At 33.5% G+C, this 71,911-nt stretch overlaps 7 protein-coding genes and 1 pseudogene across 13 annotated transcripts in view; 6 read left to right on the top strand and 2 right to left on the bottom strand.

The window, feature by feature from the left end:
- The window catches only part of LOC110710546 (GTP-binding protein BRASSINAZOLE INSENSITIVE PALE GREEN 2, chloroplastic-like), a 5,098-nt gene extending 4,576 nt beyond the window's left edge, over positions 1 to 522 (top strand). The window contains exon 4 of the mRNA XM_021888869.1: positions 1 to 522. This exon is cut by the window's left edge and continues 165 nt beyond it. Coding sequence (XP_021744561.1) covers positions 1 to 177 — 177 coding nt within the window. The 3' untranslated portion in view covers positions 178 to 522.
- Positions 523 to 1,760: 1,238 nt separating this feature from the next.
- LOC110710547 (protein EARLY RESPONSIVE TO DEHYDRATION 15-like) lies at positions 1,761 to 5,305 on the bottom strand. Of its 2 annotated transcripts, none has more exons than XM_021888870.1 (3): positions 5,199 to 5,305; positions 2,470 to 2,836; positions 1,761 to 2,062 (listed from the first exon to the last, which is right to left on the bottom strand). In XM_021888870.1, the coding sequence occupies exons 2-3, from the start codon at positions 2,801 to 2,803 to the stop codon at positions 2,007 to 2,009; spliced, it is 390 nt and encodes a 129-aa protein (XP_021744562.1). In that variant the 5' UTR covers positions 2,804 to 2,836; positions 5,199 to 5,305; the 3' UTR covers positions 1,761 to 2,006. The 2 variants fall into 2 exon arrangements, with proteins under 2 accessions (XP_021744562.1, XP_021744563.1); XM_021888871.1 differs by having other exon boundaries at positions 2,470 to 2,839; positions 5,199 to 5,303.
- Positions 5,306 to 15,987: 10,682 nt separating this feature from the next.
- Positions 15,988 to 23,450, top strand: LOC110710534. The gene is made up of 9 exons (XM_021888857.1): positions 15,988 to 16,315; positions 18,559 to 18,948; positions 19,039 to 19,176; positions 19,268 to 19,365; positions 19,456 to 19,677; positions 20,499 to 20,996; positions 21,761 to 22,182; positions 22,841 to 22,934; positions 23,097 to 23,450. Exons 1-9 carry the CDS (start codon positions 16,130 to 16,132, stop codon positions 23,206 to 23,208), a joined length of 2,160 nt encoding a protein of 719 aa, XP_021744549.1. The 5' UTR covers positions 15,988 to 16,129; the 3' UTR covers positions 23,209 to 23,450.
- A 2,027-nt stretch (positions 23,451 to 25,477) lies between these two features.
- LOC110710503 lies at positions 25,478 to 38,098 on the top strand (annotated as a pseudogene).
- Positions 38,099 to 38,283: 185 nt separating this feature from the next.
- Positions 38,284 to 40,184, bottom strand: LOC110710504 (UPF0481 protein At3g47200-like). The gene is made up of 2 exons (XM_021888819.1): positions 39,426 to 40,184; positions 38,284 to 39,327 (listed from the first exon to the last, which is right to left on the bottom strand). Exons 1-2 carry the CDS (start codon positions 40,039 to 40,041, stop codon positions 38,546 to 38,548), a joined length of 1,398 nt encoding a protein of 465 aa, XP_021744511.1. The 5' UTR covers positions 40,042 to 40,184; the 3' UTR covers positions 38,284 to 38,545.
- A 96-nt stretch (positions 40,185 to 40,280) lies between these two features.
- On the top strand, positions 40,281 to 53,494 carry LOC110710506. 6 transcript variants are annotated; one of them, XM_021888826.1, is made up of 5 exons: positions 40,281 to 40,512; positions 40,851 to 40,974; positions 51,735 to 51,817; positions 51,931 to 52,001; positions 52,236 to 53,494. In XM_021888826.1, exons 1-5 carry the CDS (start codon positions 40,480 to 40,482, stop codon positions 52,270 to 52,272), a joined length of 348 nt encoding a protein of 115 aa, XP_021744518.1. In that variant the 5' UTR covers positions 40,281 to 40,479; the 3' UTR covers positions 52,273 to 53,494. The 6 variants fall into 6 exon arrangements, with proteins under 6 accessions (XP_021744518.1, XP_021744517.1, XP_021744514.1 ...); XM_021888825.1 differs by having other exon boundaries at positions 52,103 to 53,494; XM_021888822.1 differs by having other exon boundaries at positions 52,094 to 53,494.
- LOC110710507 lies at positions 44,331 to 48,246 on the top strand. The gene is made up of 2 exons (XM_021888827.1): positions 44,331 to 44,468; positions 47,794 to 48,246. Exons 1-2 carry the CDS (start codon positions 44,355 to 44,357, stop codon positions 48,058 to 48,060), a joined length of 381 nt encoding a protein of 126 aa, XP_021744519.1. The 5' UTR covers positions 44,331 to 44,354; the 3' UTR covers positions 48,061 to 48,246.
- Positions 53,495 to 59,200: 5,706 nt separating the features above from the next.
- LOC110710508 (protein GAST1-like) lies at positions 59,201 to 60,807 on the top strand. The gene is made up of 4 exons (XM_021888828.1): positions 59,201 to 59,431; positions 59,693 to 59,764; positions 59,968 to 60,001; positions 60,388 to 60,807. The coding sequence occupies exons 1-4, from the start codon at positions 59,360 to 59,362 to the stop codon at positions 60,567 to 60,569; spliced, it is 360 nt and encodes a 119-aa protein (XP_021744520.1). The 5' UTR covers positions 59,201 to 59,359; the 3' UTR covers positions 60,570 to 60,807.
- Positions 60,808 to 71,911: the final 11,104 nt, after the last annotated feature.

Here is a 71,911-nt window from a genome sequence, read left to right as displayed (position 1 = left end):
TATGATACTGTTGAAGTTGTCTTACGGGAGCCTTTAGCTCTTGACCGTGCTTCGCATCTTGAGCGACCCGGGTTTTGGTTGCCCCAGGCTATATCTGACGCTCTTGGTAACCAGAGTAAACTAGAAGCTCAGAAAAAACAGCGACTTGAAGATGAGAGTGAATATGTGACTGCTTGAAGCATATGGCTGTATCTCTCTTCTTGAAGGCACTGTACAGGATTCTGAATTTGGTTAAAGCATTTATAAGATAACCTGTTGGTTGCTCTCAGCTGAGCTTCAAGATTTTGTCGGTTGGAGCTGCATATATCAGTGTATTTTCTATTGTATTTGAAGTTTAGATTCAGCATAGTGCTATAATACGCGGCAATAGTCATAGCAAGCAGTCCTGTAAATGCTGTTGAGATGATCAATCTTAGGATTATAGTTCTGTTGATTCGGTAGCTTACCAGCATGTCTGGCATACGAGTGTATTTTGGATTATAATTTCCCTCCGATTGCTTAATACAATACATCCCTTTTTAACTTGTATCAGATCCGAAAGATTCTGAGAACTGAGGATCAAACAGGGTATTGCCTATTGTCGACATCAATGTTGTGATCCCCTCTGCACCTAAAAATAGGCACTATAGCCTTTTTCAGGCGTTTGTACTATGCTCAAATCTGAACATGCTCCTCATTGACGATTGTTCTTTTGCGCCAAAACATCGGAAGTTCATATTCTCAGATCCTATGTATCCATATATTTTGAAAAATAATGCAAGAGGCCGAGTTTGGTTAAAAGTTCTACTTTGTCGATATTGTGATTGTCTTTGCACATTTCCATTTTCTAAATTAGCAATATTTAATCGAATGTGTCAAGCATAGCTAGACTCCTAGAGCTCTAGAGGTAGTTACAATCGGGTATACAAATTGGCGCAAGTAAAACCTACTTAACCCATTTTTGGCAGCTTATCCTGATTAGACGAGAATTGCAACTAAATTTAGATAACCCGCTCTAACTAATCTTCATTGTGTCTGAATTAATCCCTATCATAGTATATAGGGATAGAGTTAGATTGGATTTACTCTACTTTTATTTCTATTTAAAAATAGTCAGATCTTTAATATAATACTCCCTCTAACCTTTAATTAGATTCCTACTTCTAACATTTATTTCTCACATAATAGAGAGAAGTAGAAATCTACTCAAGGGATGGGAAAAGTATGTAAAAATTTAAAATTGTATTGATTTATGTCCATTAGCAAATAAGCATTACCTCTCATCTGAAACATTCCGCGATATTCAGAGTTTTCGGCAATAAATATAGGCCAACAAAGGAGAAGCATGAAAAAAGGAGCTTGAGGAACCAATATGGCAATATCCAATGATTCCAGTCACATATTCAGGAATCCCAAAGTATAACAGGCTACAAGCCAACACCTGCAACCTGCCCAAATCAGACGGTATCAGCCCACCTATCACCAGGATGGAGATATTGCAACATACCAAATAATTCCAATCACATTTTCAGGGAATTCAGCAATCCCAAAGTATGGCTCACAATGGGCCGACACCGAAACCCCTGGTCCCAATAGTCCAGTACTACAGGACACAAGCCACCACCTGCTAATATCAGACTGTTGCAGACCAAACCCCTCACCAAGATGGAGAGATTACAACATCCCAAATTTCTGGCAAGGTGTATGCCTGCAAGGCTGTAGCCATCTACAAGGAATTTTGAACACACCAAACTTCTACAAGATGGTAATTGCGTCAGACATAGAATAAGAGGCCAATATGAAGATTTGAAAGTAATCTCGCGTCATTTTTCTTAAATATCATACAATTTTACTCTCTTTCTACATTCTACACTTGCTCGAAAAGTTTCTTGATTTTCTGAAGAAAAGAAAAGGCATGAACAAGGAACTCATACAAGAGCTTCAACCTGGCTCTGTACAGAAATTACAGCTATTAAAAGAGAATCATATTGTTAGCAAGGAGCAAAACTGCTCCCACCTATGACCCTCTACTTCTGAACGGGCTTTTCCGAGAACTTGAATCCTGACTTCACATCAACCAAGGCTGCAGACAGAGGAAATAACCATGTGAGCAACAAATTAAGATGCCATTTTATTATGTAACGGTGATGCAGCTAGTTTACCAGTAAATTCCAAGTCTACATACATTTCAGACTTAAATAGAGGTTACATGTGCTAAACTTCACCAATTTACACTTATCTTTTTTTACTGATGGGGTAATGTCATTCAAATTCCTAACTTGATATCAATTAAAGTGCAAATCAAAATCATGCACCTATTGGTGTAAAGATACTAATGAATGTCTAATTCAGCTTAGCTTAGCATAATAAATAGTATTTCAAAAAACTTTGGGACTGTATATATCATTTTCCATAAAAATCAGCTAAAGAAACCCAGGTTAAAAAAAGGAAAAAAAAAAAAATGCTACTAATAGATCACACAATATTCACCTTCTCTGGGTAAAAGCTTGCTTTCCTGAGTCCCGGTAGATTTGATGAACTCCTCAAACTGAGACTCCATGAGCAACAACTCTTCATCAACACCAATATCGATTTCATCAGGAAGCAAGTCAACAACATCGTTCTCTTCAAAATTGTTCACGTTGTTGCCATACAACATTTCAGCTTCTTGATGCTGACTTAGCCAATAATCCCGGAACCACATTGAGGTAGTGATCAAGTCATACCATTCAGGTGAAAAGTCCTCAACCTGTCGAAAAGCAGCAGGAATGTACAATGGGGCATTGGGATTCAGCGTTGATCTTACACCTGAGACTAGAGCCATCTTTTTATCTGTAGAATTACTCTTCAAAGTTACCTACTTAAGAAGAATAAATAGCATAAAGAAAACGATCAGCAGATAAACAATTGGGAGCTATTAGTTAAGAACTTTGGAAAGATAAAAATTCAAGTGCACAAATGTCATACAAACCAATTTATGTCAAAGGGACTAGATTTAACTAAAAGGTCTAGTCACATACTCACTTAGATATGTATAGAAATAAAGTTCAATGATAGTTCCTAAACAATCAAAATATATACTACCTCCGTTTCTTAATAGATGCATCACTTTGACTTTTTACACTATTTATATATTAACTTTGACTCCTGTAATCAAACAAAGATATGAAAAATCAAATTAAGTTTATAAACAATGTAAAAAGTCAAAGCAATGCACCTATTGAGAAACGGGGGAAATATAATTGTTAACCATTATCTAATCATCTAGAATTTCACCTAATCATTTCATAGGTGCTATTGTATTAGATGAAAGCAACAACATTTGTGTTCATTAACTATCCTTGTTTGGGATGTTCAATTTGAACAATTATGATAGCAATCAAATCATCTCATCCATCAAATAAGTGTTTTTCTTCTCAAATTTTCAGTACCAAAACACGAGAATGGAATTTAAGAAGAAAAATACACTCTTGACAGTGGATATTATTGAATGCTTTATCATGATAATTCATATGAGACATCCAATACAAAATGAGCATGAAAATATCATGATCAAATAAACTTTCTAGGTCACACATACAGCCTTGCAGAGAATCAAGGTTCCTAAGAAAGGCATGGCCATCACAATATCCACACAACAAGATCCTAGGTTCACTTTGGTCAAATGACAAGATCAAAATACAATTAAAAGCTATATTATTCTCTTTGTGCCTCTTAAATATGCCACATTTGACTTTTTATGATCAAAGATGTCACTCTGATCGATAATTTAAATGATGTTCAGTGGTAACTATTATATATATATAGAGAGAGAGAGAGAGAGCACTAAGTTTTTTACTTTCACAAAATAATATGTAGTCCATTATATCAAAAATACTGGTCATAGTTTAAAATCTTTGACCACAAAAAGTCAAATGAGGCCTATCAAAGAGAAACTTATGTAGTGCCACTATAACGACGGACCATCTCAAAATACACTCACCCTTACACAAAAATTACAAGAATGAATTACTTCAATTCTCACAAGTAACCCATCATTGAAGAGTCATTCTAGCAGCTTCAAAACCTTACAAAAATTGGGCAAGATCTTCAACTCTTCATATCATAATGGTCCAAAGTGCATAACCACAACTCCACAAATCAAACTCCCAAAGCTTCAAACACGAACGTTCCCTCATAAACCAAACAACCCAATTCCTCACAGCCCACAAAACTCTCAAAACTCTGCTTCAAACATACAACTCAGTTGCTTACATAATCAAAATTCTATACTTCTAGCCAATCAGCCAAACCATAAGTAATACAGATGTACCTCTTTTACCCAGATATGATATATCCACACAACTTTTTCATCAGTTTACTAAACTCCCACCTCAAACATTTACACCAAATTTCTTACAAAACCCTATATCTAGGCCTCTAGCTCGATAGCAAAATTGGTTGAGCAAAATTGGTTGGGCAAAATAGCAAAATCGATCGGGCACGAATTTAGCAAAGTCTTCTCCACACCTACAGCTAATCAATCTTAACATCCTCAAATATACATGAATCACCAAAAATACTGCCAGAGGTACAACTGCGCTCGAGGCCATCGAAGCCCCATCTTTAGTCAATCAACATATAATCCATGATCAAACAATTAAATCAGTTTACATATATGATCAAAACGAGGAACTTCACTAAATCATATACTTTTAAGTGTGATTAAGATATAAAAATATATATATTTTTCGAAAACAATTTAATAACTTTATTTTCTTATTATATGCACTTTGAGAATTTTCCAAGGATCGTTAATATATACTCCGATCATCAATAAACTATCAGCAAATTTAACACCTCATACAACAATTATACACAAAATCAAGCTCACTAATCGTAATAACACCCAAAAAAAAAAAAAAAAAAATCACAAATCGAAAGATGGAGTTCAACTAGCGTCAAATCGTATACTTCTGCTCCAATTTGAACTCGATCTTTCGATTAATGAACTCTAAAGTTTAGAATTAGGACTTTCAATTTAAAGTCATTTCTTAAATTGAAAGTCCAAATTCTGTCAAACTAGATCTAAATTAAAGCACAAACTAGTCCAAATTTTATAAACTAATTTAAATTGTTCAGTATAAATTCAACGATAATTATATTGAAGTAAAATTCAGATCAAATATAAACAAACTCAAAAATTCTATAAAAATAAAAATTGATGATAAAAATTATACCTTTAATATTCGAAAGGAGTAAAATATCTTGAACTATTCAGACAAAGAAGAAAAGATGTTGAGGAGAGAGAAAGTGAGGAGAATAAAAAGACACAACTTTATATATATAGACAATAACAAAACCGGTAAAATGAACCGGATATTTCAAAACCGGTGACCGGCCCAATCATTTTTTGACCGACAATAGCAGGTAAACTGTGGGCCAATTACCGGGGACTTGAAAAGCCGTGTTTGGGTGGCGTGTAAATGGATAGACTTTGATGATTTTTTGACCTTTGTGGGGCCCACTTCCCTATGTGTATGAGAATGACTTTTCGTCGATAATTGATGTGCTTTTTTTTAATGAATGGACGGTTGTGATTGGTTGATGAGATAGGAATTTTGTGACGTGGAGGAGATCTAACGGTGGGGTATTTGTGTATTTTTAAAGGACGGTGTAATGTAATCCAACTAATTGCTTTAATTAACAAAGCTTTAATTAGTTACATCACATGTTTTGTTGGTTGATTAGGTATATTGTATGGCAATGACAACATTTTTTGTCTACTTTTGATGATTTTTTCTACTTTCTCCATAATTTCCTACTACTAGTTGTATCAAAATTATTCATCTTTCATTATTTCATTTTTTGTTTTGATACGCGGTCGGCCCAAAATTATTTTAATTTGATACGTTTAAAATGATAGGTATATAAATTAGACATTTTATATAGAAAATCAAAGTCGAGATTCAGGTATACGGATCGTATTATATGCAAGTTTAGGGTATTATTTATGAGACATAAAAAATTCCAAAGTTGCATATAATATGATCCGGAGGTAGTACTAAAATTCGAGTTATTACTTATTCTATTAGTTTAGACCAAAATCTGCTCGCTAGATTCAACCAGGTTTTACAGGACAACAACAAGATTAATGCAAAAAACCCCACGAATAAGGGTAAAAATTGCGGGTGGCGATGGGTCCACCAATCTACTAGTTTGAGAATTAAGTACAAGAACAATGCAGGTTGTTTTTTGTAATTAGGTGCTTGGTTTCAAAAAAAAAAAAATTAGCTGCTAATTACTAACTGCTATAGAATATAATGTCTAGGGCTCTTATCTTGTGTTTTTACAGTGGTTTTTCATCCTATTTATAATAGAAAAGCCTTAAGAGGTCTTGTAACAGCTTCTTTGATAATTCCTTGATAGTGGGAGTTAGCTGATAGGTTCAGCTCCGAGATTCATGTCATATTCTTCATGCTCTTATTCATTATCCTTTGACTTGATCTTTGCCAATAGTTAGTGTAACACCCCAATAATTCTCTCTTAAAACCTGTAAATACCCTGAAGAAAATCCAAGAAAATTACTGGCATGTTACCGCCACGTGTTCAAACGTTAAGGCTTTATCATAAAATAGCAGCGGAAAAACTAACTCAGTTATAAATAAGTTTCAAAACCAATAACCAAAATCAAATTAAATCATACAACTTGGAACCATTAAGGCCCTTATTCAAAACCCCACAAAAGTAGTAAATAAATAAAACCAGAGTTTAAATAAATTCAAACTTATAAAAAGAAATAAACTGCGAATAATAACCAACTCTCCACTCAAAATCCCACAATCATGATGCGAATGCTGCATATGTAAGAACATGTGGTTAATATGCTCCCCAATATTACAAGTGTAAAAATTGGATCGTCACAGGGTCATTGAAAGGCGAAGGCCATGACCAAAGAAAGACACACACAAAAGCACGCAGTCAGCAAAGCTGAGTACATACAAGCTGCGAAAACAAATTAAGAAAATACCTAACATGCTACTAATATTCAAGCACAAGCATCATTAAATGCAGACTCAATTCACGACTCGATTATCAAATTTATTAAGACCTCACTAATTAATATTAACTGACTCATTTATTTATTTCATTGGATTTAGCAATAGACAAGGTTGTCCAACCCATGTCCCATTTGGAACGTCAATAAAGAAAAACCCCATGCCTCCTTTCGGAAACATCAATAAACATCCAATGACCACGGGCGCGACTCCGTGACCGTAGTTAGTATGAGATCTCATCTAACTCCTAGTTTTAAAAAAATATATTTGAAATAAGAGACTCGTAGATCAGACGGCCTCGAGAAAAGTACACGGCTAATACCCCATGTACCCCAACCCCTGATTGCCATTACTCCAGATGTGCATCATTCCAGAGTTTTATTGCTCATCCATCTTGCACTTTACGTGATTTACAGGTTTAGACTTAGTGATGACTCATATACATATCAATACAACATCCCAAAAGCAATTCAATCAAACATGGCAAATTCTCAATTTAGATTCTTAATTTATTAGTGACAAACAACATTTATTAATTATTCCATTACTACCTCGGTGTATAAACACCTTGAGTGCATAAGGCACCCCAAAACCTTAACCTCGTCTTACAAGACTTGAATTTCTCCTTTACTCATCCTGTTTACATAATCATGAGCGAGTAATAATTTGATCTTTACACCAATCACATACCTTTGCCTTTAAGCGCACCTTGCATAATTAAAGCACAAATAATACTTGCATTATAAACTAGTGCACATCATTTGAAATTCACAATGTATACCCAGACAATTTAACCCAGTCAATCCTATACATGATACTAAATTCTCGATCCGTCCTTAAACATGCACCTACAAGCAAGGTTTCATATCTTGTACGTATCTTGAATAATAAACGAATTGGTATGCCACTTTACTATCTAGAAATCACCTTCAATAAACTCTTCTCCTTTTTGTGAGGAAATTTTTGGGGATTAATGGAGTATTTATAGGAGAGAATGTTGTAGGGTAAGTAAGAGGATTGGGCCTCATAAAATTAATGGGCCAATTAGGTAAATGAAATGCACTAGGCTTTGTTTGTATGATCATGAATTGTAGAACATAGGTTCATAAAATAGTTTGTGCTAAAATAATTTTCGACCAATATTAATAATTTGAAACTTTTGTACTTAAATTCTGAAAAAGTACAAATAAATATTATAAATAAAATAAAATTTCATTTATAAAATATTTAAAAATACGGGGGATTACAGTTAGTTGGAGAGTAGTGAGAGTCCTATGTGAAAATAGGAGAAGTAGTTTGGCTATCTATTTGATTTGGTCGATTTTCAACGAATGTGGACTGAATTGTGGTGCAGATACAATTAACATTTCCAACTAACTTATTCCTGGTGGGAAATATCCCTTCCTTAATCGTAGGAAAACTTACAACAACCTTGACTTGTTCAAACTTGGATTCTCAAAGAATATTCCTTGGAAATATCTTTGTTTAACTTCATTTAATACCTAGAATCAGGTAGCTGATCACGTAGTAATAAGTAACCTGCAATCTAGCAACCTGCGAACATCTGAACCTGTAGTGAAAATTAGGCACAACACTATTAATACACATTTTTTTCAATTGGGTTGATAAGTGAAATATTACATTATTATGGATAAATTATGATTTAGATGCCTATTTCTGACATTTATTACTCACATAATAAAAAGTAATAGACATCTAAGTAAGGGACGGAGGGAGTACATAATTTGTCAAAGGTCTTGTTCTTTTGAGCTACTACTAGTACTACTTTTTTTTATTATTATATCTCTCCTCTCACATTCATTACTTTTCAATAAACTATTAACCCTACTATCTTTCTTTTACAATTTTTAATACTCCAACTACCTCACTTACCTCTTATTTTATTTTAAGTCAATTAAATTGCCTAAAAATATTTGCTGGTCAAATTGTAATACTCAAAAAAACACGGATGAAGTATTTGACTAGATAGTTTTGATATGATGCCTAATCTATTTGACTGATCTCTTTCTATAGCTGTTAGAAATGGAAAAATAGAAAGATAGTTACTCCATAATGTAGTACTTCATAACGCTAATAAAGAGTTAGGGATGGCAATTTAATCCGAGTTCGATTCGAATCCGATCCGATCCGAATGAAAAAATCCAATTATCAATAAATTTATTTTCAAGCATAGTTGTTTTTGTTAAATTTCAAACAATAAAAGCAAGTTTCTATACATGCATAAGATTTTCATGATTTCCTAACATAAATATTGATTTAATTTTTTATAATAAATATATACTTTCCAATACTACAAATAATCCATAAAATCTTTCCAATCTTTATTTATAGTTAAGTTAAAGAATAATAAGTAATTTGAAGTAATATGATTAAAGTGGCATAATTAAGAAAACAAATATTTCGTATTTTGAAAGGATAATATTGTTTTTTTTTTTATGAAAATTAAATAAAATCGATAATATTTAGTTTGACGTCAATTATGAAATCAATACAAACATTTAAAAAAAAATCAGATGTACAATAAAATATTGTGCACCTATTATAAAAGCTACCCTGTAATGAATGAAAGTGATTTATGCTTTATTGATAAAAGTTACTCAGAATAGTCTACAAGTTATCCTAAATTCAATTCAAGTAATCGGATGAATACAAAAGTTTTTGATAAAGATACAAAATAATGTAAAAATTACTTTTATCATTTGTTGTACTCCTTGACAAATATTGAATGCCGAGCCGAAATGTTGTCTTGGAAAAAAATACATAATCTTGAACATAAATTTAATTTTAATCGGCCTTTCATTTTCTATACAATGTTTTTTACAATGACCTTTTGTTTTTCTTGCATAAAAAAAATAAAAAAAAAATTAACTGAACCAATAACCAGTCTAAACAAGAAGAATAAAAGTTAAATTGAATTAGACATTTGACGGAAAAGGGATAGACATAAAATGTATTATAACTATTACTCATGTTTTAAATTGTAATATTCGTATTAACAATGCTATTACTTATGAATTTTTTATTAGAAAAACTAACATTTTGATTTAAAAATCGTGCATTGCTCATGTACTATACTAGATATACAACAATCATGTGCAATAATTTATGTTATTTTATACATAATAATACTTTTAACTATAATATTATGTGTATATAATATAATATTTTTTATAATATAAAAAAGTATATGTATATAATATAATATTTTATAACACGTGTCCTCCATATCAAATGTAGTCCCAATCACCACTACACCAATTGGTTGTTGGTGTAGTGGTGATTGAGACTACACTTGGTAGGGAGGACCTGTGTGCTCCCCTGCAACAACAATCGGAAGGGGAGTGGAACCTAATAACCTAGAACTGATCCTCAAATCTGGATTAGCTCAAAGGGTGAATCGGATAGAACACCCAAAACTCAATGCATATATGACGGGAATTAACTTATCCTTTATCTATCTTATACAAAACTCCAAAGTCTATTTTTTTTTTCAAAATATGATAATAACATTTGTAAATTTTTGTTAATATGAAAGATATAAACCTATCAAAATGTATATATAGTTAAATTGTTTAATAACTTATATCGAATGCGTAGTTTTATTAAAATTATTTGCATGTAATCATTAAATGTGTTGGATGTTGTGTAGCTATGCAATGTCCAAAACTTTAGTTGAGCGACTTTGATTTAGTGATTGTACGGTAAAAAGATATTGACTTCGATCTTGAAACCTAATAGTCTAATAAATTCTAAATAGAAAAATTAAAACAAAAGGAAATGAAAATAGTAAATGGCTTTAAATATTGAAATAAACATAACCTTTTAAATCAATTTAGCGAATTCAAGAGATAATTTTAAGGCATTTAAAATTAAATGGTGGAAAATATATGTAAAAAGAACATTTTTAGATATATAAATGTCCATGCACTATTATCAGAGTTTTGTTAACCTTTTTATAATTAAGTTAGGGATAAATCTTAGTAATATATACTCCGTATATTTTATTTATATAAAACTATTAGTATCCATACCTATATACAAAGTAAAGTAAATGACTTTAAATATTGAAATAAGCATAACCTTTTAAATCAATTTAGCGAATTCAAGAGACAATTTTAAGGCATTTAAAATTAAACGGGGGAAAATATATGTAAAAAGAACTTTTTAGATATATAAATGTTCATGCACTATATTATAAGAGTTTTGTTAACCTTTTTTCATAATTAAGTTAGGGATAAATCTTAGTAATATATACTCCGTATATTTTATTTATATAAAACTACCAATATCCATACCTATATACAAAGTATTTGTGTCGTATACTATATTTAATCAGTTGTTGGTTATATATATGACTATTATATAATATATAGTTTTTGGCACAATGCTTAACTTGGGAAAATATATGCTCTGGTAGGTCAAATATAAGGTTATTATTGTGTCTATAGATTTAATGATTGCGACGGGTAAATAAAACATGTATATATTAGATTGATTGTAGCTACTGATGCGGATGGTATGATAAGAAAATTTTAGTTTTTTCTCAACGGGAGATATAAATAAATTAGTCCACTTCTTATATAGCTATGTGGAGTATTATTCAATTATTTTTCAATTAATAAAATAACATTATAAAAAATTAAAAGAAATTCAAATAACATAAAATACTATTCAAATAACGTTCCTTTAAAAATTTTTATTGACCATTAGTACACGTCCTTTAATAGTAAATGAATTACCTTTGTTTTTATTTTTATTTTTATTTTTCCTACGGGTTTAATAATTTGATTTATAAACCGTGCATCGCACGGGCACTATGCTAGTAGACATCTAAGTAAGGGACGGAGGGAGTACATAATTTGTCAAAGGTCTTGTTCTTTTGAGCTACTACTACTACTTTTTTTTTTCTTTATTATATCTCTCCTCTCACATTCATTACTTTTAAATAAACTATTAGCCCTACTATCTTTCTTTTACAATTTTTAATACTCCAACTATCTCACTTACCTCTTATTTTATTTTAAGTCAATTAAATTGCCTAAAAATATATGCCGGTCAAATTGTAATACTTAAAAAAAACACGGATGAAGTATTTGACTAGATATTTTTGATATGATGCCTAATCTATTTGACTGATCTCTTTCTATAGCTGTTAGAAATGGACAAATAGAAAGATAGTTACTCCATAACGTAGTACTTCAGAACGCTAATAAAGAGACAACAGAGTAATTCATAACGTTGATAAGTTGACTTTCCTATAATAAAAAAATGGGTTTTCCTAAGCTGTACCCCTAAGGTATTCGAGTTTCTAAGGTGTACCCATATTTTTTCAAGTTTCTAAGCTGTGCCATTCAACTCCTTATTAATATTAAAATGTACCCTTATTAGTTGTTTAAAAGTTATTTGAGAGTGTGATTTCGCGGCTTCAGTTTTCATTATTAGGGTTGCGGTGGCTAAGATTTCTTTCTCCTACCATTTCCTTACCTTTTATCATCTTTCTATTAAATTTATAGTTAACTTTAGGTGACGTGGAAGTCCCAAGGAGGGTATCATTGATGAATGGTAGTGAGTTGAGGGGCACAACTTAAAAACTTGAAAAAACATGGGTACACCTTAGAAAATCGAATACCTTAGGAGTATAGCTTAGAAAAACCCAAAAAATTCTACTTATACGCAAGTATATAACTTAATCTTTATGCATGAATTGTTTCAAAAAAAAAAAAGTATATAACTTTTTTTTTTTTTGAAAGAAAAGTATATAACTTAATCTTTTATGCATGAATTGTTTTTTTCAAAATAAAATCACCTTCGATGCACAAAAATTATATATAGAACGGAATATCTTTTAATAACATTCACCTATATATTAAGTTCAATTTTTTTTTTTTTTTTTTTTTTTTTGAATTTTACCACCATTTAAGAGTTTTATATATGACTTCTACCTATAAAAATTATGATTCGATATAATAAGCTACACACACAGACATTATGAACTTTATAAATCAATGAAAACAGTGCAATGCTTTCAAATGAATTCATGGTATTGTAGCCAATGATGATCCACTCATGACCTATCTTCCTCTTAATCGATCTATCCCCGTCAATGAGAATACTTATCAACATATGAAGTATCCCCACTAATTTATTAGTAGGTATTCCATATTGAAGTTGGTTTCAATGAATGCTATATTATTTGAGAAGGTGAAGAACTCTATGATATTTTCAAATATACAACCAAAGAATGCTTTATTCAAACCAAGTTACACTCAACTATGTTGACACCGCGTAACTCAACTATCAAAGAATGTTATGTGACATCTAGGAGATACCAAAACCAAGCAAAACTTATCTAAAACCCTACTAAACTTATAATTACTTCAGCAACTATCGTAAGATAAAGAAAACTCCATGGATCAACATTACCCTCCAAAATTATCCTCAAAATAAACCCATTGTAGAGACACAAACACCATCTCGATGAATAAAAGGTCTATGATTAATCTAGCCCTTCATACCGACATAAAAGAGATACCTAAACCCAACAAAACTTATCTAAGACCCTACTAAACTCATAATTACTTCACCAACTATCATAAGATAAAGATAACTCTATTGATCAACATTAATGATTCAAAACCCTGTCATTGATCAATTCACTCGCTTTGAATTAATGGGTTAAGCACTTTGAGAGTAGAGGAAACTTTGTACGAATTTGTATGTTGTATTTATTGCCTTGAGTATATTTTTTCCGATCGAGTTAGAGTTAAACTCACCCAAATTTGAGCCCGTACCACCAACTTCTTATGATTGAGAGGAGTTTGAGAGTAGGGGGATTCTGACCTTTCCCCTCTATATTTAAGTGATGATATATGCTAATGTGTAATTAAGTTGTTTAACAAGGTGCTGGTTGGGTCTTTATTTTTACCCAAAAAAAACCTCTATTCCCTATATATAATTCTATATACTCCATAAAATTTATTGATTAACTTATAATTTAACTGGTGGCACCACCTAGCGTGCACTAGTACCAAGCTAAGTTTGGTATATATAGTGAAAAATATTACAACTTCCAACTTTAAAGTTAGGGGTTCAATTCTTATTACAAAGTCTAAAGGAACTTAATATATTACTCATACCAACAAGATGCATATTTCTTTTAGGAAAATTCATATGCTAAGATACTTCTCAATTAAGAATGGGTGACCTTGTTGGAAGTTCAGGGTGCGCACGAGTGAGGACAAAATGCGCCATAAGAATTTGTGCTGCTCTGTAAAGACATTTGTTGGACCCGAATGCAAATGCGGATTTCGATAAGCCCCCACCCTGATCTTCATTTTCTTAAAAAGAATGGTAGGGGTTGAGGTTTTGAAGGCTTTCCAACTTTCTTCAATTAGGGAATCGCGCAGATGGATCAATCACGCGGTTCCGCAGTGTCCTCCAACTTGCTGCCCGCTCCCCTTCACCCTCTTTGCTTGACGGGAAGATGCAAATTGTGAAAACCTTCCCACCATGCGAAGTTCAAACCTCGCCGGAGATAGAGAAGCGAATTGAAAACCGGCCTCAAATCTCATCCCTTCGATTGTGAAGGGAGGATGAAAGCGGGAAAAAAACGGCGAAACCCTTTTTTCAGTTACACTAACTCCACCACATACATATTTCTACTAATGAAGCATACAATCCATTCTAACATTAAAACCAAACAACTTTAGACTAGTATACAACTTCCTCCTTTTTTTTTTTTTTTTTTTTTTTCCTAGTTCACACGTTTTTAGAGTTACGGTTGTCAATGCCCAAATTCAACCATTAATATCTTTAATTGCTGAAAAGCAAAAATTATAAAAAGTTGATATTTTGAAAATATATATGGTGATGAATCTAACAAGACCCATCTAACTGTATTTTTCATTATGTATAAATCACAAAACAAGGTCAAAGGGAAGTGTGTAAATAGTGCTAAAATCAAAACTTGTCAATTAAAAAAAATAGAGATAGTATAAGATTGCATACAACCCATTCCAATTTAATGAACCAAACACTCCCTTAGGGTCTGTTTTGTTCACTTTATTTTCACTTTTTTAAGGTGTAATAAGTTCAAATTAGTTTAGTTAAGTTCAGATAAGTTCAATTCAGATTTAATAAGTTCTGATAATGATTACTTAACTACAAATTATTTTAGTTGTATTCCCTCCATCCCTTAATACAATGCCTGTTTCTCTTTATTATGTGAGAAAAAAATGCTCAAAAAAGACCTTATAATAAGGGATGGAGGGAATACAACTAAAATAAAGTTTATAAATTAAGATTAGTAAAAATCAATTGAATAGAACACACATACTAACTCCTTTAGGCTAAACAAATGAATCTAGTAAAACTGCACCACCGAGTCCAACCCCATCTAACCCATCCATTGAGTAAACTCGCTCATCTCATCTAACTAGAGATGGCAATGGATCGGATTCGGATCGGGTGGAGCTTCACCCGCATCCATCCATTACTTTAATCCCTCCATCCATATCCATCCATCATCCGCTTCACCCATCATCCATATCCGTCCGTCCATCATCCGCGGATGAAACGGGTGGAGCGGATGATTAATGGATAAGTATTAAAATGGAAAAAAAAAACTCACATAAACTCTAAATTCGGTTATTTGTACAATAATTTTTTTTATTTTATTAATTAAAAATGAAACAATAACAATATATGTTTGAAAAATTAATTTGCAACATAAAAAATAAGTAATTTTCTTGCACATTTCATATTTTATTATTAAAATTCTTAAATTAAAAAATCTAATATATGTTAAATGGGTGGGTGGATGGTTAGCTGATGAAAAAAGTATCATCCACATCCGATCCGATCCATCACCCGCTTCATCCGTCACCCGTTTTTCATCCATTTAATTCGGGTTTTCGTCCATATATTTATAACGGGTGGAGCGGATTTGTGGATATCCACCTAATATTGCCATCCCTACATCTAACCCAGCGAAGATTAAAAAATCGAGCATCGAATTCATCGCTGAATCCCTAATTTTGGGGAGAGATTTGTTAATGGTAGAATCAAAGTAAATCGACAAAAAAAAAATAATAATGAGCATAAAATGTAGGGTTTGGTGGCCGAAAGAGATTTCATCTTCTGAATTCCCAAAATCATCAAAAAGTTTGTTGTTATTTGGTTGGTTCATCTCTTGTTCTTCATCTTGTCTTGATGTTGTTGTGGCTTTCGCTTTTCCTGATGATTTTCTCTCTCTTCATTCCTCTGATTCCGCTATTCAGGTTTGTAATACTGCAATTCCCTTGATTTTTGAACTTTTATGTAATATTCATGTATTGTTGTGTTATCGATTAATGGAGTTCATGGTAGCTAATTGTTTTGTTCGTAATTGAATTTTGGACTTTAATTTAGCTAATAATCTTGTGCGTTGTTGAATTTTGAAGTTGATTGTAGCTAATTATATTGTATTGCCGATTATTGGAGTTCATAATAGCTAATAAGCTTGTGCGTTGTCGAATTTGAAGTTCATCATAGCTAATAATCTTGTGCGTTAGCAAGGTTTATAGTTGAGGGTAGCTAATAATCTCGTGTGTAATCGAATTCTGAAGTTTTAGATTGCTGATAATCTTGTGTGTTATCTAATTTGAACTTCTGGGTTGTTAATAATATGTCCATCGTTGAATTAATAATATGATTAATAATTTTTAACTTACTGATTATGATTCCTAATAATCTTACTAACTAGTAGTGATGGTTGTGTGCTAGCACATTGTATGATCCAATGAGAAATATATCTAGGTTGATATTAGGACGTTAGTGTAGTTTGCGATGGGGGTTAGGTATTAAAGAAATCTGAGTCGGTGAGCTTGCTTTGGGAAGCTGAAAGGTGGATGAACTTTGTAACTTGTGCTAATAGTTTGATCCAATTGTCTATAGTTCGATACTACCTCCTTTTCTTAATTTTCACTACACTTACTATTTGCACAAGAATTAAGGAAAGAAGAGACTAACAAAGAAGTCCCAACAATTGGCAAAAGCGTGAAATGAGTCAATTAATGACTAGTAGATCAACAAGTGGGCAAGTTTGTGGGGGTAGAGAAGGGTAAAGTGGTGAAAATCATGTTAAAAATGGAATAAAGTAGAAGTTTATGGAACCAAAAGGAACACAGATGGGGGGAGTGTATTCAATTTAGTTGTTTTTTTTTTTTATTATTTTTTTTTGTGGTGGGGGGGAAGGTAAAATGCTTTGGCCCAGTGACTTATTTGCCGAAATTAGTGTTTAGAGAAATGCAAGGGGCAAAGATGGGTAGAAGAGGGAGCACAAGGTTACTCGTATAACATGTTCAATTTTAATCTCTACCTGAATTTTTGGGGTGTGAGTCCCCTTTGTCTTACCTAGGTTTGCAGAACAAGGGTTGTATATACACTGTGTGAGAACAAGCTGTAGAACGATTAAACATAAATTTATCAGTGAATTATTTAGCTGTCTAGTAATCATATGCTTGAAGTGTCTTGGGAATATTACTGTGCGAGGTTTGTCTGTAGAAACGATTAATGTTAGGTTTAACATAATATTTCATAAGAGGATTACTGTATTACTTTTTTTTTTTTAAAGACTAATTTGTAGTATGTTATAATGTGGGTTTCCGACTCCAAGAGATATCATTTGCTTAAAGAAACTTGAGGAATAATGCTTGTTAAGTCAAGTTATTTCTTCAATCCCAAATTCTTCATTTATGTTTTTGAGTGTCACAGATCTGTTTTTGGTATCACAGAGTTCACTTCACACTTTTTTATAATTATTTTTCTTAATTTCTCTCAATCCCGCTAATCGATCTGTTCAGTGTTCACTCTGACCCAACACTCTATCTTACTTTAACTACTATCCTTAAAATGTATGCCATTTTGGGACAGAAGGAGTATTATCATTTGTGTTAAAACTTGGTCCCTAGTTTTGATGTCGTGCTTGTTTATAGTAATTGTTCAAGATACTTGGATGGCAAACTTTTATATTCATAGGATGGTAATTTCAAGTACTAAGGAGATTTTAAAAGTAAGAGCTGGATATTTGGATCTGATCTAACACAGATGCCATGATTTATACTGGATTGGTGATTGAAGGTTGTGTTAGTGGACTAGTGACAAATATTGTCGATTATCACTCTGGATAAGGTTTATCTATGAATTTGCGTTTTGGATCCATAGCTTCTCTTGCTCTTGTTTCAATTTTCGAAGCTGGGAAGGGTGGGTGCAGATTACTATGGTGGCTATATTGTTTGCACTGCATTCATCCCTGCAACATATTGTTATGTCTGTTACTAATTATTTTCATGTCTACAACAATAACGGGTGAGTAGAATCGTATAACTTATGAGGTTATACCCTTTCCTATGGTGTGTTAGTATTTCTTCAGCTCATAGTTCTCCATTCTATAAATCTTAATGGAATTTATAATAGTTTTGTTGCTGGATATAGTTCAAGTATGCTCGCTAAAGCAATTCTAGTTTTTGGATGAAAATATCAGGAGACAATTCATCATGCAAACGAAGGAATGCCGGTCACATTACAGGAGAAGTCTAGTTTGACTGTTCTGGGTCGCTGTGTGCTGCCAAATGAGAATACAGATCATCTGCACAATTTTAATAAGGTCAACATTGATCACAACCCGCAGTCTGCTAAAGCCTGTTTGCTCAATGGGCAACACACTTCTATTTCAAACTTTAGGAATTCAAGCTGTGGATGTACTGCTTATGACAGCTTATTAAAGCAATACAGACATGCTTCTCTTAGCCACACAACTTGGATCCAGTTTGTGCATGATGCTCGCAGTTATCCTTCCAGTGAGATTTGCTGGATTCCAGCATTGAATCATCTTCATTTGAATGGCGAACTATCACCTCAGGCTGAACTACACGTATGTAAGTCTTTCTTTCTTCTTTTGCTTACTTCATAAGATGGATGCCAATCGTCAGTGCCATTTATTGTCTGCTTTTGAAGTTGTCAGGTTATGATTTATGAAACTCCAAAATATGGCAGTCATCATTTCGCCTTAAACTTTTGTAGTTCCAAACCTACAAAATGTGCGACTAAAAGACCCAAGTGGGTTGATGAACTCTTTTATAAACCTCAGCTCCAAGATTTGGTAAGATTTGTAAACACTTGTTGATAAGACTATGACTAATATTCATAAATTATAACAAGTTAATATTGATTTTGCATTCACCAAAATGCAGAACACAGTGATTCTGGCTATTAATTGCTCTGCTGCTGCATATATGTACTTTTGCAACAATCTAGGACTCGAAAGTCCTCGGAAATTAGTGCTATACATGTAAACTTATCTGGTACTTTTTGTGTTGTTATTCCATCATCTCTATCCCTTGTTTTCTATTATTTTGTTGATCATCTGAATATACTACAGGTTTTTGAACTTTCTCTGGAGGTCCTGGGCAACTGCTGTGGCCACCTTTTCCACGTTTCTCTATATAGTTATTCAGTCATTCAAGAAGCTGGCAGGATGTGCCTCAAATTTCTGGATGTGCAATGGATTAGCAAAAATTTTTAGTAACACATGGAGAAATACACAAGTTCGTTGTCACCAGATTCTGTATTGGCCTATCTTCCTAAATGAAACCGGTCTGAGGTAAGTAATGTTCATAATGCTGGAGTTTTCTTTGATTTGTATGTCATATTTGAGGTTCTGCATGTAGCAAACATATGTATACATTTTTTTTTGATTGAGTGTATGGGGCAAACTAAATTACTTATTTGCTGTATTTGTATCAGTTTTCCAAGAATAATCTTGTAAATCACTTTTTAATGGAATTTGGATTTGGATACTAGAGTTACTTCAGGGACATTAGGATAGAAAGGGTTTTAAAGTGACTGTAACATTGCTGCTGTCAATTTCATAATTCGGACAAAACATGATCTGCTTACTTATTATGGGATTACGGCTTCACAAGTATTATTGATTTTAATGAGTTTGGAAAAGATTTTTTGCCTGTTATGTCTGTGTGGGTCAACATTTTCTCCCCTCCTTTATCTCTTATTTAGATCCATATCATTTAAGCTTACAACTCATTAAGTGTGGCTTGCTACAGGGCCTTTTCAGGTCAGGTCCTGAATGGGACTAGCCAAGGGGTAGGTCATGAAGGGTTATGGGTCCATTGTTTTCCCATGGACCAGCCTGGCCCAGGCTTGACCCAGAACTGTGTTGAGGTGTTCAACCTGTTGACGTGGCCTGGCTTGATCTGGCCCAGTCCATGGCCACCTATTAAGTATTTAAGTCTGTGTTGATGGCACCCCCTTTTCTCTTAGTCCCTGTATTTCAGCAATTATTCTGTGTCATAGACTCATAGGTGGTAGGACTTTAGGAGCCTTGTGAGAGCTTTTAATTAATTGACATATTATGGAAATCTTGATTCTCTTTTTTGATTATCTTTGTGCTCCTAAATATGCAAGGTCTCAAGCATGTGTTGAATATGCGGAGAAAGCTGGATTACGAAAGCATTCCTTTTGGTCTTCTGCAGCCATTGATGTCTTTTTGGGGAACTTGGTTGGATTTACTTTGTTATTACATGCTGAAGCTGTCCTTAAATGGTGTTCAACTTGTGCCATTCACTTCACTGATGATGTGTTACGCACGGGGTGTGTATGGTTGATGGGAGTGCCTGCTGGTTTTAAGCTGAATACAGAGCTTGCAGGAGTTTTGGGTATCATTTCACTTAATGCTATCCAGATCTGGAGTACCCTCTGGTTTTCAGCAGCAGACATATTATCTGGTGTTATTATCAAGGTTGTTGCTTTGTCGGGGATTCTTCTTGGCATGACAATTCCAGTGGCATTGATCACAGATATGATTGCAATAGCTGCATTCCATGTTTACACACTCCATCATTTGATCTCTCTCTTGTATTCACTTCAGATTCAGGCATTGGCAGCTTTATGGCGTCTTTTTAGGTAAACAAATTGATACAGCTATTGTGTAATTTCTTAAAAGTCCTGTCATAACTGTCATAACAGTGTGGGAAATTACAGATAGCAAGGAGGTTTTTGATGTTGAATAGGTTCTAGTTTCTTAATAGTCTTGCTATCCGTAATCTTACACACTCTATTATTATGACGCTGTGGTACATTCGTACATATACCTACTTAATTGTAGCCATAACCCAGTATGAATTCATTCAAATGTGTGCATTCCTCTATTTATAAGATAACTTGTGAAGAGGCTACTAAAGTTCCCGCTGAAATATTATTTTGAGGTGTAGAAATATTAAGGAGCTTTACTGTTGTCCAACATTGTGCATAAAATGTCCTATACTTTTAGAAGTATTGAAAGCTAAAATGATGCGTTAGATAGAATGAATTGGATATTGTTTGAGAAGATTTTTGTATTTGGTATGCCGCTTGGAATTTTGAAAAAAATCAAGGAAATTGTTGCTTGATCAATTGTCTTAGCTGGTTCATAATATGTTTTAATTGTGGTTTATTGGGTTATACAACCAGAGATGCTTGTTTGTATATATGGCGTTTTCATTGATAGATGTAGCTAGTAAAGTTGTTCATAGTTAATGCATCCTAACTGTATTGTATTGAGCATAAATATTATTCCTTAAGTTTGAACAATATGAGTTATATATTGGCTGGTGATTTTTTTTGGGGTTGAACTAAATATTGTTGTAATGTGGTGGTTCTAGTTGCTTATGAGATCTTTTGTCTGGCAGGGGCCGTAAGTGGAATCCTCTTCGTCAAAGGTTAGATAGTTATGAATACAGTGTCGAGCAACATGTTGTTGGATCCCTACTGTTCACTCTACTCTTGCTATTGCTGCCGACTACATCTGTCTTCTATATATTTTTTGCCACCATGAATTTGACAATTATCTTCTCCCTGACAGTAATAGAGATCATCATCTCTATTATTCATGATACACCTTATAGTAAAATCCTTCTCTGGCTGGTAAGGTCAAAGAGATTTCCTTCCGGAATCTGGTTTGAAACTATTCACTGTCAGAGTGCTGCAGATGCCTCCTCGGTGGATGGGATTCTTATTGCTCCATGCAAGGGTATGCCTCAAGAAAAGAATACAAATTTTAGGAAGTCTGTACCTCTACTTTCACTTCTCCGCAGCAATATTTTCACTTTTGGTGAGGCCTTGCTCTGTTCTATGCACTTTCAAGTTTTATAAGAATTACGAGGATAGCTTGATGTGGTCAATTCTTATTATCTTTATTCATTTATGTTTCAATGCTCATATCTTAATAGTTGTTTACCTGAAACTACGTAGAAAATAAATGAACTAGTTGGTAATATACCCCTAGATCATATGCCAATGGATAATTCATCCAAATTTTGCTTGTGATTTCAGGGGCAACCCTCCGAAGGTGGGGCTGCCTTGCCTGATTTTCATCTGGCTGTAATTTTTTAATTATTTCTTCCAATCAACTAGCTAATCTCAGAGTCCCAACTATTGCTGCAATAATCAGCTCTTAGGACTTGCCGTGCCCTTCTTCAAGACTGCTTACGGTATCTTGTAAAAGGAATGACTTCTTAAAGTTGTGGATATAAAAGTAGAATAAGTTGGATGGAAAAGAAGAATCGCTTCGGAAGTATGGGTATATTACCGGTGTTAATATATTGGTATGCTGTGATTGAAGTTACGTAAATTCACTTGATTGTCAGGCCAATGTCTGCGATAATTTTGAGTCTGGCTCTTAGCTTTGATGGTATACTTTTTAGAATTTAGTTATCTATAGGATGATAGGAGTATGGTTCTTTTTACTAAATTAACTTTAAATTTTATAGGGCAAGTGGTCTTCCCTCAATACAAGAACATCTGCTCTGGAGTTCATGGACAAACTCTTCGCTCTGCAATTTCTGGGATCCTCACGGGCAAAAGGTTTGTGATCTGTATCAATCTAAAGTAAATCTTTATTCCTCTTACCTTCGCCCTTTTACTCCATTTTTCCTTTTGTTGTGGTGTTTTGTTCTTTCTTTGGGGGTTGGGTTGTCAACTTGTCATACAGAGACGTAACTCTTACACTAAATATGGTATTTACAGTATTTCAACAAAGCAGTGCACCGAAGTTACTCCAGAAGTTCCTTGGATGTCTATAACTTACAGAGATTATTGGTACATTTGCTACGATGCAGTTCTTGCCCGCATGCAATGAATGTCCTTGTGACAATTCAGCGGCAACTGTAAAGTTGGGGTCATGTCATGGCCCAATGCTGATCAAAGCTAAAGTTGTCTCTGACCAGCAATCTTCCCACCGGAATTCTTTCTGTGCCGATGACATTGGTGCTATAGTTTTGTAGTGTATTGGTAGAAAATTTGTTAAATACGTTCCCAAAGGGATTTTGTAACCTGCAATTTTGTCATAAGCAATGAAAGCAAGATTTCTGAGATTAGCTAGTTGATTGGCATCCACTATTCTGTAGAATCAAATTCAATCTCAACTATAGAGACTCCAATGGTTCCAAACCTTAGCCAAAGTGATCAAGGCAAGTGATTCAAGGATACACATAGTTGAAGAAAAAGTTGACCATGTGAAGTGAATATATTTTCTTTAATCATCAATGATTTTGTTAGAAAAATGTTTTATTTTATTATACTACGAGTAGTAATTATTACAGTATTATGGTATTATACATTTATATTATTATTATTAAATTTATTCCTATATACGAAATTACTAATATATATTTTTAGCCTTGCGTCACAAGTATTTGGATTGTTTTGACCTAGAATTATAATTTTTTTTTTTTTTTTTAAAACCATATTCCGTATTATTTTATTTAATGATAATACTCAGAATATCTGTTTTTAATAAGCTTGGAGTCCAATCCAAGTCCGAACTCTTTCTCTATAAGTTATTTTAAAAATGTTATTTTTAACCTAAAAAATAATAAAATCATGGGACCCACGTAACACTTGTAATATATATAAAAAAAAATAAAAATCCTCCAGGAGTCGGATTCCATTTTGGGGTTTCATATAAATACCCACACATTGCAATCAAAATTTAATTTTCGACTTTTCAAGATTTTCGATTATTTTAACGTCTTATTAGGTATTTTCTACCCCTTTATACTTCTTTTATGTTGATAATTTGAATGATATGCCGGAAAAAAAAAATAAATATAGAACAATTTTGATAATTATTATGGTTATATTTTTGTCCATTATTACTGAATTTATTTCATCTTTTTAAAAGAGATTTACTTGCATAAGAAAAGAAGTTTCTGTGTTTAATATATTGTAATGTCATTCGCTTTATTTATGTTCAACCTTGATCATCAAATCGCTTGATACACAACAGTTTAATCATATAATGTTGTTTGTTTGTTTTTTTTTTACGTCCCCTATTTAATTTAAATTTGCAGTATATGAAATTCATGTTTTGGTTCGTTTTCTTGATCTTCTATTGTTCTTTAGAATTATTGATACGGCTTTAAAATTGATTTGTTGATATAAAATGCTATTCTTATAAACGTAGTATGATTTAGTGAGTTGTCTTTATTAGGGATTGTCTTAGTAAATGATGTTGGAAATAGAAGTGGAAGTAGTACGTGATGGGTTGCAAGGATGAGAGTATTATTGCATGAAGTGAATAACATTCCATTGCATGGCTACTCCTACTGTTATTTATAGTAGGTGTGAGTCGGTTATTTCCACCGACATACTACTATACCTTTGCTCTACATCTTTCTAGGTGACTTAACATTATCTAGGACTTCCCTTTAGGCTAGATTTTTTCTTAAGCCTATTCTAGAATATTGTAAAATAACTAGAAATTACAAGATTTTTCTAGATTAGCTATTAGCTTATTTTTAACAAATGATTCAATGTGTTAGTATCATTGACATGTTGAGTGCTCTGTTCGTTATATATATATATATACACATACATATATATATGTTGATTTTCAAGATTCGAATTTTTCACACGTTTGAAAAAATGTTTGTCTTTATATATTAGAGTTTGGTTTGTTAATTATGTTAATATTGTATATTTGGAAAGTTTATCTTATTAGGAGTTTTAGGCTAATTAGGTTTCTCAATCTATTGTATATATATATGTGTTTTATATCAATACAAAGTGCAAGCCGTTGTAAGCCGTTTTCTCCCCATATTTCTTGAGTTTAACATTATAACATGTCATAGGATTTTATGTCATAGGTAAATCAGGTCTCTCTATGTATATTGTGGCACTTTATTTGTTGTTGTTGAGTGTGGTTGTGCGCACGGTGTGTGGTGCTCTCTGTTGCATGTTTGCGCAAAAATGTAGTTAGCTAATGTTTATTTACATTTTTTGGGTGATCTGATGTTTTTTCTGCTTGTGTTTTTGAATTTACTGCATAACTTATGACTTATTATACTCTTGCTTTGTAGATTGAGAAAAACATAACTTGTTAACAAATCATAAAAAGAAGAGAAAAAATGACTTCACATTTTTGGCAGGTTTGTTTTCTATGACAAATGTTAATCTTACTTTCTCATATGAGTTATAATTAATGTGTTGAGTATACTTATTTTCTTTCCTTTTTTCTGTTCTGTAGCGCGGTAGTGACAGTGATAATGATAGTGATATTGATGTTGATAGTGACTTGAGGATGAGATAAATAGTGGTCTTGATGATGTTATAAAAACTCGATTTGGTCCTTGCTACCCTGATGAATCAGATGACGAAAATCGAGTAGTCATTCCTGCTAAGAATAAGCGTTTCCAGGTGATGTCTGCTACTGTTGAGCAGATAAAGAATGCCATGAAAATCAATGACTGGGTGAGTTTACAAGAGAGATTCGATATGATGAATAAACAGCTTGAGAAATTCATGCGTGTTGAGGAGGCTGGTAGGACTCCCAACATCTATGTAAATGCCCTTGTGTTGTTGGAGGATTTTCTGAGTGAGACTTTGTCGAACAAGGAAGCAATCAAGAAGATGAGCAGCAGCAATGCGAAAGCATTGAATAGAATGAAGCAGAGCCTAAAGAAGAACAATAAGAAATATGAAGATCTGATTAACAAATTCAGAGAGAATCCTGAGGCCGAAGATGTAGGGGATGAGGAGGAGGAGGAATCTGATGATGAGAACGACAACTCTAATCATGGTGATGAATGGCAAGAGAAGTTTTGGAAGAAAAGCGCGAAATTCATGAAAAACCCAAGTGCGATAACATGGGATATTGTTAACAAGAAAGTGAAAGAAATCATTGGTGTGCGTGGTAGGAAGGGAACTGGGAGAATGGAGCTAGTTGAGCGGCTCACCTATTTAAGCAGGGTTGCAAAGACGCCTGCTCAGAAGCTGGAGATCCTTTTCAGTGTTGTATCAGCACAATTTGATGTCAATACTAGTCTTATTGGACACATGCCGATAACTGTGGAAGAAATGTGTGCAGAATATGTTTGTTATACTCGATATTCTCACACAATATCCAAATATTTTGGTGGATGATACAATAGAACCAAAAGAAGATGAAACACAAAAGGGTCCAGACTATATGGGTACCATTCGTTTATGGGGTAATTTGGTAGCCTTCCTTGAGAGGTTAGATGCCGAGTTTTTCAAGATCTTGCAGGGTATTGATCCTTATACGTTTGAATATGTTGAAAGGCTTAAGGACGAGCCTTTGTTTTTGGCACTGGCACAAAATCTCCAAGAGTATTTGGTGAAAACCGGAAATGTAAAAGCAGCAGCAAGCCCAAAAACGTGTTGAGTTTGTGTATTATAAACCCCAAGAAGTTTATTATGCAATGAGGAAATTTGCTCAACAATCAGAAGAACAAATCGATGAAGCTGCAAGTGAGACATCTGATGAGGGTAAGGGCACCCCTTTGTTTGTAGTAACCCCTGAACTCTTGCCTAGAAATCCTAGTTTTCCGGATTGCAGCAGGGCCTTTATGGATAGCTTAGTTGCTCTCATTTACCAATTTGGAGATGAGCGGACTAAGGCTCGTGCAATGCTGTGTGATATATACCACCATGCCCTTATGGATAATTTTTCGATTGCTCGTGACTTGTTGCTGATGGGTCACTTACAAGACACAATTCAACATATGGATATTGTTATGGGTTCAGCCCAATTGGTGGTAAAATGTTTTTTGTATTTGGCTCTTTTTACTTGGTCAATTTTTATTACATTTTTACTAGTTAGTAGTAAGTCCTTTTGGGCTTATTTTTTTTTGGTGGCTTTCTTAGAAAGCTTTGGGGTAAAAAATGTTTGTGAGATTAGGGCAGCAGCCAAGTGAAGTGATGAGAGGATTCATTCACAAAAATTAGAACACACAAAAGAGAGAAATAGAGAGAGTTTCATTCTCGGTTTTTCTGGACAGCCTTTACAGATCTGGCTGTTGCCGGAAATTCAACCGTTGGATCATCCTCAAATTTTGACAGCTTGTTCCTGACATCAAGGGCTTCATTTTGGACGGTGGAGATCGTCGTTTGAGCTCTGTTTTGGTCATAATCGTCCTTGGACAGAAGTGCTGTTTTTGGGTGATTTCTACTCCTCCTGTTCTCTATTTTTCATCTCTTGTTGTTTGTTGTTGTTGGTGGGTGTATAAACCTTTTGTAGACTGATTTGGGTTTATTTTACCCTCAATTATCAATAAGAGAAGTTAGGGTGGACTCCTTAACGGTCCCGTGGTTTTTTATCCTTCACATCGAAGGGGTTTTCCACGTAAAAGTCTAGTGTGTTGATTATTATCTTTTCTTCCTAGTATTGTTGGTGCTATTGCTATTTTGCTACTGTATTATTGCTGATATTGTGTGTGGTTATTTAGTTGTGAAATAATTTGGGTTGATTTGTTTGAATTATTGGTTGATTGTCTTGAGTTGGTGATTTTGTGAGAGTCGTAGTGACCTCTTCCGATCCCTACAACTTGGTATCAGAGCCGTGGTTAATATAATCACATTATGGAGTCGAGTAGTAGTAGCTCGATGGTTAAATTGACATCAACTAATTATTCAATTTGGAGACCTATGATGGAAGACTTGTTATATTGCAAGGACTTGTTTGACCCTATTGAATCTGTCACTGATAAAGATGGAAATGTTTCTAAACCAACTAAACCGGATAAAATGGAAGTTAAAGATTGGGAAAAGTTGAAAAGGAAGACTTTGGGGACAATTAGGCAATGGGTTGATATTAGCATATTCAACCATGTGTCACAAGAGTCCGACCCTTATGAGTTGTGGAAGAAGTTAGAAGGTCTTTATGAAAGGAAGACCGCCCATAATAAAGCTTCATTGATTAAAAGACTTGTTAATTTGAAATTGAAAAATGGAAAGTCTGTTTCTGAGCATCTTAATGATTTTCAGGATATTATTAACAAGTTGACTACTATGAAAGTTACTCTTGATGATGAGCTGCAGACTTTGTTTTTGTTGAGTTCTTTGCCAGATAGTTGGGAGACCTTGGTTGTGACTATTAGTAACTCTGCTCCAGATGGTGTGTTATCTTTGGATGTGATCAAAGATAGCATGTTTAATGAAGAAATCAGAAGAAAGGAGATGGGAGTTGATAATTCACATGCTCTTGTTGTTGAGAATAGAGGAAGAGGCAAGAGTAAGGGTCCCAAAGGTCGTGATAACTCAAGGAGTAGGTCCAAATCCAATGATGGAAGAAATGTGAATACCAGCCACTACTGCAAGAAGCCTGGTCATATCAAGAAGTATTGTTTCCGTTTGAAAAAGGAACAGAGAAAGAAGAATGATTCACAAAAAGAGGGAGATGATAAAAACACTGCAGCAACAGCTTCCAAAAGTGATGATGAGGTCACTTTGATTTGTGCAACTAGTGAGTGTCATCATGTTGACAGTTCAGACACAGAGTGATTAGTAGATACAGGGGCTTCATACCATTGTGTTCCCAAGAGAGAGTACTTCATGAACTACAAGTCTGGTGATCTTGGTAGTGTGAAGATGGGAAATCAGAGCTCAGCAAGCATTGTTGGGCTAGGTGATATTCGTGTGAAGACAAGTGTTGGGTGCGTGCTTACATTGAAGAATGTGCGCCATATTCCTGATCTACGCCTTAATTTGTTGTCTGCTAATGTTCTTGATTTAGAGGGTTTCCGACATACCTTTGGTGATGGTAAGTGGAAGTTGTCTAAGGGTTCGATGACAGTCGCTCGGGGTGAGTTGTGTTGCTCTTTGTACAAGACATATTTGAGTGTATGTTCTGGTGAGATTAATGCAGTGGAAGAGAAGAATTCTCCTAATTTGTGGCATCGAAGATTGGGACATATGAGTGACAAGGGATTAAAACTTTTAGCAGGTAAAACATTGATTCCTGTTGATAAAACTGTTTCTCTTGACCCTTATGATCATTGTTTGGCAGGAAAGCAGCATAGAGCTTTCTTTTCCAGGAAGTCTACTAGAAAGCAAGCCAAGTTGGAGTTAGTACACTCCGATGTTTGTGGTCCCATTGAAGTTGAATCTCTTGGTGGCAATAGATATTTTGTCACTTTCATCGATGATGCTACTCGAAGAACTTGGGTGTATATGTTGAAGACAAAATGCCAAGTGTTCGAGGTCTTCCAAAAATTTCATTCCATGGTAGAAAGGGAGACAGAAAGAAAGTTGAAGCGTCTTCGAACTGACAATGGTGGTGAGTATACTTCAAAAGAGTTCAAGTATTACTGCTCACAGTATGGCATAAGACATGAGAAGACAGAGCCCAGTACACCACAACACAATGGAGTTGCAGAAAGGATGAACAGAACCATTGTGGAGAAAGTGAGATGTATGCTTAGAATGTCTGATCTTCCTAAGACATTCTGGGCTGAAGCAGTTCAGTGTGCCGTTTATTTGATCAATCGTTCTCCATCAGTTCCTCTTGGTTTTGACATTCCTGATAGAGCATGGAAGGGGTGTGATCCTTCATATTCACACTTGAGAATCTTTGGATGCAAGGCATTCATGCATGTGCCGAAAGATCAGAGATCGAAGCTTGATTCCAAGACTAATCCATGTGTTTTTGTTGGCTATGGTGATGAAGAGTATGGTTTCAGACTATATGATCCTGAAAAAAAGAAGGTTGTGAGAAGTAGAGATGTAGTATTCTTTGAGCATGAGAAGGGTGCAGTTCTTCTGAGTACAAGGTATTCTTCTACTTCAGAATTGTCTTTTGATACTACTGATGGTGTTTCTTTTCCTACACCTGTAAATCAGCCTGCAAATGAGAATGTTGAGGAGAATCATGAAGATGTTGGTGAGGTACAACCTGATGGTGATGTACCAGTTCATCATGATGATGATGGCATTCATGATGAGGATGATGGTGTTGATCGTGATGAGTCTTCATCAAATGAGGAAGAAGTACATGAAGAGGTTCATGAGCAGGGGGAGCAACCTACCCCTCAAGTTGTGGATACACATGTTCGAAGGTCAACCAGAGAGCACAAACCTTCAACAAGGTATCCAAGCTCAGAGTTCATTCTACTCACCGAGGATGGAGAACCAGAAAATTATCAAGAAGTGTTGTCTCTTGAAGAGAAAGATCTGTGGCTCGATGCAATGAAGGAAGAAATGGATTCCTTACAGAAGAATGAAACTTATGAGTTAGTGGAGCCTCCCAAGGGCAAGAAAGTCTTGAAAAACAGATGGGTTTTCAAGAACAAGAAAGATGGTGAGAAGATTGTGAAGAGGAAAGCCAGATTGGTGGTCAAGGGATGTAACCAGAAAAAGGGCATTGACTTTGATGAGATCTTCTCTCCAGTTGTCAAAATGACTTCTATCAGAACTGTGCTAGGATTAGCTGCAAGTCTTGATCTTGAATTAGAGCAGCTTGATGTTAAGACTGCCTTTTTACATGGTGACTTGCATGAAGAAATCTACATGGAGCAACCTGAAGGATTTGAGGAAAAGGTGAAAAAAAATCTTGTTTGTAAGTTGAAAAAGAGTCTTTATGGGCTTAAACAGGCACCAAGGCAGTGGTACCGAAAATTTGATTCGTTTATGACAAGTAATGGTTATAAGAGGACTTCTGCAGATCCTTGTGTGTACTTTAAGAGGTTCCCTGGTGGCAAGTTCATTATCCTTCTTTTGTATGTAGATGATATGCTGATAGTTGGACAAGATTCAGAGATGATTAGCAACTTGAAGAAAAACTTGTCCAAGTCATTTGACATGAAAGACTTGGGTCCTGCAAAGCAAATCTTAGGCATGGAGATTGCTCGTGATAGGAAAGCGGGAATGTTATGGTTATCACAAGAAAAGTATATTGAACGGGTTCTTGAAAGGTTCAATATGAAGCATGCCAAGCCTGTTAGTACACCACTTGCAACACATTTCAAGCTAAGCAAGAAAGCTTGTCCTGCAACAGAGAAGGAGAAAGCAAGTATGTCTTCTATTCCATATTCTTCTGCTGTTGGTTCTTTGATGTATGCCATGGTTTGTACTAGGCCAGATATTGCACATTCTGTTGGATTAGTGAGTAGATACTTATCCAATCCGGGTAAGGCTCATTGGGAAGCAGTGAAGTGGATCTTCAGATACTTGCGAGGCACTTCCAAGTTAAGTTTGTGTTATGGAAGTGGCAAACCTTTACTTGAAGGATATACAGATGCAGACATGGCAGGTGATCTTGATAATAGAAAGTCTACCTCAGGTTATGTGTTTACTTTTTCAGGGGGAGCCATCTCATGGCAATCCAAGCTACAAAAATGCGTAGCATTATCAACAACTGAGGCAGAGTATATTGCAGCTGTGGAAGCAGGCAAAGAGATGCTATGGCTTAAAAGGTTCCTTCGAGAGTTGGGTTTGAAGCAAGGAGAATATGTAGTGCTTTGTGATTCTCGTACTAAGCATATTGATGTTCGATATCATTGGTTACGAGATGTGATTGAAGAAAGGCTTTTGAAACTGAAGAAAGTCCACACCGATAAGAATGGTGCAGATATGTTGACTAAGATGGTTCCCGGAAGCAAGCTTGATGTTTGTAACAAGCTTGTGGGAATGAGCTTCAAGTGATGCTTGAAGCGTGTTGGTCTTCCCCGTGTTGGGCTGGAGGGGGAGATTGTTATGGGTTCAGCCCAATTGGTGGTAAAATGTTTTTTGTATTTGGCTCTTTTTACTTGGTCAATTTTTATTACATTTTTACTAGTTAGTAGTAAGTCCTTTTGGTCTTATTTTTTTTTGGTGGCTTTCTTAGAAAGCTTTGGGGTAAAAAATGTTTGTGAGATTAGGGCAGCAGCCAAGTGAAGTGATGAGAGGATTCATTCACAAAAATTAGAACACACAAAAGAGAGAAATAGAGAGAGTTTCATTCTCGGTTTTTCTGGACAGCCTTTACAGATCTGGCTGTTGCCGGAAATTCAACCGTTGGATCATCCTCAAATTTTGACAGCTTGTTCCTGACATCAAGGGCTTCATTTTGGACGGTGGAGATCGTCGTTTGAGCTCTGTTTTGGTCATAATCGTCCTTGGACAGAAGTGCTGTTTTTGGGTGATTTCTACTCCTCCTGTTCTCTATTTTTCATCTCTTGTTGTTTGTTGTTGTTGGTGGGTGTATAAACCTTTTGTAGACTGATTTGGGTTTATTTTACCCTCAATTATCAATAAGAGAAGTTAGGGTGGACTCCTTAACGGTCCCGTGGTTTTTTATCCTTCACATCGAAGGGGTTTTCCACGTAAAAGTCTAGTGTGTTGATTATTATCTTTTCTTCCTAGTATTGTTGGTGCTATTGCTATTTTGCTACTGCATTATTGCTGATATTGTGTGTGGTTATTTAGTTGTGAAATAATTTGGGTTGATTTGTTTGAATTATTGGTTGATTGTCTTGAGTTGGTGATTTTGTGAGAGTCGTAGTGACCTCTTCTGATCCCTACAGATATTTCAACACAGATATTGTTCAATAGAGCTATGGCTCAGCTTGGGCTCAGCGCTTTTAGGGATGGTCATATTGCTGAAGGACACAGTTGCCTTTCTGAATTATATTCAACTGGAAGAGTGAGAGAGCCAGTGGCGGAGCCAGGATTTTCAACTTGGGGGGACAAAATGCTTAACTTACGAAAAACTTAACAAAAAAAAAAAAACAAAAAAAAAACTCACACACAAATTGGTTAATACTTAATATTAAAATTTCAAAATACAAATATATACTTAGTCATACAATTCAAAATGATGAAAAAAATTACATAAACATTACATTAAAATTACAAGTTCATTCTTCGAGTCTTCATACTTTGAAATCGATCAATAATCTTTTCGTCGGAAACTCGTAAGAAGACATCCTTCTCAATAAAAGTGACCAAACAATCATTCATAAGTTGATCACCCATGCTATTTCGCAACTTGTTTTTGACACATGTCATTGCAGAAAACACTCTTTCAACACTTGCCGTGGCAACGGGAAGAATCAACATCAACTTGATAAGCAAATGAATAAGAGGAAAAGTCTTATGCTTATTGGTTTTAACAAGCATCATAGAAAGAGAATTAAGGTCATTTAAACCTTGAAATCTTTCATCATTTAGCATATTCTCCATGAATACATCAAGTTGATATTCAAGAGCCATCAAATCAAAGCTTGAAAATTCTTCGGGATAAAAAGAGGCAAGTTTAAGTACCTTATCTTTATCAAAGGATGAGAAGTTATCTTTAGGACTTAAACAAGCCATACATAATAGTAACTCCATATTCCTCTCATTAAATCGTTCATCAAGTTCTTGAAGATGCAAATCAATTAGTCTTAATCCATAGTGGGAATAACAACACCATGTTTAGTGCAAAATGAAGTTACCTTGTTTAAGAGAGTATCCCATCCTCGCTCCCTCATTTTTTGCAACACCGTTTTTGTATAAGTGACAAGTTCCATGGCATTTACAATATCTTGCTCCTTTCTTTGCAAAGCAACACACAAATCATTAGTGTATCCAAAAATAGTCAACATCAAGTGAGCAACAAAAATAAAGTCAAATGACTCTAATTGTCCTAAAACAATTTGAGCTTTGAACTTATCTTCCGATGCACCATGCTTCCCAATTTGTACAAGCACCTTAATAATTGTAGGAAATAAGAGGATGGCATTTAAAAGTGACTTGTAATGAGAACTCCAACGAGTATCCCCGGGCCTACTCAAACCAAGTTCTTGATTTAAACCCGATCCACTCACAATATCCCCAACATCCAAGGCTCGAGCAACTTCTTGAGCTTGATCTTGACGAATCATTTCTCTTCTCTTGCAAGAAACTCCAACCACATTCAACAAATTTCCAAGTATTTCGTTCATTTGCGGGGTAATCCATAATGTTTTTGGTTGGCAAGGTTTTTTAAGAATATAACCCCTCCTAACAGCATTTCGTTCATTTGCGGGGTAATCCATAATGTTTATTCTTTTTCCCGGATCATGAGGAAGAAGTTCAACATCATACACCAAATCTTCCTCTAATGGTACATTACTATTACTTGAACCACCCATTTCCATACTATTTTCTTGACTTTGAGGGGAGCTAAATGAAGGTGAGTTATTGGACTCATTTTCATTGGACTCATTTTCATTGAGTTTCGTTCTTTTAAACAAGAATTGTCGAAGATCGGGTTGTTTAGTTGCCTTTGATTTGTTTGAATTTGGTGAATCGTTTGACATTTCCTAATTAAATCGAAAATTATATATCAATTTCCACAAGACCACAATCCACATCATTACATAATAACAAAACCTAAGAGGCTAAGATTTTAAATTTCTAATTCAACTACACATTTCAATAATTTACAATAATTAATAAATTTAAATTCACATTTCACAAAAACAACCAAAAACTCTAACAGGGGAAACAATCAAACAAATATAAATCAATAATCATTTATCAATTCAAATTATTCAATAATCAATACCCACAAGGCCACAAATGACAAATTCACAATAAAAATATAAACAATTAAACATTTAAACAAGTAATAAAAATATGAAATTCAGAATTTCAGATTTACTGTAAATTTAAACAATTAAACATTTAAACAACAAAACAAGTAATCAATTATTCAATTAATCATACATTCATTGATTCATACCTCCATTGAAATGCATATGACGAACAGACGAAGTGTCGAAGTCACGCTGTCACGAAGACACGAAGTCACGATTCACGAAGGACGAAGGCTCAAGGGCTGAAGGGCGGCTGTTGAACCTCGTCACTGCTGCGAACTGCCGGCGAACGGTGGACGGCGTCACGGCGAGCCGGCTAGGCGATTGACGAACAGACGAAGTCACGAACACACGAAGGACGAAGGCTCAAGGGCGGCTGTTGAACCTCGTCACTGCTGCGAACTGCCGGCGAACGGTGGACGGCGTCACGGCGAGCCGGCTAGCCGACAGGCGAGGGCGAATCGAAGAGAGAGAAATTGAAAATTGAAAAACTTAGGGTTTGGCTTTGGCTGGCTGGAAAATGTCGCAACGCAACAGAGCATGTAATGTAAATCTGTAATTGCATTTTTTTTTTTTATTTTTTTTTTTTTAAATTTTTTTTTTTTTTTAATTTTTTTTTTTGAAAATGGGGGGACAAGTGTCCCCACTCGTCCCCTTCTAGCTCCGCCCCTGGAGAGAGCTTCTTGCACAAGGATTATCTCAAAGCCGGTATTATGAGAAGACTCCAGAGCAGGTATGATTGATTTAATATTTTTACATGTGCAACACTGCTACTGCTTTCTGTAATTCCTATGTTCACAGATGTCGTCGTGATCTTTTTATTGCAATATTTAGCTATATTTTGGAGGATATGTAACTAGAGTTCTTCAGTGTTTAGTGTCTTCCTCTATGATATAGGATTAATTTGTTTGTTGTATTTTATCACCATTTTCATTGCATATACATATCTAGTTTGATGCCTGGTTGCCTGGATTTGTCAAATTGAAATTTGGTTTAGGTGTTGAGCTAGTTTTAGACAAGAGGGGTCATTTGACTATACTTGGCTGTTTAGAGACCCTTATAATGCTAGAATGTTGGTTAAAAAGTTGACCATCTTCATAAGAGATGGCTCGGGGTTAGTTAAATTATTAATTGTATCTGCTGAGTGATAACATTGCTCGAGCTTTTGGTTGTCTTAAGTGCCCAAGTGGTTCATTGTCTGGCGGTGTCTGATTATAATTACAGAAGAAAGCAATCACCTATGACTTTTCAGATCATGCTACTGGAATGTGGCAAAAGGCCACTCTTTTAGCATGCTTTTAGTGGGTCAGTGAATTGTGGAATTTAGAGAAGAATCAGTAAGTGGATTTTTCTAGTTTGGAGTTTGTTCAACAGATGTTAGTATAGAAAGCAAGTGCTTTATTTTGAAATATATGGGAGGAAGAAAATCCATAAAAATCCAGTACTATTTAATTCTTCTATTACTGATTGAGGTTCGAGGTTTTGTATGTCAATCTGAGTTATTTTAGTAGATTAGAACTTTGCTCTTAGAATGATTTCCTGTATTACACTTCGTGCTTTTCTTATATGTAATGGAAGCGTTGTTTGCATAAGAGTAAAAATTATAGAGAACGTGGATATCATCATACTGCCAAATTGCCAATATAGTGTGCAGAACTGTCAAGTTCATTCTGCATTTGGCTGAAAATATATGTGCTGTAGTGATGATTGAACATCCGGGAGACTTATCTATGCTTTAATGAAACAAGGGAGATATCTATTAACCTCGGTGTCTTTTATGAACCTCTCTTTCTCGTTCTTGAGAATGCTATATAATATCACAACACTCGGTCAATTTTTATGCATATTACTTGTCTATCTTGATGCATATTACTAGTACGGAGTATTTCTTTACTTGATTATGAATCTTAATTTTTTTTTTTGAACTTGAAACAGGAAATGAAAGAAAGAAGACAACAGATGCCATATCACATGCACATCAATTTGGAACTCTTGGAAGCAGTTCATCTGACCTGTGCTATGCTGCTGGAGGTCCCCAATATGGCTGCGAACACCTTTAAGTCTCAGCACAGGGTCATAAGCAAGACTTTCCGTAAATTGCTTGAAGCTAGCGAGAGACAAACATTATGTGGCCCACCTGAAAGTGTGCGGGATCATGCTATGGCTGCTACTAGAGCTCTTAATCAGGGCGATTTTCAAAAAGCCTTTGATGTCATAACATCACTGACCATATGGAAGCTCCTGAGAAACAAAGAGACTGTTTTCGAAATGCTGAAATTTGAGATGAAGCAAGCTGCCTTAAGGACTTATCTATGCAGTTACTGTGCTGCTTACTGCAGTTCTCTTAGCCTTGGTCGGCTGTCTAAGATGTTTGACCTCTCAGAGGCTCAGATTTACAGCACTGTGAGCAAGATGATGGTTTCTGAAGAGTTGCACGCTTCATGGGACCAGCCAACCCGGTGCATCATCTTCCATCAGGTTGAGCACACTAGTGTGCAGGATATAGCTTTCCGTTTGATCGAGGAGGTGTCTCATTATCTCTCCAATAATGAGCGAGCTATGGAGGTCAAGTTGGGTGGTGGTACTTTGGATGGTTTGTCTCTCAGGAGGAAAGAAGGATCAGATTATACTGAGGTTGCCGCAGCAGGCAGTGAAAGTAGGTTGCTAGATAATGCATATTCCAAAAGGAGGTCAGTTGGCCGTTTGGTATATGGTGGAAAGACATCAACTACTGGACAGTTTAATAAAAGCGGAGCAAGCTCTTCTTCCATGCCGGGATTTCAAACAGATTCATCTTCAGCTCAGATGGTTATGCTTAACCACAGGGTTTGTTGATTTTATCATGCTTTCAGCTTTCAAAAACTAAGTTCCTTTCCTCTGTTTGTTTGTTTTTTTTTGGTTGGGTTCATATTGAAATGTCCTCACTGAATACATTTGCATCTTTTGCACTCTTCGTAAGGTTTTTAGTTTTGAAACACGTAATTACTTTTACACAAAGAAAGTACGAATTTATGTGTTCGTAGTTTTTGGTTGTTTACAATGATTTTTGTACTTAGCTATTGCTTGTGTTCCACACTATGATTTTCAGTACATATCAGCTCTCAACTTCTCAACCCTTCGTCGTTGACCTGAAAATAGCTAGGCCGACTTCAATCCTTTGATCTTCTGCCTAGATTTATGACTGCTACTAATTTTGGCCATTACAATTAGATTGAATGATGTGATCTAATCCTTAGGTTAATCGACTTATTTTTATTGGTTATCAGAAAGTCTATTTCTATGTTAGGAATTGGCAAAGGGGAGAAGATTTATTATAGGTAGTGCAATCTATTTATTCTTATATCTTGAGGAAGATTGTCGGTATGTAGAGGAAAATTAAACGAGAATCAGCATATGTTATAAATAAGGGAGAATAGGCAAAGAGAGGCGTCCAGACTATTGAATTGGGAGTGAATCAGGCCACTCAAAAGTCTGACATTCGTTCTATTTTGCTGTGATTCAGATTTATCAGTTTGAACACGCCTAAAATTTTACTGCCTGCTTTAGAAATCTCAGTCAATAACATTTTCCAAATGGCATTACAAACATAATAACAAGCTGTATACATGCTCAATCAGAAATTCATAGAATATATCTTTTCTATTTGGAAGATTTTGGCCTGTGGTATGAAAAAACTGCATAGAAGCTCTGTATCGCAGTAAGAAACAATAGAATGATAGCAGCAACCAGTGAGATGATAGACCAAGGATTGTGAAAATACTTTTGAAGCAAGCTTGCTCGCCATCTGTTTCTTCTCTGGTTGTAGTACGCGTTCACTTCTTTAGATAGATCTGCATAGTAACCATCATGTACATTCACGAGCATTTCTTTAGACACGCTCTTGAACAAGTCAACAGCTTGAGCATCATCTCCAAGAATGATTCCACGACGATGAAGGTGGCCTACATCTTCAGGGGATTTTATCAAGCATTCCATGAAGACCACATATGATGCAATCGCAGCATCACTTATCTTCATATGACAGTGCTCAAAGGCGGCTATATTCAGGAGGATGGTCATTGTACTATCTTGTATCCAAATGGGAGGGATTTCAAAAACTCCGTTCTTGAACCTGAAGTCTAAAAGACAGCTGGTGTTCCGTTTCCTGAATTTTACTCCTCCCTTTCTCAGCTCAGTCACCCTATATAAGACTTGTTCACGGCTTGAAATACTGTCCGGGGCTTTATTTAGCCACCGCTTCAAACACATTGGGACAAGCTTATCACATATCATCCATCGAAATCTGTGTTTATTAATGGTATCCTGCTGTTGAGGCCTTACATGGAGTAGACTTCGCCGAAATACATCAAGGACATGAAGACACTCTTCCTGCTTTAGTGAACTGTTCAGTTCATTTAGCTCGTTTATAGACATTCTTATACCTGTCATAGTATGTAAAAAAGATGTATCATATATAATCTTGCTATGTTTGGCTTTCTCTATGTTCTAAATATTATTAAAAGCGAAATTCCAAAATTACCTGTCAGCCATATAGGATTGAAGAAGCTGAGAACTAAATCCAAAGCCTGATCATATTGGTGCTGATTTCCGTTCATTAGCTTAAGTAGCCTGTCAATTATAAAAAGCGGAACTTGATTCTCCAACATTACCATGTCTAACACAATGTCTTCAACAATTCTCTTATTAGCAAAGACAGGGTTGCCTCCTGTTGTGTCTCTAGCCTGGTAACATCTCAAGAGCTCGGCGATGAAGCAGCCATCAAGGACCATCATTTCTACAAACTTGTTGCTGCTTAGATGATTGACTTGTTGATAACAACCTCGCGCTTGATCTTCAACTTGCCTGATGGTATCAAGGTAAAGGTTTAGGTCTTGACGGGTCCGTTGTAGGATTTGGTGCAGAGCAACCCACTTGTAAAGATCCATATCCTGAACTAGTTCACTTCCGGTATGGTATGGCCCTATGGATATGGTCTGGGGCTCATAGCTTTTTTTGCTCTTTTGGGCATCTCTTATACGACGAGGCATTCGATATATGCAACACTTCTCCCATGATTTTCTTGTAATAAATTGTTGTGCCTCATTGAGTTTTTCCTGTATGGATTTAACCCACTCTTTGTGTTCTTGAGAATTCATTTTTCTAGTGGTTGCTGCTTTTCAATCTTTAGTGAAGATCAACCAACATAAGCAAATAATGTCTGAAAAATATTACAGGAATGTTTATTTCATGTGAATCATGTAACAGTATGTGATTAAACTACATTATGTCTGAATTTTCTTTGCTGTTTCCGTGTGGGGCTAATTGCGCTTCATTAAAGTGGACGCACTTTGTTACTGTAGTCGTTTCACTTTTTAAAAAGACATATGAATTTTCTTCGCTGTTTCCAGGTACACGTAATTCTATATTAATGTGTAGAAAAGTTAAAAATCGGAAATTTCAGATCTCTTTCCTCTAGTCTTTAAGGCTAAATTGTTCTGAGAATATATAAAAAGGTAAACTGAGTTAATGCAAAAGGGATCCTGTAAGTTTGTAAGGAAGGTAACTGTTGGTCTGTTGCTCTGAAAGAAGCTGAAATGGCTCATTCATCAGTCAGCGAAGAATGGAAGGTAACTGTTGGGTCTGTTGCTCTGATTTTTTTAAGTGAGTTGATACCTTTTTTTTTTTTTGAGGTAAAAGAGGGATTTAATTAATACTTAAAAAGTAAACAGAGTTCATATTGGATGCTTAGTTTTGCCATAAATATTGACAAGTGTTTTGAGTTTTAGAGTGGAAATTAGTTAATGAGAGATCACTCATTGAATCAATATAACTATTGTCGTTGCTTAGGGTGGGTTTTTTCCACATTCCTTATTATTTCTTAATTTTTCAAATGGTTTTCTAGCTAATTTCTTCAATTGTCAATTATTTACTAATCACATCAGAACCTTATCAATGTGGTTGTCAGCGCCAATTCAAGAAACAGGGAAAAAAAGATGAACACGAAGTGGTCAAGAAAGTAATATCCGATGGTCACAGTTCTCAGAAATTGAATCATGCAAGGTTTCCTGTATTGGACGAGGATTTGATTAGTGAAAGAGGTCAGGCTCTAGATAGGGATTATGGGGGAGGTACAAGATTAACAATTAACCATTTGAAATCCAACGTTATACAGGTTTTGTAACCTCATTTTTGTGTCACACAAATCTTATCGGTTGCCTTTGCCTTTAATTTCACATTAAAATTGTATCCTCTATATAATTTTATTATGTACTGCTTGCTTAATTTCTTTTTCTCCTTATTATGCCAGTCAAACATAAATCAAGTCCCAAATAATGACACTCCTGCATTCTGGAAGGTTCACCCTAACCAAATGGTAATAAATCTTTATTTTATGCATACATATTACAGACGGGAATTGATTTTGACACACCCTTAATTGATTTCATTCTATGCTCTTTCTCACATAGGGGTGTGCCAAAATCAATAAAGGGTCTGCCAAAATCAATTTCCATTACGAGTACATATATATCTCTTACATATTTTTCTTCAATGTACTTGCTTAAAATAACAAAAGGAAGAGGGACATGTAGTATCTTGAAGCGATACCTGAAAATCAGACCTATAGGTAGTCTTTAGATTGGCTCCTTGTATTTTAATTTTAAAACCCTAAGGTCTTGTTTACAGTGGCGGATCCAGGAATCCTAACTAGGGGTAGCACTGGACAATTAAAAAAATATAACATTGGTGTAACGCAACGTAGTCGTATGACAAGTTTTTTTTTTATATTTTTTTCCAAACAATTTAAATTCTATATATCGATTATACTATGATAAATTGTATATGAATATTTACAGAAAACTTTGTTATAAATTTACCTTGTGCACGTATGCTAATGTAAATTTTAACTGAAAATATCTACTGCCAAGAGGTCTCGAACCCTTGACCTTGAGAAAACAAATATGACTCTCCTTACAACCCTTTACCACCGAAGCAATGTTGAAGATAGTTAACATAAGTACAGATTGTAATCTTTATATAATTTTAATGAGCGCTTTTTTCATGAAAACAGTTTTTTTTTTTTTTTTTTTTTTTTTTTTTTTTGGGGGAGGGGGTAGCACGTGCCCCCCCAGGCGTCAACGTGGATCTGCCACTGCTTGTTTAGATTGAGGGTAATATAATAAGGGGTAATATAAGTCAAACTTGAAAAACAGAAGTAATTAGATGTGTTGTTGTATGAGACAAGGTGCTTACAAATGAAATAAAGTAGTTGTGCCATGAGAAAAATAGAGAGATAGAGGAATTATTACCCTCGTAATAGTTACCCACCCTCCTCTAGTATAACTATTACTTCTCCTTTCTTCACCTCATACCATACTATCACTACATAATATTTCGTATAACTTTCTGGTGCATCAGGTCACATCATGTACGTGGCAGGGTTACCCGAGTTTTTTTTTTGTTAGGGGTTACCCGAGTTTTTTTTTTTTGTTAGGGGTTACCCTAATTATTCAGTCAGGGGTTACTCAAGTTATTCGACCAGGAGTTACTTGAGGGGTTCGGACAGGGGTTACTCGGTCAAGGGATACTCGAGTTATTCGGTTAGGGGTTACTCGGTCATGGGTTACTTGAGTTACTCGGGGTTATTTAAGGAGTTCGGTCAGGGGTTACTCAAGTTATTAGATCAGGAGTTACTTGAGGGGTTCGGACAGGGGTTACTCGGTGAAGGGATACTCGAGTTACTCGCGCGGTTAGGGGTTACTCGGTCATGGGTTACTTGAGTTACTCGATCAGGGGTTATTTAAGGAGTTCGATCAGGGGTTACTCGAGTAATTCAGTCAGGGATTACTTAAGAAATTCGATTAGGGGTTACTTGAGGGGTTACTCAGTCAGGGGTTACTTGAGGGATTACTCGAGGGGTTACTTGAGTATGTGACCCTGATCGAGTAATCCTAATCGGGCAACTCAAGTAAACCCTAACCGAGAAACTCGAGTTAACCCTTACCGAGAAACTCCGGCAACTCAAGTAACCCCTAACCGAGAAACTCAAGTAACCCCCTGCCGCACGGTACAACAGGCCGCATACAAAAAAAATGTATAATAATCCTTACAATCACATCATTACTATCTCCTCTTCTGTATTCACTTTCATTTTGCGTAGTTTGACTTTTATTACCCTAATAATACATTTCCCTTAATCCAAGCATGGCCTAAGGCTAGTTAGGATAAGGTTATTAGAAAGTATAGTTTGACCATTATGCCAATTTTTTGTACTGTGTTAAATTCAAAGCAAGAAACTTGATAATAGTATTGTCATTATTCTTCATTTTAATTTCCAACCATGCATAACTCATGGGGCTAGAAAAAAAAAATATCTTGATAGTGTCCAATTATGAATTATAGTTGAACGGAGACATGCATCTTCATCAGTTTCCTTCAACTCTGGATTCTTCTACACCAGCAAAATCAGAAGCACTGCCACAATTTAGTGTTTGGGAGGATGAAGAAGGTGAAGCTAGTGACAACCGATGGATTAAAAAAGTTTGGAAGAGAATTAAGAGAAATGTGAAAAAGGGTAATAACAAAGGAATAGGACTATGTAAAAAAGTGTACAAAACCTATTATATTCATAGAGCAGGAACTACCAGCTATGCATAAGCTCATGAGTCATGATGCAGCCGCAAAAAGGATGCAAATCAGCCATCACAGCCTCAGCAAAATGCATGATGTTCCAACCAATTGTATATTTAAGGAGTGCTAATCAAAACTCCATTTCGTGTGTCTGCTACATTTTACATTAGATTCTGTTTTTTAAGGGTGTATTAGTTCACTAACGATGTGCTAATGAAAAATTCATTCATATTTTAGTCTTAGTTCACTACCGATGTGGTATGGCCGTATGGATATGGTCTGGGGCTCATAGTTTTTTTTTTGCTCTCTTGGGCGTCTCTTAATGTGAAGATCAACCAACATATGCAAATAATATCTGAAAAATTTTATTACAAGAATGAATTTTTTTTTTTATTTTTTATTTTTATGTGAATCATGTAACAGTATGTGATTAAAGTACATTAGTAGTGTACCTGAATTTTCTTTCCTGTTTCCGTGTGGGGGGCCATTCAGGTCAATTGTAATTCTTTATTAATGCTATAGTAGTTTCGCTTTTTTAAAAAAAGACATGAAACATACTAGGCAATTACTGAGTAAAAGTTCGTACTTGGTGGTTTGGTTTTGAAAAAAAAAAAAAAAACATCAGGAAATTTCAGATTTCTTTCCTTTAGTGCTGAATTGGTCTAAGGAACATATGTCCTATTTAAGTCAAGCTGAGTGAGTTCAACTTGCAGCCCTGCAAAAAGATCCTGTTAGTTTATAAGAGTGAGTTGAGGCGAGTAAAAGTTGAAAATCTAATAGAGATATAAGATACCGGAAAATATATGTATATCTCTAACAAAATCTGATATATATCTCCTCTATGGCTGGTTCTGAAAGACCTGTCTTGAAGGATATGCAAAATCCCAGCAGTCAGTCATCTCTACATCTGAAAGTAGATGAATCACCTCAATCATCGGTCAGCGAAGAAAGGAAGGTAACTGACTACTGCTGCTTTTGTTTTTTAACCGATTTAGGCCCCATTTTGTAAGAATAATTTCAGGTTCTTTAAAAAAAAGTGGTTCAATAATTTACACAAGACTACTGAAGTATTACCATGTATTTTTAAATTTCGCGCATTGAGAAATTGAGCAAGTAATAAAATACAGAGAAATAATAGAAAATCAGTAAAATTGACCCAGGAATCCACACCTCTTGTAACACCTTAGGCTTTAGAGCGGAAAGTAGTGATAGAAGATCACTTATTGAATCAATACAACTATTTTCGTTGCTTTAGAGAAAATTTGCATTATTTTCTTAAAGGTGTTTCCAAATATAGGGAAAAATAACTAATGGTAATAAATATTGCAGGCTAAATTTTTAATGGCTTAGGTTGTTTTAGGAAAACTATAAATTGAGCATTTCCTTCATTTGTATGTAATAATTTCAAGAGAAAATCTGAGAGAAGAAAAATAACTCAGAGAAAAGAGGGGTTGTGTTTTTTGCACTTTGGTATAAATAGACATTTTGTTTATGTAATTTATTTCTCCCTCAAATTTGATTAAATAGAAAATTTGCATTATTTTCTTAACAATTGGTATCAGAGCTTGGTTGACAATACAACAGAACATTGACAGAAAGAGCCAGAAGCATTCGTATACAGTCAGGTCTACCAAAACAATTCTGGGCAGAAGCAGTCAATACAACAGCTTACTTGATCAATCGAGGACCATCAACCCCATTGGAGTACAAATTACCAGAGGAGGTATGGAGCGGCAAAGAGATCAAATTGTCGCACTTAAAGGTATTTGGTTGTGTAGCTTATGTGCACATTAGTGATCAAGGCAGAAATAAGCTTGATCCTAAATCAAAAGTTTGCACTTTTATCGGTTATGGCGAAGATGAGTTTGGATACCGCATTTGGGATGATGAAAGCAAAAAGATTATTCGTTCAAGAGATGTAATTTTCAATGAGAGAGTCATGTACAAAGATAGGCATAAAATTGAGAGTTATGAAACAAATCAAAAAGAATCTACATTCATTGATGAAGATTATGTCCCAGACAGTACGATGCAAGAGTACACTATCATAAGTACTCCGCAACAAGAAGAACAGACTGTACAGGGCAGTACATCGCAATCAAATGACATACAACAACCTTCTTGTCCAACTCCTACACTAAGAAGGAGTACTCGACCACATGTGCCTAATAGAAAATATATGAATTATTTGTTATTAACTGATGATGGGGAACCAGAAGATTATTATGAAGCATCCCAGACCAGAGATGCTAGCAAGTGGGGGCTTGCAATGAAAGATGAAATGCAATCCCTGATTTCAAACCAGACATGGGAACTAACTGAGTTACCCATAGGTAAGAAGGCCCTTCATAACAAATGGATATATCGAGCAAAAAAGGAGCACGATGATTCCAAGAGGTATAAGGCTCGACTAGTTGTCAAAGGTTTTCAACAGAAAGAAGGAGTTGATTATAATGAGATATTCACTCCTGTTGTGAAACTCAATACCATTAGAACAGTGTTGAGTATTGTTGCAATTAAAGATCTTTATCTCGAGCAGTTAGATGTGAAGACTGCATTTCTTCACGGAGATCTTGATGAAGAAATATACATGCACCAGCCAAAAGGTTTTATAAAAAGTGGGAAAGAGCAGATGGTATGCAAACTTAAGAAAAGTTTATATGGGCTAAAACAAGCCCCAAGACAATGGTACAAAAAGTTTGATAACTTCATGCACAAGGAAGATTTCCAGAAGTGCAACGCTGACCACTGTTGCTACTTCAAGAGATATCAATCCAGTTATATCATCCTATTACTTTATGTTGATGATATGTTAATAGCAGGTTCTGATATGAATGATATTATAAAGTTGAAGCATCAATTGTCAAAGGAATTTGACATGAAGGACTTGGGTCCAGCAAAGAAGATTTTAGGAATGCAAATCACAAGAGATAAGCAGAGAAGCACTTTGCAGTTATCACAATCAGAGTACATCAAACGTGTTCTTCAGAGATTTAATATGGGTGATGCTAAGCCTGTTAGTACACCGTTGGCGAGTCATTTTCGTCTATCAAAGGATCAGTCCCCTCAGACAGATGAAGATAAAGAATATATGGCCAAGGTTCCTTATGCCTCGGCTATTGGAAGTTTGATGTATGCAATGGTTTGTACAAGACCAGATATTGGACATGCAGTGAGAGTTGTAAGCAGGTTTATGTCCAATCCAGGAAAAGTCCGTTGGGAAGCTGTTAAATGGATTTTGAGGTATTTACGAGGTACAATTAATAAGTGTTTGTACTTTGGTAAAGGTGAATTGAAAATACAAGGTTACGTTGATGCAGACTTTGCGGTGAAGTCGATAATAGAAAGAGCACAACGGGTTATGTATTTACAGTTGGAAATACAGCCGTAAGTTGGATGTCCCAACTACAAAAGATTGTTGCTTTATCCACTACAGAAGCTGAGTATGTGGCAGTGACCGAAGCTAGTAAAGAGATGATATGGCTTCAAGGTTTGTTAGATGAGCAGGGGTTCAAACAAGTGAATAATATTTTGTATAGTGATAGTCAGAGTGCTATACATTTAGCAAAGAATTCGGCGTTTCACTCAAGAACAAAGCACATCGGTATTCGTTATCACTTTATCAGGTCTCTTCTAGAAGATGAAGTATAAACTCTTAAAAAGATTCTTGGCAGTAAGAATCCAGCAGACATGTTAACGAAAACAGTGACGATTGACAAGTTGAAATTGTGCTCAACATCAATTGGTCTTAAAATGACAGAAGACTAGTTGAGGTTCTACTCCTTGGTGTGAAGACAAATTGAAATCAGTCTTCAAGTGGGAGATTGTTGGCAGATAATTAAGAAACATAAAGAAAAAAAATAAATGGTTATTAAATAACCATGCATTACCATTGAAAATTAAAGGTGTTTCCAAATATAGGGAAAAATAACTAATGGTAATAAATATTGCAGGCTAAATTTTAAATGGCTTAGGTTGTTTTAGGAAAACTATAAATTGAGCATTTCCTTCATTTGTATGTAATAATTTCAAGAGAAAATCTGAGAGAAGAAAAATAACTCAGAGAAAAGAGGGGCTGTGTTTTTTGCACTTTGGTATAAATAGACATTTTGTTTATGTAATTTATTTCTCCCTCAAATTTGATTAAACAGAAAATTTGCATTATTTTCTTAACATTTTATAATCATCAAAGAGATCACTTATTGTTGCCTCTTTTACTATCTTAATTTTTCAAATTGTTCTTTTCTAATTACTTGAATTCTCAATCATTTACTTAACAGATCACGTCAGAACCTTATCAATGCAATGGTAGTCGTCAGCGTGAATCCAAGAAAGAGGAATCTAAGCAAAAATGGAGTAGGACATTTTATTCCAAGGTGGAAGATAAGAAACCCCAGGATTTAATAATACTTCAAGCAAGTTTTCCTGTAGTGGACGAGAAGTTGATTGAAGAAAGACGTCGGGCTCCACCAACTTTCTTGTTTGGGCATCTCTTATACGACGAGGCATTCGATATATGCAACACTTCTCCCATGATTTTCTTGTAATAAATTGTTGTGCCTCATTGAGTTTTTCCTGTATGGATATAACCCACTCTATGTGTTCTTGAGAATTCATTTTTCTAGTGGTTGCTGCTTTTCAATCTTTAGTGAAGATCAACCAACATAAGCAAATAATGTCTGAAAAATATTACAGGAATGTTTATTTCATGTGAATCATGTAACAGTATGTGATTAAACTACATTATATCTGAATTTTCTTTGCTGTTTCCGTGTGGGGCTAATTGCGCTTCATTAAAGTGAACGCTTTTTGTTACTGTAGTCGTTTCACTTTTTAAAAAGACATGAAATATATGAGGCAAATACTGAGTATTTGAGTAAGTTTACTGTTGGACCTGGATATTTCAGATCTCTTTCTTTTAGAGCATCTTTATTGGTGAACCCAAATAAATGGTTCATGGGTCACTATCACCATTTCTCTCTCATCCACATCAACTCAACAAACCATTTACAATATTCACTCTTAACAATGAACACTAAACAATGGTTCATCATCAATACTCCCTACCCCACCTTATTTTATTTTTGTAAATATAATCTTTTTTGTTTCATAATTATAATTTATTAACCCGATGTCAATGTAATTAATTGACGTATTTAATATTTTAATCGTGATTACTAATTAAGAAATTATCGCATTTTTTTATCAGCTTTTTAAAAAACTAATTCTTGTGATTAATATTTTTTAAACAACAACGCAACTAATTTTAATTAAAAAAAAAAAAAGAGGTACAAATCGTGATTACAGTTCTACAACTATAATCTAGTACATTTTATTTAAAAAAAAAAAACAACTACACATCGTTTTGTAAGATGTCCTTAGGGATAACCATTTGTTGTAAACCTAGTTGCCTAAGTTTTCGTTGTTACCAAATTTATTCCATATATGTTCGACCAAGTCGTTTTTTAGCTGCAAATGAGTCTGTTGATCCTCAATCTCTGTTCTACGAGACAAGTATAAGCCGATATCCACAATACGATCAGTACGGTACTCGGTAGTGTCCTCATTAGCGTTGCCTCCAGCATTCATAAACTCATTGGTATTAACGTTATTTTGATACGTCTCTCGTTCATCTTCAACGATCATATTATGTATTATGATGCAGGCGAGCATGATATTGTGGAGTATGTCGGTATCCCACGCCAAAGACGGCTTTTTAATAATGGCAAAACGAGCTTGAAGGATCATATTTTGACCCAAATATTTTTTTCTTCTTTCTATTTGTTTTGGGGTTGGTATTAGCATCCATAATTATAATTTATATTTGGAAAAAATAAAAATTTAATAATAATAATAATAACGACAATAATAATAAAAATAATAATAATAATAACGATAATAATAATAAAGGAAATAATAATAATAACGATAATAATAATAAAAATGATAATAATAACGATGATAATAATAATAATATTAATAATAATAATAATAATATTAATATTAATAATAATAATATTGGTAATTATAGAGGGGATTTTTGAAGAGAAATATATAGTAGAAAGAAATGGATTTTCAAAGTTGAAGAAAGTATAGCAATATGGGTGTCTATTTATAGAGGGGAAAAAAATAGAGCCGTTGGTAATTTTTTTATTTTTTTATTTGTGTTTTGTAAAATATATCCGTTGCAAAATTACAACGGATTTATTTAAAACAGTGACACGTGTCAAGCAGCGGCTGGGAGCCGCTGCTTTCTATTTTTTTTGCTGAAAAAAAAATAAAAATGGGTGGGGCCCACAATCCATAAATTCGTCCAAATGCTTGCAGCAGCAATCGATCCCACAACCATTCACTATGAACAATTATAGAGATCACCATTAAGCCACCCATTCACTTGTTCACTCATTGTGAACTATTTTTTTGTTCACCCTTAAGGCTACCCTTAGACTTAAGAGCTAAGTTTAGTCTGAGAAACGTAAATCGTATATATACTAATTTAGCAGCCCTGCAAAAGGATCCTGTAAGTTTGTAAGAGTGAGTTGAGGTGAGTAAAGTTGGAGATCTTGTTAGAAATCACACATATATATTTTTCCGATATCTCATATTTCTAACAGATCTGCTATATATATCTCCTCAATGGCTGGTTCTGAAACACCTGTAAATCCGAGCAATGAGTCATCTCAACATCTGAAAGAAGATGAAACGCCTCAATCACCGGTCAGCGAAGAATGGAAGGTAACTGTTGCTCTATATTTGTTTAGTGAGTTGATATTAGATTTCTTTGTTTCGCCATGAGTATAGATTGGACTGATGTAAGGGGAGATGCATTTTAGATTTTTAAGGCAGTCTCCTTAGTTTGTTATAGCTAGCATTGTGATTAAGTTAGGGAGTTTGTTAAGAAAAAAATTTTGTAAATAAGAAAATTAAGGGATTAGGATGATGAATATTGATTAGTGTTTTGAGTTAGCTTAGAAAGTTAAATTGCAAGGGAATCCACAACTATATTCTCGTTGTGCTTCAGAGAATCAATACAATTATTCTCGTTGCTTTAAGTGGGTTTTTATAATCTTCAAATGAAGTATTTTTCCACCTTTTAAATCGTTGCCTCTTTTACTATCTTACTAGATGTAAGCCCGTGCGATGCACGGTTCTAATAAATTATTTTATTTAATTTAAAATTTTGTATATTTATGAATATCATTCATTAAATATATGGATAAAATTTCTAATATTATAAGATAATTTTTTAATTTTAACACTAAAGTTATATTTTGTTGTTTTATTAATTTTATGTGACACTTGAATTTAAAATCTCAAAACTTATTCACTAATTTTGCTTATGTGACAATTTAAATTTTTAATTCATAAAATAAATGACAAATCTAGTTTTTTTTTATTGATCAAAATAAGTTTTTTGCCTATGTGTTTATGTAATATACTCGTTCTTTTTAAAATGGTAATCTCATTTATATTGTTTAACTATTAAAAATTATGGGAAATTAGTCATGTGAGATTTAGTTTTATTTGTCTCGATGGGTACATTATTAAAATCAAAATTTTATAATATTTGCTAGGAAAAGATTAAAAATATTTGCGATAAAAAATTTGCATCCATATAGATAATTATTACTTAGTTTTTTTTTTTTTTTTTTTTTTTTTAAGAGAAGATAATTATTGGTTTTTTTTAAAATAATTTAAATTTTAATTATTCTCTATTCGTTGTTTTTACGTATGTGTCAAAATTCTTAAATATTATTCGTCACTTTTGCTTAGGTGGCGAGTAAATTTTTTAATTCTAAAATAAATTATTAATCTAATTTTTCATTGGACAAAATAATACCTTTTCTTATGTGGCGCGCCAAATGCTCCCGAAAAATGCCTACTTTATTTATATATATAAATTAGATTTTTTAATTTTCCAAATTATTTCTGGGGATGCCCAATGTGGCATTTTTGTAAATAAAAAACTTTATTTAATTTTTTCATTATTGTTGTGGAGCTTATACTAATGAAAAAGTTGTTGATTTATTCACGAAAATGACTTTGAGAAACAATATATGTGGCTAATTCCTTCAATTGTGAATCATTTAGAAAAAGAAACCCAAGAAAGAGGAACCCAAGAAAGTGCCCCAATTGGTATTCGTTGAATTCAAGTCATGTGGTGTACAAGATTTCCTGTACGATTGTGCAAGGTTTCCTGTACTGGACGAGGATTTGATTGGTGAAAGAGGTCAGGCTCTAGATAGGGATTATGGGGGAGGTACAAGATTAACAATTAATCATTTGAAATCCAACGTTATGCAGGTTTTGTAACCTCACTTTTGTGTCACACAAATCTCATCGGTTTTTGCCATTCACATCAAAATTGTATGTAGTGCTTGCTTAATTTCTTTTTCTCCCTCTTATAATTATGCCAGTCAAACATTGGACGAGTCCCAAATTATGACACTCCTGCATCCTCAACTGATCACCCTAGCCAAATGCTAAGGTTAGAAAGTATAGGTTGACCATTATTATTGCCATTTATTTGTACTGTGTTAGATTGCTAATAATATTACTCTCATTCTTACCAAACTTAAGGTGCCACAGTTTGGTGTTTGGGAGGATGAAAGTGAAGCCGGTCACAATCGATGGATTGGCAATGTTTGGAAGAGCATTAAGAATTTGGTCGTGAAACCCGTGTTTGTGTTTAAATCTCTCATGTATCTTTTTCATTGTCAAGTTTCATGGATGAAGGTGAAGCTAGTCGCAACCTATGAAGATTTGATTGCTGAGAGAGGTCGGCCTCTACCTAGGAATCATGGGAGATGTAGAAAATTAGCATCTAAGCAACCAGCAGAGGAAATCCAACCTCATAGAAGCAACCAGCAGACGAGTCCCAAACAATAACACTACTCCTGCATTCTATCACCTGTCAAGGTCAACTCATCACCCTAACCAATGGAAAGCGGTAACTCTACCTATGTTATGCATATATATTTCTTACATATTTCTCTTGAATGTAATTGCGTCGAAAAAACCAAAATATCTTACTTCATTTATGATTTGTACTAGTACAAAGAATCTGGTATTCTTCCCTTTCTTTAAGAAATTTTTGTTGAAGTTGGGTGACTTTTACTGTATTAACTACAAGTATGCACTGTAATGTTTTTGCATTCATTATGAGCACGGTTAATCTGAAATCAGTCAAGTTGCTAATCTTCAGGGCTTGATGAACACCTACTGATAAATCTTATTGGTTTATCTTCTTTCAGCTCATGGAATTTCTTTAGTCATTTTCCTCTGGCAATCTAATGTTTAGTAGTAGTATTTGTGTTGTGTACATGGCATACTTGGTTAGAGTACAAGAAAATTTAGTCAAGGATGTTATGAAATTACAGCTACTTTTGTGCCTTTTGCAATTTTGCTACGTGGGATACTAAGGAAATTGACAGCAAACACAAAGGGTGAGCATACTGTCAAAACAGAACCTCCTGATGCACCTCAATTAAACAATAATGTTCAGAAAAATAAACATGTAAGTACCCGTGTCATAAACCTCGTATACTTTGGTGGCAATTGCATCAAGACTTCCCCTTCAGCCCTGAAGACATGTCGAAAACTTGGCTTCAGAATGAATGGTAATTTCACTAGAAGCTTTTGAAGTCATTTTTTTCGATCATAATGTGGTCTCTTAAGCCTTGGAGAAACTAAAGACATATTTAGGCCAAAATACAGTGTTGTGATCTCCCTTACGACCCTGGTAATAAGTATTTCAATCAACTCAGCGTATCGGATCATTGCACGAGCTGAATTTGTAACTACAGGCATCACCCTAACTCCTCTAAATTGCAATGATCAAAGTGCTCTTTTTGTACTCAAAGAATTTGTTTTTCGTAACTGAACAAATAATTTAGACTGGGATTACCACTTTGTTTGTTAAAATCTCCACATCCGTCTCTTAATGTTTCTAACAATATCGATATTATTTCACTGGTGGTATAGGATAATAATGTTTTAAATGATGTGAATGAATGCTGCTATAGCTCGAGTTTTTGAGAAAGTTCAGACTAGATCGGATTATGTTCTGAGTTATATATTAGTTGCCCTGCTAGCTACAAGAACCACACGATTAAAGCTCAGCTCATAACATAGATCTTTCCTTTCTGGAGGAAGTATTGTTACTTAAATAATAATCTCAGCCTTAATGAACAACTCTTATAGGGCCAGTGGCGGATCCAGAAATTAGCTATACCCATGAAGCCGCATAAAACTATTGTTATAGAAATCAGTAGTGAACCCATACTCAGATCAGGCAGAAACCACTTAAATTCATCCTTCAATTTTTGCTTACCATCAATATTCATGTACTGAGAACCAACTAATAGCCATAGATGCGTGCTCATAACAATATAGTTGTGATTATATGTACGATGATTGTTCATTTAATCTCATGTATATCACAACTAATTCTAACCTTCTAATAGATTTGTGTTAATATGTACTGCTATATAACTTAACTTTAATCTATCCATTCACTTAATTTGTTAGAGTACGGTGGAATTTTAATCCACCTTGGAAGGATGTTCATTTTAAAGTTCACGATGTAATTTTCACTGTTTTTTGCTTATTCAAGTAATAAAAATTCCATAGCCTTTGGTCTTTTTCTTTATGATATTTATTTATTTAATTTATTTTTTTATTTATTTTTTTTTTTTTTTTTTGTAAAAGTTGATTTAAATTAGTGGTGAGATTTTGATTTTTGCTTATTAGAGTAATGAAAATTTTGTGGCCTTTGGTCATTTTCATTATAGATTTAGTGGTGAAATTTGTACTCCTATAAAGTAGGATATAGACTTTAGACAAAGACATAATAAAAGGCAACACATGAATAAAAATAGTGGAATCGATATGGTATGCATGTTTAGACTAAAGGACATATTGTCAGCTACCTGAACAAAATAAACTACTTAATCAAGTTGCAAATTACCTATCTTGTACGATAAGGGTAAGCATGCTAACTTAATAATTGGTAGATTATTGGCAAAAAAATTATTGTATATATAAAATTATGTTCTCCGTATAATTTAATTAGTGTAATTTTGGTAGAAATTTTGAAAATTGTATACTTGTATAGTGTTTAAAACAAAGACACGTAACTTTTAAAAATAATGACGACTTAACAAGATAGTATTACAAATAGGATTTTATATCAATTTAAGATATTTTTTTAAATGTTTGTGATTGACATCACTTCTTCCTCATGACTTTAATTTTTCTTCACTAAATAAATTTTACAAATACTACGCGCATCACCGTTCCTAATCAAGTCACTCACTGTAGTGAGAAAAAAAAAAAAAAAAAAAAACCTTAAGATATAAGGAGAATAGTTGTGTTGTGTGAAAGCTTGAGCACAATTTTTTTTGGAAATACTATACTTGATTAAATTTTGAGTCTTGAACAGGTAATCCAAAGAATATAACTCCAATAAACTAACTAATATATGGTGTATGTATAGTAACTATAAAAGGTATTGAAATTCGGACTTAGATTATATCTGATCTAAATTTATCCAACTCGAAAACAATCTAATTTAATAAGTCTAACCTCAACGGTTATCTGGTGCAAAAATTGTAGTTGAAATTTATTGATAAATCTTCTTTATTCTTGATTCTTCTCACGCATTCTCATAATTCACAAGAAGAGATACTTACAAAATCTTAGCATATAAAGCCGAAGAAGCAATAGCTCCAAAGCGCATGTAGCTAGGTATCACGGGATAATAATATAGATAGATTGCATGTAATTTCAACCACACCTTTTTCTTAATCTTGTGATTAACACTGCATGCATGTATTCTTTGTACTCCTTACTTCCTTAGTTTAATACATTAGACACTAGAGTTGATCACATTACAATATGACACATTTAACGTACTTATGTAATTACATCAACACTTATATTAGTTGCATTAGTTGCATTGTTGTTCTCAATTGAACATAGTTACAATAATAACACATTTAACGGACTTATTTTGGTTCAGATTAAAATCAATCCCACAATCACAAACGAAGCACGCACCCTCAAAACTACCATATATTTACGTAGAAAGTAAATTAATGTAGAGTATAAGATGCCTAAATTATTACTTCGTACTTTGTATTAACGGATGTAGTACATAAACAATTTTTTTTTTTTTTGTATGTAATAAATAAAATTCTTAGTTTATTATAGGAGTACAAGAGACTAATTGATATGGTTCACATACATTACAATATGACATAAATAATATATTTTTTCATATAATTTGACATGTAATTACATCAACACTTATACTACCTCCGTTAATTGTTATGTGCAACTTTGGGGTATTATTTGTGAGATATAAAATATTCCAAAGTTGCATATAACATTTAACAGAGGTAGTATATATTAGCTGTATTGTCAATTCTTAGTTACACATAGCTAAAATAATAAAACATTTAACCTATTTCTTGTTGGTCTCAATTGAATTGATCCCACGATCACAGACGATGCATGAACACCTGAAAAACTATTTTATATGTGTGTAAAAACTAAAAAAGTGTAGTATAAAAGTACCCTAAATTATTACTTCCTATCAAGATAGAATGTACTCCGTAAAATAAACATAAACTTTGTTTAAATAATTTATTTATGTAAATAAATTTTTTGCATATAGATCCATTAAAATAATTTGCGTTGCTATTATGTTGGAAGAGTGGGCCATAGACGAGGCTTAATGATGTGCAATATGTCATGTATATATTGAAAGCACATGCATGCAATAAAGCCATTAATGTAATTTACGATACGTACATCCTAACTCACATGCACAACAAGTTGAAAAGCGTTATTTGGATGTTACATGTCATAGTATAAGTATTTAAGATTAGTTGCTAATTTAAGCCTAGGTAATACTTATCTTGATTCTTGTCCATCCCATTTCCCATGCCGCCGATGCCGGCATGCTAATTTTTTTAACTTTTACTCCGTATTTTCTTATCTATTGTCCGTTCTTTGTTAACCCTAACATGTCAATGTACAATATTTGAGCAAGTCGGGTCAAAAGATGATCACTTCTAAAAATGGGTTGGATTAAAACCGGTCAATAGCGAATTAATATTGAATAGATCAATGTATTAAATGAGTAAGGAAAAAAAAATGAAGGATAGTATATATATAAAAATAAGTGATACGAAATTGTATATGTATTGCGGAAGTACATTTAGTAACTTTTTTTAAGTTACTTATTTTCATCTTCTATTAATTTAAGGTATGTTCTGATTTATTGAAATGATTGGAGCTGAATTAAATTGAACTGATTGGAGCTGAACTGAACTGAAATAAATTGTTTATGAGAGAATAATGAGATTAGAAGCTGAATTGGAGCTTAAGTTGAAAAAAAACGGGCCCTTAGACTTGCATTTTAATCCTGTATTTGTGAAAATTCATGTAATAATGATTATTTGAATAAGTAGTGTATGAAAACAAATGAGAAATATTTACCTAAGGGCCATTAAAGTTATACGGAGTATACTCTATACTTTCTACGTTGCTTTAATGTTGCTTTATTATTGCAACGCTTACCTTTTTTACAAGTTTCACAATACTACAACATACTCCATTTTTTTTTCAATTGTATATACTCCCAACTCCTTTCTCTAAAAATATTGTTAATTGATATTAGTAACTAAAAATAGTAATTAGACAAATGACTTCAAATAAGTATTGTACACATGCAAAGTATTACTCCTCAATCCTTACATTTTATTTCTGAAACAAAAGGAGTATCCGGTATCCCACTGATGAGCAAGGATATACGAAGTATAATGGATTACGTCCCTATTCATATTATTTGTGGGCCAAGTGGCTAATCTTTTTGCTTATTTTAATATTAAATCTACCACATCTTGAAGCTTATGTGCAAAGTAACATGGATTTTCTGTATCACCCGTGAAGAAAGGACTTGGGAGATATACAATTTTCGATCCGATTGAAATTCATAATTGAGACTCATAAATTCATACACTATTTCTTCAATATTTTTGACAACGAAGGATGACATAGATTTGGAAGTAATTAAAAATTTAAAATATAAAGTAGACAGAACCAATTAAAAAATTGGAAAAATGTTATGTATGGTGCTACGTGTAAGTCTAGAAAGGGCAAAAAATAGTTAGATTCGTACATTGAATTATATATTTAGCTATATTTAATTATATTTATATATAGGATGAAAATGCATGATGAATCTTGTCTAAGCTAAGACAAATTGCATGTGAATTATGTCATTGGTAATTTCCTTGAATTACATCTCATGTGATCCCTTTGATTGAGGGATGTGAACCCTACTTGTTATTATATATTGCATGTGATCCTTCTTCTTCAAACCCATGTTGTTAGGTTTATTGATAAAATTATTAGATTTATTTTTCAATAAAATAAAATTTATTAGATTAGTATTGATAAATAAAGGAGATAAATGTATAAACTTCTACTAAAATCCGAAATTATTAGAAGATAAATGACAAATTTGTATTAATGTGCACGGCTGTTGTTGAATATACTCATATGCTTACCAAAATTAGTACATATACACAACTAGTATAACTAAGTGTCTACCGACAAATCTCTTTAAATTTTATATACTTTGTACTGATTTAGCTCCTTGACCATATGCTATAGTTGATTATTGAGTGGTTAATTAGATTGTTTGATCTTTAAAGTAACTTAGTTTATTTGTTGCACTATTAATAATTTATTGTTGCTAATCTAAGAAAAATTACAAAATTGATTAAATAATCGATCATTGAATATTGTTTTCGTTTCATCAACTATGGGAAATGTTACACATTGATGCGGTGATGCTAATAACAAAGTTGGTGAGTTAGAAAATATATTGTATATATGCACATATTTATCTCAATATTATTCTTGATAGGAATGTAGAAGACTATCAAAACATCTTATTAAGCCCATAAATTTTTAAAGTTGAATATGTAATTTATAAAAATCAAAAGAAAAAAATAAAGAAAAGAGAATATCAAATGTTTCTCTTGTTTAAAAAAGTATTATTATTTCTTTAAAAAAAAAGTATTATTATTATTACTTCCTCCGTTTTTGTATAGTTGCAACACTGAAATGTCACAATAGTTGTAACACAGTTCCACACTATAAAAAAAAAGATTTTTATGGTGAAAATTGTACTATTACCTTTATATAAAACATATGGCCCACTTGATTATACTCTTAACAACCTTTTAACCTCATTTTAAGTGTATTATATCATGTGAGGTCCATTTTTCTTAAATAGCGTGATAAAGTGTGTGTTGCAACTATAAATAAACGGAGGAAGTATTATTTTTGATAAATTAACCCAACTTCCAACCAACTTAAAAAGAAATCGGAGTTTATCAGATGCAGATTGAATTTTCAAATTTAACGTTTTCGTTATATTTGTTGCTGATGAAGTGATAATTTCCTTGATTATAGAGAGTGGACAATATTCGTTCCTTCTCAACACTCTGCCATAAACCCATAAATGTAATTTGTCCACTTTGTATAGGTTATTTTGGTCCCATATTTCAACTAATTAACCTTTCTTCAATTGATTTTGTTTTTCAAAAAAGAAAATATATTTTAAAATAGTAAAAATACCGGTCACAACTGCCTATAAATACCTTCCAAATATAGTTAGTAACCACCAAACTCTATCACTCTCATTTTTATTTATCACCTCACTTTTTTCTCTCTCTCTCTTATTTTGTTGCTCTTTCTTTTTCTACTACTTTTAATTTAGAGATAAACACATTTATTTGTGTTGGAATTAAAAAAAAAAAAAAAGAAATGGCAATGAAGCTTTTGTGTACCATTTTCATCTTTGTTATGTTCCTCCATTTTTCTCCCGCAGAAAATCATGTAAGTGCCAATATACTTCTCTTTAATCTCATCGTCAATTAATTAGTGAAATTTTAACAATGTTGAGAGTTTTATTGTCCTAGTGAAATTTTTTCGTATGCATTGATAATTAATTGTTCTCGTTAATGCAAGATATTCTTGTAATTCATACTATCTATTTAATAACTGAAATTAATTATCAAAAAAATAATAATAATTTGTCACATATTTTTGTAAGCTAGTAAGTGGTAATGAGACTCATTGATTATGTTATTGATGCAGCCAACCCATACTCATGACGTTGCTCCAAGTCCAAGCCCACAATCCTCAAACATTACTAACAATCTGCCTTCGGTAAGACAACTTACTGCCACTTTTATTGAATTATTGAATAAAAAGTGGTGGGAAAGTTTTTTTTTTTTTTTTATTATTATTAGTTTTTTTATTTATATAACGCAGTAAATAATTATTTTTAACGTATCGAAAAACCCACATTATATATATTGTTGGATTGACTTATACGAGGTTTTAACTTACGAATTTTGATGTAATTTCAGTATGGATACACCCCAGGAAGCCTGCAGCCTCAAGGTACATCTATTTTACTAAGCTTAACCATATGTCCATATGTTTCGTGCATGCATTTTGCTTGTCTTGTGATTAATTTAGTTATTCGCTTGATTATTTTTAGTGACCATATCGAAATTATTATAATTCTTAATTCTTATCATAAATTCATAACTTTCATTGATTGCATCAAAACTTACTTCCACTGATTCACTAGTCACAAAAAGTGATTCTTGATCAATATTAATATTTTTTTTTTTAAAAAAAAAAATAGAGGCATATTGAACATGGTTTATAAATTAGCACTTATAGTATTGGTAATAAAAACGAAAAAAAATTCATTGAATTCCGCGAATAGATAGAGTAGTAGTACTAGTAACTCATAATTTGTTGTTTGTTGTTTGGAACAGAATGTGGACCGAGATGCTCATATAGGTGTTCAAATACGCAATACAAGAAGCCATGTTTGTTTTTCTGTAACAAATGTTGTGCAAAGTGTTTGTGTGTTCCTACTGGTACTTATGGCAACAAGCAATCTTGCCCTTGCTACAACAATTGGAAGACCAAGAGGGGTGGTCCCAAATGCCCTTAATCTTTAACTTTTTATAATTCTTAATAGTTAATACCAATCCTTACAACTTTTGTGTATTTAACGTTTTAATACGTGCTTTCGTCTTTCTCAAATCAATTTCTCTTTTGTAATACCAAAATATTGTTTTTCATAATATGATATAATACAATATAATATAATCTGGTGCAACATATGGATGTCATTTGGTCTTTGATATGGTATAAATCTTACAACTTAGGTGCACATAATTACCATTATAATACGTACGTGTGATTTCTCTCTGTCTTTCTCATATTTCTCTTTTGTAATACTAAAAATATTGTTATTGATAACATAATATAATAGTACAATATAATATAATTTGATGCAATATATGGATGTCATTTGATCTTTGATAGTGATAGTATGTGAAAACATGGTTTAGGTTCATTGCTCTCGCAAATAGTGTTGGTATAGGACCATATTTTATGTGAATTTTTATTATGATATGATGACTCAGCAAATATTGCTATAGCTAGGACCATATTATATTATCAGCCATTTTAACAAGAAGTAATAAACTTGAAAATTAGGCTAGGATGACATAAAAATTTTCTCAAAATAAGTAAACTGAATGAATAAACTAGCCATATATTTTTTTTTTTTAATTAGTGTTCATATCTAGCGCTTAATATTCATTTGAAAGTAGAGGTGGATGAAATTTGAAACCTTGACTTTTTGCCACACTAGCTTTTGATATTATGTTAGAGATTCAATTCAAACAAAAACTTGAGCTGATAGTTGAAATACAAAATTGTTTTATATATGGAATACTCTATATTTGGCAAAATAATCAACATTCTTATAAATAAAAAAAAAATACAAAGTATGAAAGGCATAGTGTATATATATCATTATTTGAATAGGTTGACTTTAATTAATAATTAAGGTAAAGGACCTTGATTGGACCTTGGATCCTACCCAGACCCATAGGGTCCAGAACTCCAGATAAGGGTCTAAAAATTTTAGACTCTAAAGATCTAGGTAGAGTATGGATATGGATAAAAAAAAAAAATTCGGGTACCGGTCCGAGTATTGCTAGACCATATCCATTGCCATCTCTAGTTATAGTCCTAACTTCATTACTAATTAATCAGGAATCACGATATAGTCAAAGTCTAAAACCCTGGACCCATATTGACAAAACTATTGTCTTTGGTCATTAGGCAAATTCTGATGTCATTTAAACTAGTATAGTTGTAATTAACTTTTTTTTTCTTCATTGGATTACGGTCTTATGATTGCCTGCAAATTATTTTAATTATACAAAGGGTCTGTTCTCTTCAAATTATATTCAGTTTAGTTCCAATAAGTTCAGTTCAGTTTTTTATTTCCTTCTCTCACAAAATATTCAGTTCAGTGCAATTCGCTTCAACTCCAATAAGTTCAGTTCAGTTTAACTCAGTTTAGTCAATCAGAATAGGCTTGAAGTATGGTAAATTTGAGAGTATCGAATATGTATAAACATACAACACAGTTATTGCACGTATATCACCACATTTTAACAGTGTGTAACAGTTAAATGTTGTGTAGCAAGCATGTGCGACATCATTCCCGGTTGCTGGATCCATAATATTAGCCGACTAGCTTGGTCTAGGTCTGTTGGATCAATGGGTGGTTATGGATCCAAAATGGTTGATACCTTGGGTTTAGCCATTACTCTGTTTCTAGAAATAAGCTTTTATAGGACTATTGATTGGGCTGGGCTTGGATGCTTTTGGGCCGGAGAGTATTATCAAGTTGGAGGCAACCACATCTAGAAAAAAAATTAGTTTACAAAAACATGTGAACATTTCAAAACCGAATGATTCGTCCTTATTTAAATGCTACAAGCATAAAATTCGCATAATTGACTAATTTATACCACTATAATATTAAACTAACAGAAAAAAAAAATGTGTGAAAGTTTAGTTTCTTCTTAGAATATAGAATGAGCTAGCATATCCATTTATTAATTCAATTTTTATTATTCGAAATTCCAAAGAAGTGGTCTAGGATGGCGGCTTTATTTTTATAGTACAAGTTTGAAAATTTGGAACTTGGAATTACATAAAATAATCCTTTGTAGGGATAACAGAAGATGAATATAAATGGTATACAACATAGAGGAAAAGAAAGGTTTTTGTGTCTATGAGTGAAAAGAACGGGAGTACATTATTTCCGCACATGTTTTAGATGTATTTAAGGGTTTTTTTTATCTAAATGAGTTAAACTAATAAGATGACCAAATTTTTCTTATTTAAATGAGTTAAACTAATAAGATGAGCAAATTAATAAACATGGGTAAGTATCAATATCTCTAGGTTTACCCGAGAACAAATAAGAATTTGCACATAAATGACTAAATTTAGTGCATTAAGATCTTTCTGAATATGTATGTGTCTATTAAATTGATTCGATAACTAATAATTATTTGTATAATATTCTAGATCGTATAAGGTACAACCGTAAGTTGATTGAACATTGGAATCCGTTAATGACACTCGAAAGTCAAAACCCTTGACATGCTTAGAAACCAAAGAAGAAGAAGAAGAAGAAGAAGAAGAAGAAGAAGAAGAAGAAGAAGAAGAAGAAGAAGAAGAAGAAGAAAGAAGAAGAAGAAGAAGAAGAAGAAGAAGAAGAAGAAGAAGAAGAAGAAGAAGAAGAAGAAGAAGAAGAAGAAGAAGAAGAATTTTCTTTGTTAAATTGAAATTTTGTAATCTTCAATCAAAGCTTTTTTCTATTCCCTAATAAATCAAGAACAAAATATAAAAGAGTATATAAAGAAAAACAATAGAAGAAATTTGATCACTTTATTATAGATAAATAGTATCTTTTAATTTTTTAAATAAATGATCTCTGTTATAAACTAGATAAAGGGTAGTACAATGATCTAATCAAAATTGAATCATCAAAGAAAATTCAAATTGTGTAATTGGACAGAAATTAATAAAACACCACAATCTAGAAAATTTCTCCATGTAAATACTTGTATATTTCATTGCAAATCCACTCATTGATTTGTACAAAAATTGCAACAAATTAATTTACAAGTACAAATCAAGTTCCTATTTTTTCTCTCTCATTTTTTTTTTTGTTTTTTTAATTATTATCATATCATACATTCAAACTATTGCCATATTAAACCATGATAATACTAAGTTAGATGTATTAATGCAACAATAACCTTGATTATTTAAGGTTTGTTCAATATTAACTTTTTTAAAGCCTCTTGATTAATAGCTAATACTCATAATATGATAATATAAACTCCAATCATTACAAGATTAAAAACAACCATTAAAAATAAAACCTGCGAATAAAAATCTATTCTTTCTTAGTCACAGGTGTAATGGACCGTTGAGGTGAATCCGTAGAAAGCTTAGCAAACTTCTTGTTATTGAATTTGATATCCTTATTCTTAGACAATTCACTTGAATCATCGTCTTTGATTCGATGGTTGGAGTTGATCAAGGATGACATCGCTTTCGGAGATGAATCAACAATGGTAGGCTCGAAAGTTGGCACGAAGAAATCAGTAGGGAAGAATCTGTATTGAAGACCAGCCATTTAAATTTGGAAATACTACGTATATTTTTTATGAAGGGAAATAAGATTTGAGAATGGTAGGTTTATTTTTGTTTGTTTGTTTGTTTGAATGGTTGAGAAATGTTAAAAAATGAGGAAAACTCTAAAGATGGAAATCTAGTCTTGGAAAATACAACTAACTAATTTTGTTGGTGTAATTTGAGACTTATTTATAGGAAGTGAAAAAGGGTTACAAATTGGAATCCCATAAAATATGGTTGTTGAATGTGACTTTTTCGGAAGGTCGGTTGGAGATTGACTGGCTATTAGGGATGATTATGCAACGGTGTCCAATCAAATTACACAAATTCGTTAGTATTATAAGGGTTACTCGGTCAGTGTTAAAGGAATTAGTTGGTCAATATTATATTTTATATGGTTACTCGGTCAGTGTTAAAGGGGTTACTCGATCAGTACTACAGGGATTACTTAGTCAGTGATATAAGGTTATTTTGTTATTTTATAAGTGGTCACACGATGTGACTAGCCACACACAAGACAAGCTGATCAAAATAATATATTTTTAATATTAGCAATACTATAGAGTTAGGAATCTAGGAGTATATTCTTTCCAAAATAAAAGACAAACTTGTAATATTACATATAAATATAACAAATAATCACATTTTTTTATGCATAAGTGGGCCAAGCCCTAAAATAACAAATAATCACATGATAGTATGTTTACGCATATTTAATAATCTAATAAAGATTGTACGTTGTATTCTCTTTTTTTTGCTGTTCCACCCAGTTTATTCTCTGGGCTAATCCGGATTATTCGGGGATTAGTTCTGGGTGTACGTCGTATCTCCTTTGCATATCAAGTTGAATAACCTTGTTCACCTTATTTTAATTATTTCTAGTTTAATAAATTTAGATAAGTTTGAATTCATTAAGAAAAAATAAATTCTAATAAGGCTTATCTAACTTAAAATTACAAATTAAATAAAATAAGTTTTAATAGGTCTAGTAAGTCCAATTAAGTTTAGATACGAAAAAATCAGGTCAATAGATTACAACCTAGAGCATAAAAATACTACGTAGTAATTATGATTCATATAATTTTTTTTAGATATTACATGAGACCTTATTGATCTTATTAACTTAGTTTTTTTTATTTAAATAATTTTATGAGAGACCTTATTGAAAATCTTATTTGTTTGATTGAAATTTTATATGAGACCTTGCCTGTTACTTGTATATTTTACTCCTAATGATGTCCTAAACAATTTGGCGTGGGGAAATGACGACTGCTTGCGGTTTACATATAGAAAGTGAGAATATAATAAATTTTCAACTGTAATACCGAATATTCGCGCGCTCTCTCTTTGGTTGTTGGGTGTTGCTAGAATCATGCCTAGTGTATATTATAGGAGGCCAACCACTTTAATTTCTCTTATAACAAAATATATATATATATATATATATATATATATATATATATATATATATATATATATATATATAGGGAGTGGATCATGTAAAAACAAGGCTTAAATTAAAAACTGAAAACATACAATCTCCACCGTCCACAAAAATCAATGGCTGAGATTAGAGGAAAAAAACACGCGATGTTCGTCCTTTTTATTGCCTTTATCCGTAACTTTCTCTATATACTTTATTCCTTTCTCTCTCTTGTTCAAAGCTCCATTACTTCAAATTTCTCGATTCTTCTTCTAATTTCATGCTACTTCAAAATCACAATGATGTAATAGCTTCGATTCTTCATCAAATTCGTTATCATTATCGTCTACGATCTAGTATCAAGTAAGTAAATCGATTTTGATTTCGCTAATTATATCATTTTTACATTATCCGATTAATTTTCTTTATTTTAGCGTGAATTTATTTTTAAATTCAAATTAATTTCTTCATATTGTTGTTTTTTTAGCTATAATGTTATTTTGTGGTTCTATATTTATGTTTAATTTTGTATTTTCTAAGTTTTATTAAAATCAAACTAATTTTTCAATTCAAATTTTTTGAGTTTCGATTTTAATTTTAGTTGTGGCTTGTTCCATTTGAATTTCACGATTCTAATTTTGTATTTGTTGACATTATTGTTATGAACTTAAGCGACGAAGAGAAAACGAAGGTTTTGTTGAGGTTGTGGCTTGTTGGATATGAATTCCAGTGTATATTGCATATTGTTTGGGTTTGTGTTAACTGTTGAGTATAGGAGGAGGAGAGAGATTAGCAGGCCTAGGTTTGGGTAATTATGTTCAAATTTAACTTAATTTCTTCGTATAACATTCTTTGAGATTCATTTGTGTAATTTATTGTATTTTGTGTAAATTAGGTTTTAGCTTGATTTTAGTTTGAGATCTTGCTACTATGATGTGTTGCTTTTGCTTTTGTTTTTCGTTTCTGATTTGTGTATTTTTTGAGTTCTTCGTTTCTGAATTTTTTTATTTTTTTTTATCGTAAATTTGCTCGTTTTTATTCTGGTGGAAATTATCGATTTGATTTGTATTTTTGAGTTTCGACTTCAGTACATTTTCATAGGAGTAGATTTGAACGATATTTTGTTTTAGTTGTTAATCGGACTAGGAAAGTGATTGTTGATGTTGCTGAAGGAGATGCCGAAGATGTGAACAGAGCAGTATCTGCTGCTCGGAAAGCATTCGATGAAGGACCATGGCCAAAGATGACTGCTTATGTAACTAAATTTCGAAAAATTCGTGAAATTATACTTCGATTTTAAGTATTATTATTATTATTATTGTTATTGTTATTGTTAGTAGTTTAATTGTTATTTGGTTGAGTTTTCGTTGCGATTTTTCGTGTATTTTTTACTTTGTTTATCGAATTTGGTTTGCGTTTACTGTTAATCTGAAGTAGTTGGAGAAATGTACACTCAATGGAAGATCTTGAGAGTTGAAATGAAATTTTTGTTTGGATTTTCTGCAAGAATTTGTGTGCATTTGTTTCGATTTTCTTTTACTTTTTGTATTATGCTATATTGTTGCTGTGAATGCTGTTGATTAGGATTATGGTGCTGTATTATTTCAATGAATTAGGAGAAGGGACAATCAGAGGATAAAGGACAACAGGAGAAAGGTTCAGATGACAAGGAACAGCAGGAGAAAGCATCATTTGTTAATGAGCGCAGAAGTTATCTGATGACAAGGAGGAGCAGGAGAAGTTATCTGATGACAAGGAGGAGCAGGAGAAGTAATCTGATGATAGTTACCTTATTTTTGTAAATAGCGACTTCTATATAAATGTGGTCAATGTTGTCAAAATTGATATAATTACCTTATTTTTATATATAGTGACCTTCGTTATTTTTATATATAGTGGCTTTGTATAAATGTGGTCAAAATTGATATAGTTACCTTATTTTTGTATATAGTGACCTTTATGTAAATGTGGTCAAAATTGATATAATTACCCTATTTTTGTATATAGTGACCTCTAAGTAAATATTGTAAAAACTGATATAGTTACCTTATTTCTATATATAGTGGCCTCGGTGTAAATGTCATCAAAATTAATATAACTTGATATAATTACCTTATTTTTATATATAGTGACCTCTGGGTTGTTTCACACCATCAGATCATCTAGTGAACTTTCAATGGCTAAGATTGCTTGTTTTTAGTTTTCACCATAAGCTCTGTTTTTAGCGGAACCTCCCCGTATATATATATATATATATATATATGATGGCTTTATTAGAAAACGAAAAGCCAAATTAAATTAAATTTAACTTTAGAAAAAGAATAAAAAGTCAACTTATCAATATCATCCAAAGTTGACGGTCTATCACTAGACCCTTCTTCTCATACGTGGTGTGCACCATCACCACACACATTGCATATTTTGCATGCGCATGCATCTACCTTATTTTTAAAAAAAAATTAAAAAAAATTTGAAAAAAAATAAAAAATTAGGCACTATTATGAGTTTATGACCTATGATTAACAAGAAGTGGTTTCTAAACACACTTCTTTTTTAGGTGTTTGGTGAAGGTTGGCCCGAGTAGTGACACCACTCTAATTGCGGCAATCTACTTCTTGAAGATTATCTCAACTTTTAGCCCAATTTTCATAGTGCTATGACTGTGTATGCATGCATGAGAACGAGTGAAGGACATTTAATTTGTTAAGTTGGTAAGAAAAATATCAGATTCATTCGGCATTTCACAATTGATTGTACACTATATAAGGTACTTTGTAAGTACGAACATATAGGCAAAATTAACTTTAGTTGTACTTGTACCATACACTTGATATATAACTAAATTTATGAAGAGAATTGCTTATAATTAAGCTCGATCACAATGATCTTTAATTTAATTTAAATAGTTCTCATATTACATTTTTTTAATGAATAAGCTAATTATACTGGTTAAATATAAAAAAAAAATAATAATAATAATAAGTTTGATTTTTGCTTAGCATAGTGAGACAAATTTTTTAATAATTTAAACTTTGTATACATACTGAAAACCAATGAAAATCTATATCTATATGACTATATTAGGAGTATTATTAAAGTAATAATTAGATTAGAAGAGTCAATGTTTTCTTCAAATTATATGGTTCTTTAATTGACTTTATTGAAGATAACCTATTGAACTAGTACATAGTACAAAATTTACAATGTATAATGCGGTAGCTCTAGACTTGGAGCATATGTAAGCAAACCACTAGAACCCTAATTATTGTACATTGGAACTAAGAAATAAACATTAAACTATTAACTCTCGTTTCAGGGATCGATTCTCATCACACCCGTCCTTGTGATTCTCTAAATACCCCAAAAAAAAACATTAAAGTACTAAAAACAACAGGCCAGAAAAATAAATTTTAGGTACTCAGTAACAAGATTTTCATTATTGAAATCAAAGAAAAAGGACAATAATATGACTCCCCTATAAATTAGGAGACAAAATTGCTTGATTTAAAACATAGCATGCTTATGAACAGGCTTAATCTCTCTCGGTTTTGCACTAGTCTTGATCGTTAACATACTCTTGCTCTTCTTGTTCATCAATAGCTTTCGATCATCATGATCACGATCACGATCATTGTCACGAGGATCAACAGGTTTGCTCTTGACTTGAATCTTTGGCGTAGGAAGGCTAGTGATTTGATCATCTATGGTAGAGTATAAAGGAGGGACGAAGTAATCAGTGGGAAAGAAGTAGTACAAACCAGGGCCAGCCATTAATTATGTAATTTGATGCAAAGTACTTAATTACAATGTGATTATTTGTTATGTAATTTAATATCTTATGAAGGGGTTTACATAATTTATACATGTAGAAAACCATGGGTAACCGAAGATAGAATAGTCTTAGATTGATGCCTTGGTCTCCAAGACTAATTGGACCATCTAGAGGAATTAGAATTTGGAAGTTTCTTGCAATTATGAAATTAACTTATTTACCAAACAAACTTCTAAAATTCTAGCCAGAATATAACCATATCTCAACAGCAATAATTCCAAATTTGAATGTATAATTTACATTCACACTTGCCTTAATTTATAAAGAAAATATTGCATAATTTCTCCTACAAAAAATAAATAAATCCGAAATTTGTACGAGTCTGATTCTTGATCACTCACGCCTGCATATGACAGCCATCATACACTCATACAAGATTAAGTGGAAATTCTGTTATGTAATCTGTAATTGTTATACTGCATACATTAAACTAGATGCAGTGTGACTACAAACATGATTGTCTGTTTTCGAGGGTGGGAGGAACCTTATTGATTCTCGCAGGATCCTTGGTAAGATGAAGAAAATAGACAAGATCCTCGGCCTGTTGGCCATAAGGAATAGGATATAAGACATAATCAGATTTGTAGCGAAGCTGGAAAAAACTTCGAGGCGGCTATGATCTGCTGGACAATATGAGTCTGTGAAACAAGAACCGACTAGATTTTCACTGCTGAGGGCCTGAACCAAATAGGAAACGATGAACTGATGAAGTTAATAGCCCCGAGAGCCATACTTTGCGACGAATTTTTGTATGAAGTCTAGCTAACATGCTTAATTGCTCAAGTATATGATATTTGCCAAAATTACCATTTACCTGCAAGTACAACTAATGCTGTGCTTGGTGTGCTATGAAAACTTCAGAGTAGAGCTGGTAACACCAATCTTATGAAATCAATCATAATTAACACATTGATAATTTTGATTTGACTGTAAACACAACTTACAAATATCATATCATTGTCCATATACCACGATATGTACTCCTTTTGTTCAAAACTAATTGTAACTTTAGTAATTTAGATTACACTATCAAAGTGAATTAATTTAGAGCAAAGGAAGTAGAAGATAGGTTTAGCAAATAGCATTCCTTCGTATATGACACAGATTCTCTGTCAGAAGAAGTATCATTATTAGCAGTATAACAGCAGTTTCTGAGGGATGCTGATGGGAAATATGGAATATAGAAAGAGCTTTTACATGTCATATTATTTCACATAAGCTTTTGCATTTTAACAAAGGCATACTTATTGGCAGTATTGAATGGTGCTTAGAGTGTTGGATATAATTTAGGGCTGAGGCAAGCACAGAAAAGAGGCTAAATTGTAAACGACTTTATGTCATCCTTCTGTATGTTCTTCCAAGGGTCAGAAACATTTCATTGTTTCTCCGAGACCAATGGGCTAGTCTAGGCCAAGTTCAGGCTGGGCTCCAACCAGACCAAGCCTACATAAATCAGGCATGTAATGTGGTAGTGTAATGGCTTCAATTTCACTCCAGGTTGCAGGTCAGTTCTGGCCACGGCTGAACCGAAACCTGATTGGTCATAGGCTAGGTGCTCTAGTAGATTAGTCCATGTGTAAGGCTTAATAGACTCAGAGAAGATCATGTTGTTGACCGATCAAGCAAGTGAGGCTATATTGGGCTTATTTTGTACGTTACTCACCCTCTTCATTTTACCCCAAAGACTAGATTCTCGACATTCAGACATCAATAAGGACACTTCAATTCAAGCCAAAATCAAGGGATTGTTTTAAAAAAAAACAGTCAAGTCAGACACTTGAACGCATACCCATGTTCGACACGAGTACCCGAGTCTGAGTAACATAGGTTGTTATTGTGCTCAAAAACCACTATTTTTAATTGTTGATCCTTCATGTTCCTCGTGATGCTGACACACAAAGAACTTGTTTTCATAGGTGAGCACATCTGAAACAGAAATGAAGTATAGGTTCTATCCTGAAAGCTACACGACCACTTTATCATGAAGTAATTCAACCACAAAACGGACACATGAGTGCAGGACTTAGAATTTCATCTCAAACTTGCAACACCAAATCTGCAATGTCAAATTCTGTCTTCAATTTGATCTAACCTACCACTTTCCACTTATTCTGTTTCTACTTGTCATATTAAAACATGCAAATTTGTGGTCCAGTCTTACTAATTTGGACCTGTTTCAGTAGGGACAGATTTATGTTCTCCAGTGTTATTCGATCAACGAGGAGTTTACAGATGCAGAACCAAACATGAATCCTCCACAAACTACACTCAAAGAAGCAAACTAAGAATAATAACTCAACCTTCAATGCCTTGGTGGACTTTGTGTACTGACTTGAGCTGGCAAATGCACCTATATTACCCGACCTAACTCGAATTAAAGCAGAATTAATGTAGCCTATTAATGTGGAATCAATTATCATAATTAGCTAATAGACAATACAGCCAAAAATGATCAGATCGTACATGACCTGACCCAGACTAAATCCAACCCAAACTATCCCGTTCTACACCTCCAAGTGTA

The sequence above is a fragment of the Chenopodium quinoa genome, unplaced genomic scaffold (assembly GCF_001683475.1).
Source record: "Chenopodium quinoa cultivar QQ74 unplaced genomic scaffold, ASM168347v1, whole genome shotgun sequence".
NCBI lineage: Eukaryota > Viridiplantae > Streptophyta > Magnoliopsida > Caryophyllales > Amaranthaceae > Chenopodium > Chenopodium quinoa.
This window is presented reverse-complemented; position numbering and strand designations above follow the sequence as displayed.

Coding starts and splice junctions, on each gene's coding strand:
- LOC110710547 (XM_021888870.1), bottom strand. CDS start 2,803: ATGGCTCTAGTCTCAGGTGTAAGATCAACGCTGAATCCCAATGCCCCA. Junction 2,063..2,469: donor CAAGCTTTTACCCAGAGAAG/GTGAATATTGTG, acceptor CTCTGTCTGCAG/CCTTGGTTGATGTGAAGTCA.
- LOC110710506 (XM_021888820.1), top strand. CDS start 40,480: ATGGCTCATTCATCAGTCAGCGAAGAATGGAAG. Junction 40,513..40,850: donor CAGTCAGCGAAGAATGGAAG/GTAACTGTTGGG, acceptor TGTGGTTGTCAG/CGCCAATTCAAGAAACAGGG. Junction 41,259..43,285: donor AGGTTCACCCTAACCAAATG/GTAATAAATCTT, acceptor TATGAATTATAG/TTGAACGGAGACATGCATCT.
- LOC110710534 (XM_021888857.1), top strand. CDS start 16,130: ATGAGCATAAAATGTAGGGTTTGGTGGCCGAAAGAGATTTCATCTTCT. Junction 16,316..18,558: donor CCTCTGATTCCGCTATTCAG/GTTTGTAATACT, acceptor TGAAAATATCAG/GAGACAATTCATCATGCAAA. Junction 20,997..21,760: donor GCTTTATGGCGTCTTTTTAG/GTAAACAAATTG, acceptor TTTGTCTGGCAG/GGGCCGTAAGTGGAATCCTC.
- LOC110710508 (XM_021888828.1), top strand. CDS start 59,360: ATGGCAATGAAGCTTTTGTGTACCATTTTCATCTTTGTTATGTTCCTC. Junction 59,765..59,967: donor TTACTAACAATCTGCCTTCG/GTAAGACAACTT, acceptor ATGTAATTTCAG/TATGGATACACCCCAGGAAG. Junction 60,002..60,387: donor AGGAAGCCTGCAGCCTCAAG/GTACATCTATTT, acceptor TGTTTGGAACAG/AATGTGGACCGAGATGCTCA.
- LOC110710504 (XM_021888819.1), bottom strand. CDS start 40,041: ATGAATTCTCAAGAACACAAAGAGTGGGTTAAATCCATACAGGAAAAA. Junction 39,328..39,425: donor CAATCCTATATGGCTGACAG/GTAATTTTGGAA, acceptor ATACTATGACAG/GTATAAGAATGTCTATAAAC.
- LOC110710507 (XM_021888827.1), top strand. CDS start 44,355: ATGGCTGGTTCTGAAAGACCTGTCTTGAAGGATATGCAAAATCCCAGC. Junction 44,469..47,793: donor CGGTCAGCGAAGAAAGGAAG/GTAACTGACTAC, acceptor TTTACTTAACAG/ATCACGTCAGAACCTTATCA.